General features: G+C 31.1%; 3 protein-coding genes across 3 annotated transcripts in view; all 3 read right to left on the bottom strand.

Moving 5' to 3' along the window:
* Positions 1–13613: 13613 nt before the first annotated feature.
* Positions 13614–17920, bottom strand: LOC139497126 (uncharacterized). The gene is made up of 6 exons (XM_071285211.1): positions 17811–17920; positions 16343–16366; positions 15799–15861; positions 14742–14892; positions 14250–14334; positions 13614–13752 (listed from the first exon to the last, which is right to left on the bottom strand). Exons 1-6 carry the CDS (start codon positions 17890–17892, stop codon positions 13630–13632), a joined length of 528 nt encoding a protein of 175 aa, XP_071141312.1. The 5' UTR covers positions 17893–17920; the 3' UTR covers positions 13614–13629.
* Positions 17921–22947: 5027 nt separating this feature from the next.
* Positions 22948–42022, bottom strand: LOC139497125 (uncharacterized). The gene is made up of 12 exons (XM_071285210.1): positions 41980–42022; positions 39262–39414; positions 35626–35727; positions 34136–34234; positions 33222–33421; positions 31870–32224; positions 30680–30865; positions 29566–29837; positions 28692–28941; positions 27107–27452; positions 26499–26540; positions 22948–24297 (listed from the first exon to the last, which is right to left on the bottom strand). Exons 2-12 carry the CDS (start codon positions 39349–39351, stop codon positions 24011–24013), a joined length of 2229 nt encoding a protein of 742 aa, XP_071141311.1. The 5' UTR covers positions 39352–39414; positions 41980–42022; the 3' UTR covers positions 22948–24010.
* An 8408-nt stretch (positions 42023–50430) lies between these two features.
* The window catches only part of LOC139497419 (uncharacterized), a 4918-nt gene continuing 3566 nt past the window's right edge, over positions 50431–51782 (bottom strand). Inside the window, exons 4-5 of the mRNA XM_071285638.1 lie at positions 51085–51235; positions 50431–50563 (exon numbers count right to left, since the gene is read on the bottom strand). Of these exons, the coding sequence (XP_071141739.1) occupies positions 50431–50563; positions 51085–51235 (284 nt within the window). The remainder of the gene's footprint in view (positions 50564–51084; positions 51236–51782) is intronic.

Here is a 51782-nt window from a genome sequence, read left to right as displayed (position 1 = left end):
TATTCGTACCAAATTAATCAAAATCAAATCGGAATTGGCTTTTCAACGTTTGTTTTTAATGAAATACACCTAGTAGTGTAAAATTATAGAAATAATTTATATATTATAACAGCTGTATAAAAGAGTTAAAAAATTATTTTTATTCGAATAAAGTTCTCAGAAGATAAAAAGAGATTTTAAGATTTATAAAGAAAATAAAGCACTTAACACCAAATTATCAGAATAAAAAATATGTTATTTATCATATGAAGCCAATCTGTAAATAAGTATCTGATGTATATTGTATATTGTTTCAAGTGCCATCTTTCGTGTGTATTTGCAATGTATAAATGTGTTGTTAGTATGGGTAAACATTTTTATTATAAGTATTGCACTGCTTTGTTTTTCTTTTGTCTGATTGAACATATTATTTAATGAGTATTGATAATAATATTACAATAATTCACAGTTGTTGAGAGATACTGTATATGTTGAAAAGGTAAAGATGTGTATTAAGGATACTGTTTCTGAGTTCTATCTTTAAAACAGTAGATATGACCAATTTCATGTACAATTTTATTGTAAAGATCAATTGTTTCTTGAAGTTCTGAAGATGAAAATCCGATCCTTGTCCATTACACACAGTATATTTAAATGAAAAGAAGAAAAAAAAATCTACTCTGAAACTTGAAAAAGATATACAAAATTTAGATATTATTATGAATACAACCCTTACTGAAGCTGTACAGACCAATTTAAATGATAAAAAAGTGGAGTTAGAATCCATGAGAGAGCAGAAGCTAGAGGGTTTACCATTACGGTCCCGGGCTAACTGGCATGAAAATAGTGGAAAATGTTCCAAATACCTTTTAAAATTAGAAAAGAGAAATCTTATAAAGAAGACAATGGTTGAAATGATTAGTGATTAGGGTAATCATATATCTTATCAATCCACGATTCTCTTAGAACAGCATATTTTTTATAAAAAAATGTATTCAAAGAGAAAAATTGATTGTTCAAGTGAAAGCTTTTTTTCTCACGATGTTGCCCTTACACAGGAACAACATGCATGACCAATGGTGACTTGATCTCCCCTGATTTGTTTGTTATTGGTGTAGAGTTATTATCGTTGAAACTTAAGACAACCCCCAAAATGCATGGAATCCTCATTAATGAAAAACAAACACTTTTAAGTCAGTATACAGATAAGACTTTTCTAACATTAGACATTAGACATGACTGCAAGAAAGCCTAAATTGTTTTGATTCTTTTTACATGTTACAATCTTTTGTGGTCAATCACAAATTTTAGACTTTTAGGAATTGATTTTTCGCTTGATTTAAAAAGTATTCTTGATATTGATTTCATTTGATTCATTTGTTAACTGCCCTGCCATATTTACCTCACTCACTATTAAATGGGCTGAGTGCTATGTTTTTTTAATTTCATTTGGAATGGTAAGACTGATAGAGTAAAGCATAGTACTCTTATTGCAGATTTTTCACAGGTAGGATTAAATATGGTGCATTTGCAGTCTTTCTGTACATATCTTAAATTACCTTGGGTACAGTGATTTTTTTCAAATTCAGAGGGTACTTGGCAGAATTTATTACTAACAGAACTAAAAAAGTTAGGTGGTGACAGAGTCTTTCCATTACAAAAGGATAAGATTAAAGAAATTTCTAATTGCTTAAAAAAATCCCCCATTTTGGATAGACATATTTGAATGTCTACACATGGCAAAGCCTTATACAAAGTTATGTGTTCCAGAAATTTGGATATTTTAAATAACTTTATACCAATATCTGAATACCCTGTTTATATGAAACAGAAGTTATATGGTATACAGTTTATAAGAAACATTGTAGATAGTCAAAATAAATCACTATTAACATTCCAACAAGTAAGACAAACACTTAATTTGGAAAATGTTTTGAGATACCAAAGTTTGTATCTAACATTCCAAAGTAAATAAAAAATACATCAAATATTATTGTGATTTTAACTTAGAAAATTTTGTTCCTTTTGATGCATTCTCTAAAAGGATCTTGGAAAATGAGAAGTTAAATTTTGTATACAGAGATCTTATATGCATACTCCCATATGAGAAATTTTTAAAATGGGAGGATGTAACAAATTCTGAAACCTCAGAATGATCTAAGTATTTTTCTCTTTTGAAAAGATGTTGTAGGGATACATATTTGAGGAATTTTCAATATAATATATTACATAGAATTATACCTACTTATACATTTTTATATAGAATTAAGCAAAAGGAAACAAGTCTATAGACCTTCTGTAGTGAGGAAGAGGAAACAATAGAACATTCATTTTATGATTGTAATGGTACATACAGTTTTTGGTTGTCAATTCTACAGAAAATTCAATTATTAGATGAGCAATTCAGCATTAGTGAGACGGAAATTTTAGAGTTTGTTTATAAATTTGTTAATTATTATAGCTAAAAAGTACATCTTTAGAAGAACGTTAAGACATATAGCTCCTAGTTTTAAATGACTTCAATCCAGAATAAAACAATACCAATCTAATGAATTTTATATTGCAAACAAAAATAATAGAGTAGCATCTTATGCAAGATTCTGGTCCCCACAACATACAATTTTTTCATGAATTATTATTATTTATACTTTAAATTATACTATAGTGAGCAGAAGACACCAAGGGGAGCATCAAGTCTAAGTGCATTATTTACAAATCGAGAAACAGAGACAACAACAAGATAAAAACAACAATCGGATTGAGTCTAAAAAACATTACACTTTATCAATTAACTCTTAGTTGTCAACCTGTATCCAGATATGTGTATATAATAAACAAGTGTCTGCTATTCCGAAATTTTTTCACGAGAGTAAAGTCTGAATTTAAAACCATAGTTGAAACTAAAACTACACATATATTATGAAAAAATAACATGCCATGTTAACTTTGTTAAATTATTATTTCGAAGGGATACCGAAGTTTTTTGTGTGCGTTTATGTATCTTTCCGGACTAGTGAATACAACTTTGAGATAAAGTCTCAATTCAAAATTATGACCAAATAGAGTATAAGGAGGCTACAAAAATGTGACACTTGGAACTGCAGTTTGATATCTGGTAGAATAAAAGGGGAAATGATAACATAAGACTCTTACATAATGATAAAATGTGTAAGAATGTTTTGTTTTAATCTAAAAACCAGTTGTATTTGATTTTGAAAACCACTACAGAAATATTACTTTGTTGAAGAACTTGATCATACATATGGATCTTCCACGATCACACCTTTTTCATATCTTACTGGCAGTTAAGATTTTCAGGAGCCATGGTTCTTTCACAAATACATTCGTATTTCATTTTTGTTTCGTATATCTTTTTGTTTTTAAATCTTTAGACCAACAAAATTGAAAATCTTGATCATGTATAGTGTTTGCCGATTTTTAAGAATTGTCTTACATGTATGTATTATGTGTATTATTAATAATAACAGCTCGTGACTCAAAAACGAAACGTTTACTCCCTTTTTATTTCTTTTTCGTGTCGTGTTACAGGCATAATCCGTATGTGAAATTTAAAAACATTCGATGAAGTAGTTAAGGGTAAGTTAGATTTCAAGCATTTCGACTCAACAGAAACTAGACAATGTTTGATTTTTTTTGTGTAACCACATGTCCTTTGGGTATTCCGTGTGCATTGCATTTGCTGGTATGTCATAATGTATGTCAATATTATTGAATTGTCGAGTTTAGCTAATATGTATTTTTATTTAAATATTGACTGTTAAAACTTTGAATTAACATGCCAAATATATCGGGTCTCTTTCAAAAGACAACATGTCCTTGCCTGCTAAAGTATGTATTTTCAAAAATAATTGTAAAGGGGCACACTGCTATTTAATGCTGCTATTTAATGATATATCAAAAAACGACAAAGAAGTCTAGAATAATAAAAAAGCCTACATGAAAAGGGTTTTTGGTGAACTAACATTCGCCTCAGTTATTACTGTACACAATGCTTTTACCAATTAAGGATTGTTTTTAAAAAATTTCAACAAATATACCGATTCTTCTGAAATTTTCAATTTTGAGCGATATTAGCATGTAAAAGATGCCTTACTCGAGTTATCAAACCTTTTAAACATATTTGTATACGATGTTTAGCTAGGCCTTCTTTATGAATGACAGGAAAATTAGGGGAAAAAACAGGTTTTCCTTTGGCGTACAGAGTTGTGTACCCCTTAAATTGTTCTAAGATACATCTTCTCAAATGTTAAGACCTTTCGTCGGCAATTTGCATGTTTCCTTAACCATGTATGTCGTTTGTAATTATCAAACTGGTATTTTCTATTCATGAATAGCATAGTGTTTACGTTCGAATTGCCAAAAACTGTCCTTTTATTGGAATATAGCGCATTTTAATCAAATAATTCAACATGAACAAGGACATGAATAACATGCTGTTATCAAAATTGTGTTCTATGATTGATATTTTTTTTGAAGGTAAAAGAGAAGAGCGTATAGCTATACTGAAAAAGCAGTCAGAAATTTTCTTTCATTTTCTGTGTATTCATATTGGAACTGAGAGAACCGTAAAATTTCGTCGACTTTTACTAAATACATATGTTAATATACCCAAATCAGCGTATATCATTGGAAGTAAATCTGAAGGATTAAACATGCCTGGAAGTGATACTGATATGCTAAACATACAAACGCATTCAGCACGCGAAAAAGGAGACAATTCACATAACGGATCATTTCTTGACGCATATTACACATATGACTCATTGATGAGTAACGTATATCCCGGATATGTAATACTTGAAATAAATGATAATTCAGGAGAATTTGAATCGAGTCATGTCTATAAAAAATCAATTGAGGCGTCTTTAAAAAAATCAAGTTTTCAAGATCATGTAGTACACGGGCCAGCCCTTATGACTACCACACTTTCTGATGATTTCGATAAAGTTATAGCTGTACAAAGTGAAACATGGCCGATAATTGCAGATGAATGGATTCATCGAAAACGGAAATTTGGCTGGCCGTCTGGGGAAATGATTACTTCCATAATACAAAAAGGCTGTTTTATAGTTCCTGTTGGAAGTAGTAGAGATCACGATAACAACCATGACTGGAGATTATCGTTTTGTTTAGCAGAACAGGAGTTAATATCAACTTTCAATCATAGTCAGATGTTAGTGTATGGGGTCCTTAAACTTGTTTTGAAAGAAATTATAGACACACAGAATATTGCACAATTGATTTGTTCTTATATTTTGAAAACGGTCATGTTCTGGGTAATAGAGGGAACTAGTTCATCATATTGGATACCTCATAATATACTCCTCTGCCTTAATGTATGCATACGACGATTAATTCAGTTTGTGATTGAAGAAAATTGTCCGAACTATTTTGTAACAGGTAATAACATGTTCCATAAAAGATTTAATACTTCTAGTAGAGGAATATTGTTAAATGTTTTATGTGAAATTAATTGCAACGGGTGGCAATGGGTTCTACAAACTGAAACACTAAAAAAATTTCCGTACTATATTGCTAGTCAAGAATCAAACATAGAGATGATAAAATATACGTCTCACAAAAGGGAACACTTCGACATGTATGATTTACTATTGGAAATAGTTATACATTGTAGACAGAGGATTTCTTTGTTTATGTCCAGACACATTCGTTCAAATTTTAAATCTTTTTTATCAAATGTGTGCAAAGTGCCGATGATTAGACAAAAAACCATACCAGTGTTGTCCCATTTTATTGACACGAACAATCAAAAACTTGATAACAAAATAGTTGATGCATTACGTAAGTTTCAATGGCAACTGTTGATGATGGACTTTACAGATAACATCATAACTGGTAAACTATCACTAGCTTCTTGGTTACACATGCAAGGAAAACATAACGAATGTTCACAAATAACCGATGCTTGTCTGAAGAATATCGATTTATGTATGTGTCATGACGGAAAGAGGATAATGCGAATGGATTTATTTGAAAAAGTTTTAATCTGTACACGCGACTGCAACGACTTACATTATTTATCATCATACGAATTTATGGTTCCGGAAAATTCGTATTTAGTCGTGAGTGACTTATCAAGAGTACTTTATATTAATGCCGAGTTTACAAACAAATATGTTTTTCATATTTATTATATGTGCCCAAGAAGCTACATGCACTTTCTACGATGTTTATGCTTTTTTAGAATTGGAGACGAACACAAATGTGAATATGAATATGCAGCTATGAATTCAGTTTGCGAAACTTCCTGTAGTTTTTTTAAGAATTCCCATAAAGCATTCAATCTTCATCTCATAGTTAGCTGCAATAAAATACGACGTAACATTAAGATTGACCTGCGTAATAAAAACGCGATTGTTCAACATCACCATGCATTAGGTTTAACAATTGACAATGTGGCTTATTATCTTGAATTGGCTGTTAAAATAATGCAAGAATATAGGATTGCAAATAATTATCTGTATAATTTTCTTTCAACCGGATTTCGCAACTCTTAGATCTTATTTCAAAACAAAATGTAGATAAATAGCAATGATTGAGTTATATCGATTTACCAGTGGATGAAATCATACCAATACAATCCATAGTTATTTTTTTGTAAATTGTAACTTTGATAAACAACGATAACAAGGAGGAATCAGATTTTGTACCAAAATATTTTGCCATTTTTAAACAAATTAAGAAATGTTTTTTCATTTATTGCAAGATAACCTGTCATAATAATTATAATTTGGCCAATGGAATACAATAGTTACAATATTGAATCATTTTGAATAAGATTAATTTCAAAGGTTAAGTTGATCTTAAAGCCGTAAAAACAACTGTCAGAGGCGATGTCATTAACCATGTCGCGAATAAAATATTCATTATAAATTATGTCAATTGATGGCCGACAGAAGCATGACTCCGATGCGGAATATTCTGGCTGCATTAGTCGCCGTCGGATGTTTTCTGCTCTTGAACACTCAAATTTCAATTCTCAATTTTATATTCACATAACAAATCTTCATCTTACAGTATTTGAACATGTACGGGTGCCTGTAATACAATATACTTATTTCACTTCAACATGTTGGATCGTGCTTTAATTTAGGAATCATACATGTACAACATCCTTTTTATATCAATATCCCTGATGGGATTGCTGCAAGTCAGAGGCCTTTATTGCAGTAAATATTTGGTGAAGTTTTTCATTTTTGTTTCCCTTTACTGCATGCATGTGTATTTTATTCAGAGAAGGATTACAAAGGATGAGTTTATTCAATTCAGTGTTTTTATACCGACGTCAAAATTCTCTCAAAGTGTCTATTTGACATCGCAAGATGTATATGTACATATTCCTATTTGGTCTAAACGGGGACGTTAAATAGAACCTTGTTCCATGCTTATTGTGTACAATTCTTTAAGATGTCCGTAGTTGATTTATTGCAAAGTTCATAGCCACTATTGCTCTTAATCCTGTCACAGTCGAAATTTTCGAAATATTAATTTCAAATGATCTCTATTAAGGACCAATTTATTTTAATTACTGTTATCTTGTCCTCGTTCATGCATGAAATATTTGCCACTGGACGTTCAGCAACAAACACTCTATCAGTCTATGTTTCTTATCATAAATAACGCCGTTGGTTTTTTCGTTTTAGTTAGTTTGAATTAAGTGAAGTCGTGTCATTTTATATTTGAGTGTTCAAGAATGGTTTTCTTCATTGGTGAAGCTATAAAGGGCTGTATGGTTACCTGCAATTGAAAAGATTTGATATCGTTTACGAATCCACTACTTCTTATCAATTCTCCAATACACAATACACTGAAAATTGATGAGATTAATTTAAATTAAAATCCTTCAATATAAGAGAAACCAGAGGCTTTAAAATGCCTTTATCGAACACATTTGTCTTTTTGCACATGCAACAAAAAACAGTCTCAAACATTGACAGAATTTGTTTTGTTGATCTTGGACAGAGTAGTAAAATAATCTTAAGACATTCACTTCTAAAAAGAACAACGGCCTGCTATATATAGTGCTAAACTTTTACTTGTAAGTATATCTTGTCTTGTTTTGCAGTTGAAATTGTCAATCATATAAAGGCAAAAAAAATTTAAACATTGTTAATAAAGGCCAACTACTCATAGGAGTCGTAAGACGATTTCCTTCATATTGTCTTAAATGAAGATATTGCTGATCATTTTTACTTATTTAGGTTTTTATCTGTTTATTATAAAGGAGTAGGTCCGGTAAGGGTAAATTACAAAATACTTAGAACCACAAACGTCAAAATCATTCAATCGCGTAACGGATTTAACTATTTGTGGTTTCCTATCAATTATATACACAACTTTTGGACTATTTTGAATCACGGTCTATTTCTGAAATTTATTCTTACATACTTTTGATTTTTTAACCCTGTATGCTAACATTGCCTATGTAAATTTTAAAATTGTTTGTATGCACATTGAACGACAAATCTATGTGACGTATACAATTTTCTGACGTCAGACACACAAATCAATGAGTGTTTTTGTAGATAGATGTTTTTGTGTTCTGTTAAATTGTTCCTTTTAAAATTGGTATACGATTATGACTGATGTACCCATATTTTGTATATTTTATGTATTGTGTCTGTTTAGTTAACGCATCAATGTAAATATAACGGAATTTGATGAGACTTTCGTCAAAGTGAGAGGGTTAGCGCTATAACACCAGGTTTAATCCACCATTTTCTACATTTGAAAATGCATGTACCAAGTCAGGAATATGACAGTTTTTGTCCATTCGTTTTTGATGCGTATTTGATTTTGCCATGTGATTATGGACTTTCCGAATTGATTTTTCTCTAAGTTCAGTATTTTTGTGATTTTTCTTTTTCCATTGTAAGAATGCACACAAATGCAGCCACTTTCATTTAAGACGGAAACCGTCTAAAGTTATACTAAAATGCTAAAATTTTGAAGAATTCAGTAATTTAGAATGACTAAATGATGCTGGTACCCGATATATGTGCATTGTATTGTCAAAAAACAGCCCATATTTATGTAGCAGAAGCATCCTACTTTCCAATAAATAACTTTAAGTTTACATTTTAACAATTTTGTAAAACTGCCATATTTCGGGGCCAAAAAGAAGTCTTACTGGACACACTCCTTTTTTGAGATAACAGGCAAACACGCCCCAAAAATGGTCAACTTCATTATCAAAGGGCAATTACTCTTCGAGGAATTGACTGACAATTTCGTTCATGCCGACTTATTTGTATATCTTCTCTTTGACCACGCCGATTTCCTTGTTCGTCGGACCCGCCAGCAAGTTCTAAACGGATCGTTTATATTTTCCTGCGAAATCATGCTGATATTAGAATAAAGTTCTCAGAAGGAGAGGTATTGCCTTCATCTGCAATACTGTTTGTCGGCAGAACAAAACTATTCATATACGGTGCATACATGTATGTTTGTACATGACATGAACCTGTTGTTCCGTAGTTGTCGTTTGTATGTACGGTTTATAGATATTTCGCCGTTTGTATATACATATAAGATCTTTTGTTCTCCTTTATGAATACCGATAGTTTTACACTAGTAATGTGTTGCTTGCTCCTTTATAGCTTGCTGTTTCATATCTAAAACCAATATTCTGAAAAAAGGGGTTTACTTATTTTCAATAATAAAGAAGATTTATCAAAGTCAATGAATACTATAAAATTTTTGGACATGTATTGACCATATAATACCAGATAGATATATAGTACTTTGGGAAAAGGTCCTATTATTATTGTGTATTTTGTATGATGATATATTTGTATTGATGATGAATAAATATGTTTAAACTAAAGTATATTAATATGTGCCCTTTTGTGTTAAGAATTGGTTTAAAAAACCAACTTTATATCAAGTGAAATGTAACCCTTATACAAGGGATAGTTATTATATTGGAAGTGGTTCCTAACCTGCTTTTTACTTGGATGGAAAACATCTCATTAGACTCATATCATATCGTAGTTTTGTACAAAGTCCAAAAAAGACGAAGAGCAAAAATGAGAACACTATTACTTAACAGCTAAAACTACAAGATATGGTATATTATTTAATGTTTAGTGTATTTGAATGATACGATACTAAAAAACAATCGTAATTCAGTTATATCGGCCATTTAATTCGATAAATCAGAAACCATATTTTTTACTTTCGCTTTTGAAATACAAAACTAAATGCTAAACAAAAGATGGCCAAAGCTACGTTTTTTTCATTGTGTACAGGCTTGAGGAATTACTCTATAAATTGTAACTAAAAAAGTTTGCCAATAAAATCCCCTGGTTTTTGTTTATTGGTTATAAACAATATAGGAAAGAACTTTGGTGTCATTGTTATAACAATTATAGGGCCTTTTTAACAACTTATAGTGAAATAAAGTATCTGAAGATGAAAAACAAAAATATAATAAAAAAAAACACAGACAACCAACTTATACATTAGACAAAAAAAAATGTACACACATCAACAAACAGCTTGTACCCCAACAGCTGGAGGTTAACACAGGTGTTCTGAAAAGCTGAGCAGTTCCTGTTTCTTCAAAAACAGCCATATGCGCTAAAGGATGATCCATGATAATTTATTTAGATATTCAGTTAAGTCTGGTGAACAGGAAAATAAACCGACTTCAGCAGTTGATAAATTTAAGAAATGATGAATTACATTTAGTAAATCTTTTTTTATCAATATTGTCAAAACCTATCATTTTATCTTAACAAAAACAAATTAATCGCTTGCATTTACTTTTTCAAGCTTCGCCTTAAAAATTTTGAACATTGTTGTCCGCTGTCTTGTTAGATTTTTCTGCATATATTACTGTTTAAAACAATTGACATAAACTCATACCTGTAAATCTATGAAAATGAAAATGCAGGTCGTTACCTGCATTGAAGAACAAGATAACATAACATCACGACGGGTGCCAAATGTGGAGCAGGATCTGCTTACCCTTCCGGATCACCTGAGATCACCCCTAGTTTTTGGTGGGGTTCATGTTGCTCATTCTGTAGTTTTCGATGTTGTGTCATGTGTTCTATTGTTTGTCTGATTGTCTTCTTTCATTTTTAGCCAGGCGCTGTCAGTTTTTTTTTCGATTTATGAGTTTGACTGTCCGTCTGGTATATTTCGTGCCTCTTTTACCCATCCACATAACCGATAAAGTTCGAATTTGTGCTCAACATGAACATTTAAACAGAAAAACAAAACAACAATTAGTGTCAGATTGAGATAAATCATGTAAGTTGCATACACTTTAAAATAAATGTCAGAAACTTTATCTCTTAAAGTATGGAGAGCCATTGGAACAAAACACGATACTCTTGGTACGGCAGTAGTTTTACGGCCCAATCATGGTTAGAGTTGACTTTAGTTCAACAACCAAAACATTACATTGAGTTATTTATACGTATCTGTAATTGATGAATTCTAACGAATATAATGAAATTATAATTATATTTGTACCATTTTTTTTATCATTATTCTCGGTAGTTTTGTACGCTTCAACGGCTCAGTATTATTGAAGAAAGGCCGAAAATAGATTTGCAATGATTCCAACTTTTGTCATATTTGTCAAAGATTGTGATAATTTATTTTGAAATATCCGTCTTACTTTGACAACAGTGACAACAGAAAACTGAGATTCAAAGGTTATCAAGATCTTTGTGGTTTAGAACAAAGCGTAATATCGAGGCCTGTATGCACACACTGCATGGACATATTGTTATTGAATTTGGATGCTATGCTCGTAATGTTTTAGTTTACATACAACACATACAGCGGTACACGTTTTACAATAATGTATATCGTATCAAATAAACATTACAGTTTATAATACCAAAATTATGATCCCGATAATACCGAAATCGTTTCGCCTTTCCATCAAATCATTGTATTGCAAAGCTGCGACTAACTACCTTTTTTTTGTTCTTGAAGCTCATTTTGTTCGTGTCTCTTCAAGAAAACTCAAACCTAGATATTAGAAATGGAGGGATATTAAATTAGTGTTTCTATTTCTTCAATAAATCAATGGAAAACACTGTCGTATTTGGCTTGAATAAAACACAAAAGAGCATGCTTAGCAGAAATTCAAGATTTTTCATAAAGATTAGTAGACATTTTAATTGTATGATGAAAAATAATTCCTAAACGCACATTAGAAATGTACAAGACCTGCCTGCTGGTTCAATACATTTGCCAATGGACATACAGAAAGAAAAAAAAACAATAATCTAAATATTTTACTCAATTAGTAAGTTCTTCCAGATTAACTTGCATCTTCCGAATGATTTTGATTTCATGTAGAAAATCAGGAGTTTGCATGATTGATTGATTGATTGATGAATGACAGATCAAACCCGAATCAACACAGTCTAATTTTTCTCATAGCGCGATGACAATATGTTAAACTAACACAAGTAACATAACAAATTCCGCATGCAGTGAATATATTGTTACCCCAAGCATAGTTAGGTATTTTAATGTAAATAAATCGAATTTATGTAAATATTCGTCTGTTGCAAGATTATTTCATCCTACATCCAATCTTTAGCGACCAGTACAGCTACCATAGTCATTAATGAGATTATAAGAGCAGATATAATGAATATCGTTCCCTTAGAAAACTGACTACAGATCGAACATTTTAAGTTGATGAAATGCTTTTTGTGTTTAAATGTCATGTTGAGTGCAACCGTCATCAATAATATCATAATCTTTTGACTCAAATTCAGTTCTGTTTGATCTGAAATAGAAAAAAAACCAATAACCATCGAATAAGGTAGCTAATGTTTTCTACATTGAGTCGTTAATATGTTAACATCGGTTAAAAAAAGAGGGACGAAAGATACCAAAAGGGTCAGTCAAACTCATAAATCTAAAACAAACTGACAACGCCATGGTTAAAAATGAAAAAGACAAACAGAAAAACAATAGTACACACGACACAACATTACTGTTTTGTACTTTCAAAACATTGTATAATCATAATAAGCAGTTTTTATGTACTTTACAATATACATACTATAAACGCATGTTGCTTCTTGAAAATGTGTTCCGCATTGAAACCATGTCTTGCTTTTTAACATTTTCGGTCCTTATACATTATTGGCTATTATATAATCGTCTTCGGGAATTCCTAATAACGGTGAATTCAGAAAAGCGTGGCAAATTCTTATAAAATTATAAGATGTGTGACATAATCTTCAATTCGTTGAAGGCGGTCACTATATTGTAGACATAGAAGTTGTTATTATTTTTACAGCACTGAGTTGTAACATCTGCTGATGGACTATCGGTCCAACAGGATATTACTAGCTCAGTAGTACGATACCAAAATGATTCAAATGAACAAACTATCTACGACATGTAAAATGCTCCTTCATACATTTTGAACTTGAATAGAAACTAAGGTGTCCACTTCGTAGAGCAAAATTGGATTTAAGTGGATTTTTCTTTTTTTGGTTTATTGCTCTTCAACGGTTTTGGTCTTTATACATCATTTGCTATCAGTTATCAGCTGTGAATGGTTTATCCAAACAACACGTCGAATTCATGAATTTAATAACGTTTAGGTTTCATTTTGTTTTTTTATAAATAATGCATGGATGCATACTCACAAAGAATCTTAACGGTTAACTGATTACTTGAAAGTGACGAATTTAAATCTTCAACCAATTTAGCCACCACAGATCTATCTTCAGTATTTATCACCTATAAAACAAATGATAATAATATCAATGATATCATATTCGATTGACCTGGTAACATTTTCTGTCCGGAGCTCTTTGCAGCTATATGCGATTTTCAGTCTAGTCATTGATAGATTGAGACAGAACGGGAACCTTTGCTTGCTTACATTCTTTGTTTCTTTCGCATATCCTTAGTTTTATATATACACGCATGTCTATTTCTTTTAAATCTAGCTTCCTAAAAAATAAACTTCAAATTTAATTTCGAACATGTTTGTTTTCTTTGCAAGTTTAAAAAAATCATATCCCCCCCCCAAAAAAAAAATGAAGGAAAAAAAAACAATCGGACCGTTTGAATTTTGTGAAATTTGAATATATATAATAATACGAATAAATATAAACAAAGCGACTCGTAAGTTATTGAAAAAAAAAAGTAAGGAAAGACAATACGCGTGTTCATTTCGTATGTTATCCTTGCTCAAATCCCTATTTTTTTCCTTTATAAAAATTACAACTCACATCTATCAGAAGTGGACTTTGTGATCTTTTTTGCAAAATATAATTTACATCTTGCATTTCAAGTTTAAATGATGACCAATGTAATCTGAAAAAGAGTTTAATAGAGGACAATCAACGAAAGTGATGTTATGTTAAATTTCTTGACATAGTTTATATCCTATGCTGTATGAGTATCAGCTGTGGAGCAGGGTCTACTCACGCTTCTTGACCAAATAAGTTTACCCTAGTTTTTGATTGAGGTGGTGTGCATTTTGTGCCTAGTTTTTAGTTGGGTATCGTTCATGTCGCTGTATGTTGTACACTTTTGTTATTTAATTTTTTGCCGCCTCCATTAACATTAATGAGATGACCTCAAAGTTTTGTAGTGGCCTTCTAAATTATTCAAATCGACTTTACTTTGCCAATTGCCTGTTTTGTTATAAACCTGCCTTATTAAAATATTTTTTTACTGAAATTCTTTTGACATTGACTACACTATTTATATGTACACACCTTTGTCTTGCGGACGCAATAGTATACCCACTAGGACTCAACATTTCCATGGTTTGAAAACCACATCTTTTTTCGAACCTGATGTCCGCCAATAATGCATCATTGCAATCTTTGCATTGTATTACAAACGCATTCTGAACGTCTCTCTCACCTGTACATTAAAATAACGCAGTTTTTATCAAGCAAAAAGTCAACTTGGAGATAAATCGTTGAAAAATCATTTAAACAATTATATCACGTTCCATTGTTTAGGAAATATAAACTAAGGTTCTCAATGATCAAGGTGGGTGTTTGTCTAACTGATATCCAATGATTTTATTTTCCGATAGAGTACATAGCCAAAGTTTTTTGAAATTTTTATATTTTGTCAAAGGGCAGAATGAATATTCCATCAACATTTTAACGAACCAAATTTATTTTTCACAGTATCATATGCATGCATTTGTTATAATGAACAATGTCTATCCTGATTCACCTATGTGTCATATTTAATTAATAATTAAAGGACTGTTACGAAAAAAAATATAACGTGAACATTTCTTCGGTTTTATTTCAATATAACATATGATGGTGTTTTTTTTAACTGCCAATATTTTAGTGTCAGCCCAAGGCCAGAAACAACGTTTAATCATTATATATTCAAATGAATTATGTATGATATTTGATAGTGTTATCAAGTATAACTGCGATTCAGTTTTTCAAGTACGTATAGCTTATATCTGATCTTATAATGCAGGCTCTAACCTGTTTTTATATACTTTTGATGCATTAACCAAATAAGTTGCTTCCTAAGTGAGTATAGCTGTTTGTTTTATTACAAAGACGTTTTAGACGAATGTCGTCATAATACCAAGGTGAAATCACTTGTGAAGCTGCTGTGTTCAGCGCAAACCCCGTGATCACGATTACCGCTGTTTACACATTTTGTTTTATTGTGGTGTCATGAAAATTTTGCCTCCGGTTTATGTTCTAAAATATGAAATGTTTATTCCGTCTTGAAAACATGAAAATATTATATTTATTTTTTTGATAATTATTGTTTATCAATACTTGTTACCTTGTTCATATGCAAATGTTATTGAATTCTGTCGACCACTGCCGGGTCCAATATCACATTTTCCTAAAATGAAAGAAATACAAAATCTAGTTTGAGCAATATTTAACCTCATATTTATTCTTATTACTTTTTTTTATTTACAATAGCATGCTTTCTTTATAAACGGACTATGCACTTTAAGAACAGTTTTTATGTCCGTTTAAAAGTCATAAATCAAATCTATGCCTTCTTATTTTCAATAGTTTTTTTTATTATTGAACGATAAAATCGGCGCAAGAGAGTATCCCACGAAACCATTGATATAAAAACTACACATTTAAAACATGTTGTATTTCAAGTATTTCATTTAAAGAACCTATTTTGCTTAATGTCTCTTATAAGTTTTCAACTTTCTACAGGGTGCTGGATTTCTTGCTGTGTTGAAAAACAATCGGTTGCCTTCAGTCGGGTTGTGGTCTCTTAAAAACATTTCTTTTCTCAATTTTCTAGCAAAATTAGATAAAGTTATGTTCATAGAAATAAATATAATGGTATTTATACTTACCAGACAAGAGATTTCCTGAGGTAACTGAAAGAAATGCAAAATTGCGAAAGTTCAATGTCAACAAGACTAGTTAAAGTAATTCATACAACAAATGCTGATAAACATCAATTGAGAAAAATTACATGGCGAGCAGAGTAGTCATTTCCTATACAACCAAAGAAAAGTGATAGAGTTATTACAGGTATTGATAATTAAGAAATAACGCATCTTGTACAAACTGTAAAATATTCAATTCCGACCATTATATTCAATTCTAACCTATCTTCCTTCAAAAGCTTTGAGTACACACCCGTTGTAAAATATGAATATATTGCCAGGACTGTACCGATCATTCTCCCACGTCATATATTTTTTTATGAATAAGCTTCCCGACGTCATTGAACAATGACGAAAAAAAATACGCATTTTTTGGGAAAATACACGTTTCTGAAACCGAAGATCATCGCAAAAAGGAAACGTAAGCAAACAATGCTTAAATGTGGTATAAGCCTTTTTTAAAACATATAAGACATATAAGTCAATTATCATTTTAACTCATCCAAAACGATCTAAATACGTAATGGTAAATAGTTTAAGCATGTCACTTAGTCAGTTAGCTCTGTTCTTTTAAGACAATTTAATAGTGCGTTTATTTATGGGAACGGCAAATATTTGCTTCCAAATAGAGCGCTTCGATCCAAAAGAATTGCCGTATTTGTCCTATTAGATTCGAAATAATTCATAGGGGCTTGAATATATATCTAGATTTTACCACGGGTTTGTTCCTTTATGCCGATATTTTACCCCTCGCTTTCGCTCGGAGTAAGACATTTGTCATAAAGAGCCAACCCGTGGTAAAAGCACGATATATTCAAGCCCCGATTAATTATTTCTCAATTATTACCGATTCCACATTACAAATAATTAAGCTGTGCAAATAATAAACGTCACCAATATTTGAACGTTGTTTGTGTCTCGTGTTGATGCATTAAAGTGTAAGTTAAGCAACCCAAAACTGAAACATGATTCATGGACTTTTTTCTATTCTAAAAGGACAAATGCAGCATTACTTTTAAGATCGAATAGCTTAAAGTGACGACGAATGCTTGTTGTTCCCGAATTTGAACGCATTTATATTTATGATAATAACGTAAACAACGAAGAAAATTAAATGTGTGAAATTCTTGAATGATATACAAAAACATACTTTTAACAAATTTTGATGCATTTAATTGACTACATTTCTTTCGTTTAGGAAGATGTAGACATTGAACAAATGTTTATCATCATGTGTTTATGTTGTCATGTTTTGACGGCTCTCAGTTTCTTATTCGTGCATTTTCCAAAAAAAACAAACAAAAAAAAACCCGTTCATTCTTACATTGGACGTCATCGACATATTAATATATTCTAATTTTTTACAAAAGGTGTGCACATTTAAAAAAAAAACGTTTGAAGAACGTCAAATTAGATTTATAGATAATCTTACTTTCTCTGGTGTATGTTATCTTGACAGTGTTCGTGTTTCCTAGGTTTCTAAATACTTCCGGTTGTCTCTGATTTCTCGACATCGATAAACTCGTTAATAATATACATTTATGTCTGCCTTTATTGTAGTTAATTATTACAAAAATATCAAAGGATTTAAAGATCTGGCATGTGGTTATACAATATTGAATTTAGATATTTATCTTCTGTGTGTAACAATTGTTTAGTTCAAATATAGAACCAAACTCTGCAAAACTTCCTGATAGATGTATCCAATGAAAATGTTTAAATTACATGTTTCAATTTAAAGGGGTTAAATATTTTGATTAATAGGTCATACATCCTGATTTTGCAAATTTTTTAACTTGTCAATAGCAGTATGTCGATGATTGTTTTGTATCTGTTTAAAAATCATTTATTTCATGCTCCTCGATATAGTTTCTTTTAATAATAAACAACAGGATTGGAATACATATTTCTGTCATTTAACTTTGGTGGGTTTCATTGTTTAAGTGCAAAACGTGCAAAAACAATGTGGCCAAATGAAGGTTTATAGAATTATTTGTGAACGATTTTTCGTAAAATGGTGCTTATGTATTTAAATTAACGATAACAGTATCATTCAGCTTGTTTTACTGAAAGTTATACTAAGGCCATGTTTTTTCGTATATCACAAACGCTACAATGAACACACCGTTTGGTATTTTAAGTTTTGAAATGTATGTGAAAATATTGACAATGTGTCATTAATAATGTTTAGCGATTCTGTAATATGGTCATAAAGCAGGATGTTTGGCTATCCTTAAAACCAGGATCGATCTACTATTTTTTCTTGAAATGTCTTGCCCTAAGTCAGGCATATGACAGTTTTTCAAAAAGTTAGTTTATATGTTTCAATCGATTTATAACTTTTGAACACAGGTATACTACTGTTGCCTTCTTCAACCATATCAAAGCATTTTTGTATAACAAACACGATAAAGAACTGGCTTGCATTGGTGAAGAGTTTTCTTTATATATTAGTACGTAATTGAACTTCCAAAGTACACAGTTCCTTGCGAATAATATACCAGTAAGGACGAGTCACACAAATTATTAAACGGCACGAATAATATATAATTCTGTTGAAATTGATGGTGACTATATGGTATTCAACAATATGTGTATGTTATCTTGACTGTGTTCGTGTTTCCATGATTTCTGAATACTTCCGGTTGTCTCTGATTTCTCGACATCGATAAACTCATTTATAATATACATTTATGGCTGCCGTCGTTGTAATTAACTATTACAAAAATATAAAAGGATTTTAATATATTGCATGTGGTTTTAAAATATTGAATATAGATATTTATCTGATGTGTATTATAATTGTTGAGGTCAAATATAGGATCATTTTTGCCAAAACTTCCTGATTGATGTATCCAATACAAATGTTTAAATCACATGTTTGATTTTAAAGGGGATAAACATTTTCATTAATAGGTCATACATCCTGATTTTGCAAATTTTTGAACATGTCAATAGCAGTATGTCGATGATTATTTGTATCTTTTTAAATCATTTATTTGATGGTGATCGATATAGTTTCTTCTAATAACATGAATAATAAACAACAGGATTGAAATACATATTTCTGTCATTTATCCTTGGTGGGTTTAATTGTTTAAGTGCAAAACGTGCAACAACAATGTTGCCAAATGAGGGTTTGATAAAATTATTTCTGAACTATTTTTCGTAAAATGGTGCACTTGTATTTAAATCAACGATAACAGTATCATTTAGCTTGTTTTACCGAAAGTTTCCATAAGGCCATTTTTTTCGTATATGATATCAAAAAAGCTACAATGATTACGTCGTATTAGTATTCAAATGACAGTGTGCCGTTAATACATTTAACCTAAATGCAGTTATAAAACTACAAATACACTGCGCATCGTTTTAAATAGAGACGAAAATAATAACAAATCAACGTTTTTTAAATGTTAATCAAAACTCTTCCATCTAAAAGAAAATCATGATCTGAACAATATTTTCCCCTTGAGGATTGGAGAGTAACGTTGTCACTATGTCAATATTTAGGTTAATAATGATGACATGACGGTTTTTAATTTATCTACTACGGCCAACTGAAGTTTAATATTCATAAATCAGTCAATTAGATACAAATAAAGGTTAAAAAACAATTTAGTGATTTTTGTTTATTTTACATTTTTTTTGGCAAACACGTAAAACAGCTTCATCTTTATATGAAACATGTTAAAGTTACAAACAAATTAACACAAATTACAGACTTCTTTCGTTTTGACTCGTAAGCAAGTTCTAATTACTTAATAAACAAAAACTAATTGATCTGACGAACGAAGAAACCAGTTTGTGTTTTTTTGACATTTTTTTAACACACGGACATATATCATGTTGGAAAAACTATATAATTTAAATGCGTATATTTAAGACTTGATACACACTTATATAGTCTTTTAGTTCTTTACTCCGTTTTTGGACCATACGTATACACAGAGACATAACTTGATACGCAGCTTCGAAAAAAAAAAAAGAAATACTACAAATTATACCCACTAAAAAAGTTTAAATCATCAGTTTTCTAGGTTTTCCTCGTCGACTTTGAGTTATTTTCTCTGTTCATGGAAAACCAGTTTAACTCCTAGCCAGAAACTACTAACTGGACATTCAAGTTCTCATGGAAGAAATAACAAAATAAACAAAACAGTTTGAGAAACACGAACCGAAGTTGTGTATCAGCATTACATTTTCAATAGTTCTCAACTTGAACTAGTGTTTTCTAGTACTATTTGTTGGTGCATTTCTATATTTTCAATGTTATTGTGTGTATTTCTGTCGCGTAGTGTTTAGCGATTTTGTAACATAGTCTTAAAGCAGTAGGTTTAAACCAGGATCAACCCACAATTTTTCTTTAAATGTCCTGCACCAAGTCAGGAATATGACAGTTGTTCAAATACAGTCGACTCTCGTTATGTCGAAGTCAGCCGGACCAGAGAAATATTTCGAGATACACGTAGTTCGACTCAAACGAACACCGGAAGTTCGACAATCTAAGGGACACAACTCTTGCTAAGCTTGGTAAAGCTTAAATAAATCTGGGTGAATATGGCAAGGGGATCGATATTCTAGTATCAGATCGATGTGTTTGTATGTCAGTCTTTTATTATTATAATTATATTATTTTTACTTATTCAATTGTTTCAATTAAAAAAAATCCTATGGCTTTTCCAAGAGTGTAAATTCCAATCGATAGTTTCGTTATTCAGGTCGGTTATAGCTGACAAAATTGTTTTTTCTCGGATACAAAAGATTTAAGAAAATTTTTATTTCTATTCATTTTGTTTTATCTCACTCTTTCTTTTCAAAAGAAAATATAACAAGATCAAAGACGCCGTTTGAGTAGTTTTTAGGTGATCATCAACTGAAGCCATAATCCTCACTTTATACACACCCAAGCTCATTAGTGTAAATCACAAATTAATTGTTTTGTAAACATTTTAAATACTTTTTCATGAACATTAACAATGTATCACTAATTATTTATCAAAATTCTATAAAAGATAATCTTAGGTAAACACTCATGGAAATAGCATGTCAAAAATCAATACAGTGGTCAATGACCGGAAATTTAATTACACTTTTATTGTCAGATTAACTCTTCAATCAATTTAAATCCCGGAGGTCATGTTTTGACATATGTGTATTAGTTCGAGATAAAAAATGAATTTTGAATGCTTTTGTTAACCTTGGGACCGTAGATTTAGGTCGACTCAACCGACATTTCGACTCATCCAATTTCGACTCATCAGGAGTCGAATTACATACTTTTGTATGGAATAAAGTTCGGGACCAAGTGAAAACTTCGACTCATCCGAAATTTCGAGTCAACCGAGTTCGAGACAACGAGAGTTAACTGTAGTTCGTTTATATGTTTCAATCGATTTATGAATTTTAAATACAGTTATACTACTGTTGCCTTTATCAACCATATTGAACCATTGTAAAACTAACAAGGTAAAGACGTGTTTTATGAATAAGTACGTAATTGAATTTTCAAAGTACACAGTTCCTTGAGAATAATAAAACGGTAAAAAATGGTTAGAGTTCTGAGTCACAAAAAGGGCACGAATAATATGTATTCCTGTTGAAATTGATGGTGACTATACGTCATTCAACAATAAGGAAAACAAATAACGTATATCATGATCTCAGTTGTTTTAGCTGTATAATTCTGTTTAGAAGATGACCTAAAGTAACACAGACAGACCGAGGAATCGCATGCATATTGAACAGACGCCAAATGGATGATTCGGCTATAAGAACGCTTATATTGTTATGCATGCATCATCTGCCAAAACAAAAATCTCCTTATAGTAAAATGAAATGAGTAAGGCATTTTCAATTCATTTTGATTGTTCGATCTTATGTTATGCAGTTACACCACTACCCAGGGGTAGGGGAGGGTTAAGCATTCATGACCTGTTTAACCCGTCACATTCTGTATGTGCCTGTGCCTAGGCAGGAGTCCGTATTTCAGTGGGGGTCATTTTTTTTATGTTTATGATATTTGTTTTTGTAAACATTTTGTTTTGAATAATGTCTTTAGTTTTCCTTATTGAGTTTTTTTCATGTCGTAATCCTTAAGAGCAGATTTTGCCGTATCATCGTTGAAGGCCGTTTGGTAGCTTTAAATTGCTTACATCCACATATTTGGAAAAGTTAAGAAAAAAAAAGAAAAAAAGGAAACCAAATATGTAACAAATCAACAAATGACATCGACTTAAGTACAAGGTCCCGACTTGGGACAGCCACATACATACAACATGTTGCAGGGTTTAACATGTAAGCAGGATCCCAACTTCCCTCAACCTGCTACAGTGGTTTAACAGTACAACATAAGAATGAACTATACAATTCATCGGATAGATTCAAATATAAATACATATAACAAAATCACGTGGATGTGAGCGGGTACTTGTACATTCCAACAACAGAAAGATACTAAGTTTACCTCTGAGAGTTCTCGAAGTCACTGGCAGGTAGTTCAAACTCTAAAAAAACTTATATAAAAAAAACCATGTAAATAAGACTGAATTATCAATTACAACACATTCAACATCAAACTGATTTAATGAAAATGCCTTATAAATAGAAAAACATGACCTTGTGCAATTTCAAGATTTAATAATCGAGAGATTGCAACTGCATACAAATGTTTTTAACAATAATATTTGGTTGGCCTTTAAATGACTGATAGCAAAACAATATTTTAAATACCATTTGAGACATTATTCAAAGATCTAATGACAGTGATGAGTTAATCACTTTTCATGATAAATTTATGTAAAGTATAAACAAATTACGCGGATGGTTCTAAATTTCCGGGACGGTAAACGAAATCTCCGGAAAAGAAAGTGAGGATGTGTTATCCAAACTTCAAAACCAAGCTTTATAACCTAGGAAGAATTTAAAGTAATTGACTGAAACATTGTGATGCGAATGAAATTCATGCGGCATTGTATGACCTTTGCATCATGTGAGTATATACACGGTTAGTATCGGTTTACAGTTTGTGTTCACTGAAATAGCAACTAATCAAACGACAATGAACAAAAACAAATTTTGAAGAAGACAACAACAGCAAATGAATTGATAATCATTTCCTTTGCGACAACTAACTAAAAAAAAATGCCCTGGTCAACCATGTTTGCAAAGCTGATCTCTTCCCACCCCAATACAACACAAACACTTTTTGAAAAACAATTACACATCTGATATTTTACTCAATTTAACCAAAATAACACAAAATAATCTTATAAAAGTACTGGTATCTAACAGTGAACATATCTCTAAGACACTTGAAATTCGATATTTTTGTAATTTTACTTTTATTGTTTGATAAATCAAACATTTAATCAAACAATACGATTGTAATGCTTAAACGAATAGATGTTTATTGTCTACCCCCAATTCGTTTTAAATGTGAATCCAATTATGCTAGAAAAGATGTGCTTAGAAAGTAAATGTATGGGGAAGAAAGGACTAAGAAGAAGTAAAAAAAAACATATAACGATATATGCCAAATAGAGGGCAATCAACTAACTTAGTTTTTCTCTTATATTTACTAAGATTGTGTCATCAAAGTAGACACATATGTATAATTGTTTTGAACGGTGGTTAATCTAAGTATTCCATGTTGCTTGAAAATGCTTCCTCGATATTATCTGCCTCTTCGTCTTTATCGATTGCTCTCAAAGCTTCTACAAGATTGTAAACTAGTCTTTCGTTGGGCCGATTTGGTCTCCATGTCGGAAGAAGTCTTTCTCTTATTGTTCCTTCATTTCTTAACTTATTCATTCTGTTTGTAGAAATATTCAAATGTTGTCCAAGATTATAGCAGTTCTCTTCACTCAAGGTACTTACTATTCGCCGAATAGAATTCTTTCTGAGTACTGGAATGGTACCTGCATAACAGAAAGTTATCCTGATGTAATACTGTGGATTGATTATTTTTCGTTGGATACCAATTTTCGTGAACCAAACATTTAACGTTCAACGAATAACTAACTTTCCATAGGTTTGTATATAATATTTGGCAAAACTATGAAATTAGATGTACATGAAAGTGAAAGTTTTGTTCAATCCATTCAAAGTGGTACCCACGAAAATAAACGAATTCAAGGTTACTCTTTCTATCTATCATTCATATAGATATAAAGATGTAAAACGGGTCACAATACACCTTTTCGATAAATGCAGCCTGATTTCTCGTGTTAATATATTCCTAAATAAATCATTTGATTTAAAAGGGGACAAAAGATAACAGAGGGACATTCAAACTCATGGATTGAAAATTAAATGATAACGTCATAGCTAAAAATAAAAAGACAAACAAATGATAGTACAGAAGACTTTAAAATATAGACATTGAATCAAAATATGCAATATATATGCATAAAAAGCACACCATGTTGGCTTTAAAGCACGCATAGTTTAATTAAGTACTGTCATTGAATACAGAAAGAAATTAGAATACTCGTTTAAGGTGGTATGAGCGTCTAAAATAAAAATGATAGAACTTGTTCATACTTTGCCAAAGCGTATTATCTTTTAATATATGTTCAAAAATATAATTGAAATGATAGGTCATCGCGCATTTTCTCAAGCTACAGGTATTTTGTATGGATTTTACAGGAAAAAACACATTTTGTGATTAGAAACTAAACTAAATGATAGAGTTGTAAAATACATTATGAAAAGATCGCTTTCAGACAATGCTTTGAGAGTATAAAAAAAAAAGATAAAGTGACCGTACGTTTTTTTCCGGCTAAAGAAACACCAATTTTAAACATTAAAAATACAACAAAAAATGATCTACACTAAAAATATTAATATTTATCAGTTTTATTCTTATAAGTTGGTTCTTTTTCATAAAACATCACATTAAATATCTGCAATCATGCATCAAATTTTGCTAACTTAAGGTAGCACAATACAAAGAATTTTCATCCTCAATCAGACATCTTTAAACTGATGTAATTCCACTCATCCTTCTTTAAACTTTAAAAATAAGGTACCAAAAGAAGGAAGAATGATTTATCTTATACATTGTGATAATTTCATGATGACATAATTATTACATAATTAATTGTTATGCAATTAGTTGCTATATTGTGATGTCCATACTTGAATGAATTTAGCTTCTTTGTTATTCATAGCACCCCGAAATATTTTATAGATTCTTGCACAACACAGTTTGACCTCCAAAACTGTGTCTCAGATTTTTCCTATTGTATTTCATTCTCTCATAAATCTTTAATGAAGTTTGCAACATTAATTCATAAGAGATCACTAAATTCAATGTGGTATAAAATTTGTTCAATTGATGTTTTTGGAAATCTGAGACACAGTGTATGAGGTCAAGCTGTCTTGTACAAGAATCTATAAAATATTTCGGGATGCTATGAAAAACAAAGAAGCTAAATTCATTAAAGTGTGGACATCACAATATACATAGTACCTACATGTGTAAAAAAAAGAGATAGATGGGTCAATGTACATTTTGGACATTTACTGAAAATTTCGGTTTGTTGTACATGTCTTTCCGTTACAAATTGATCAAATAATCTCCATAAAATAACACATAATGTTTATATTTTAAACTTGGGTAGCCCATGTACTCGTGTTCAAACTAGTGTCTAAAACATACATTTTATACAGATATGTCACAATTTAACGTTGCAATTCATTTTTACATGGAAAACGTTTGAAACGTCTTTATTGTCCCTGGCATTACATCGTATGCATTTAACATACTTACTCATACCACACTCATACCACATCTTTTTATATCTATTAAAAACATTCAAATGAGATACAAGAAACCCCAAGCAAAGCATGTTAGCTTTCGAAACCAATAGCAAAGCATTTTAGCTTTATACTTTATAGCAAGCTTGGTTTGATAAACTTTAATAATGCTGTATCATTGATTTCAACAAAATACTCTTTTCACTTAAGGGATGAATACACAAATCAATGATAAATTCATATTAGGGAACACAAAAACGGAATTCAATTATCCGTTTCGTTTTGTTTTTCTGGACACAATACTGAAAACACGCCACTTTTCACTTTGACTCAGTTACTACTAACAAATATTACTTACACTGAGGATCACTTGGGTCAACCATTACAATGACTGCATGGTCTGAAATGAGGCAATTAGTTGCATTTTGTATCAAAATGTAACATATCAACGTAAACAAGGTATCTACAATTTAATTATTCATGATACATTCTGATATCGTCCTCTGATAAATCAATTGTTGAATGCTTAAACCCTACAAAAAATAGCATGTCCGTTCCACAAAGAGCATGGTAGTCAGAATAATCAACATCAATGAAAATGCATTAGTTTCTTTGCCAGGAAGGGATATTACATTTGACGAAATGTTGCGTTTATTTACGCTTCAGTGTAGATGGTTACTCCATAAATTGTAACTACTTAGTTCCAAATACAATATTGGTCTTGTTCTATAAAGATTTAAAAAAAAAATAGATGAATACCTATATGCTGATATGTTCTATGTTAACCCTTTTGTTGGAGAAAAATGATAGAATCAAAATGTCTGAATCAAGATAGTTCAACAGTGGCTAACTTCCATACGAAATTTTGTTCAATTATGGTATTATCCGATGTTTGACTTTCTTTCCGTCACTGATAAACAATAGTTAAATGAAGTTGTATGTCTTGTTTAGTTTAAAATAAATTACCTGGAGTTTGTTTGTCCACAGGAAGTTTTAGTTCTGTTTTGAACTCTTTGCCATATGAAGCCTGTGTTTCAGGTTCAAGGTGATCAATGGAATTGTGACAAAATGTTCCAAAAAAGCCAGGTTTAACATTTACTGTCTGAACAGTAGCTGTGTGATGCTTATCATTTTGTCTCACTACAACCTGCAATTCAATGTTAACCTCGCCTTGAATTGTAGATGTTTTGGTATCATTCGTTAAATTAAATGTGCGATAATTTCCGCTGTTTTTCTTTTTGTTTGGATTAAATGTAACAATTTGATCCCGATCTGTAAGACTGTCTGTTTCAATATTTCCAGTGAATTTAATCTGGAGTTAAAAAATGGAACACATTCATTTGAATAAAAAATACTAAGTATCTACACGACATTGAAATATATCATATATATCATTTACATTAAACAACAGAGTACTGATATTTGGTTCTAAAACTTCAAACAAAGCAACAATTGGCAGAAGGCTTCAAGGTTAAACAGTTAATGAAACTAGAATTTGTATGATATAAACTTGCTAGCCTCACCAAAGATTGTAAAGTAAAAATACTGATGTATATGCTTTACAAAATACTGTTCTTTGGTTAAATTATGTAGATTGCGTGTATTTGGTAAGAGCCGGTCACATGATTCATTTTCATTTATTAATAGAACATGAAGAAGTGGGGCATTAAAAGCGAATCGTATCCGCGTCTGATACGTTGACGTATCCGCATGTATCATGTTTACATATTTGCTTCTTGTATGTCAAAATCATGTCTTAATCACATTTACTGCCCTTAAAGTGATATATATATTTACATTACCTATAATACAATTATAAACACATGAATTAACGGCACCAAAGTCTAACATATACACACAATTAACAATTACGTGATTTTCGTGTCAGTCTGTATCCGTGTATAAATTTTAGCACTCGATATTTGAATCATTAGAAGTACACAGGTATGCAGTTCAAATATAAAATTAACAATGTTCCCTTTTGTTGTTTCAATTAGGTGCGTGTTATATCTAGAGGATTATTACTTGTAGGGCTATCAATGTTTTTCTTTAAACAAGTTTATCAATAAAAATGTTTGTTAAAGTCATATAAAATTTCAAATGACAATAAATGATGCTAATATTTTTATAGCTAAATGGCTTTTTTTATAATATTTATGTTCATATACTTTGTTCTCTAATTTTTCCGAATTAAGAAGACATTTACTACTTTAGTAATTGTTTGCTTCCAGTACACAATTCGCCGATATGTTTTCCGTATGCAGTGAACTCAGCATGACCTTTCTCGTAAAAATCCAGTGATCATAATACGCAAGGATCTGTCATTGAAATACATTAAAATCTTATTGACATGTTATTTACGTGATTAATATCCATGCTTTGTTTATAAGTTTACACTCGGTTAACTACGGCTTCAAAATACGACAAATAATTTGCTGCAATATTATAACATCTGAACAGACCGCTAGAAAACTCATTTTTACGATTATAAGTCATATGTCTATGTACAATATTTTAGGGAATCTAATATTACGATTATACACATATTTACCCTGAATGACTGATGTTCTCTGATAATATACTCTTTATATTCCACAGATTGTTTGAAAAATCGTTTGCGTATCCAATATTTTCTCCTGTTTTTTCCTTGAGTTTTTAAGGCACATTCAACAACGATTGATAATTTTCCATTCAAATCGTTCTTGACCATCACAAAAAATTCTACTTGTCTTTCTCTCTTCACTGCTTTAGAAGCAAGTCTTCTAGCTTTTGCAGGGTCTCTCTTTGATGTAGCAACATATCTGAAATGTTGTACAACGATTATATATAAACTTGTTAAAAGTAGGGCAATTATAAAATTACAAAACTTGTAATCATGTGTCGTGAATCAAAGAGTGAACCACAAGATACACTAGTAACAGAACTTGGTAATAACATAAAACACAGAACACACTGACAGTTGTGTGCAGCCTAACCATATAATGTTTTTATAGAAAGACCGACTTTTAATCTTATGCATCATATGTTGTTAGTAAAACATGTCTTTATATTGGTCTCGTCGGAGACGTTGGTGCAATGTCTTATGTTCTTGATAATTTGTGTTCTCCTTTTAGTGTATTATACGTATGTTATACAGTCAACATTGGCTTTACATTTTTACTTAATAAAGGTAATACTAGATAACTAAATCCAAAGAAGTCTCGACTAGCACTTTAATATATAAATAAAAATAAGAGTAAGAAGACTGGACCAGTGTTTCAACATTAATCAATAGGAAAATAATGACAATGTGTTATAAGTTTAGTAGTCGTTATGTGTTGTCATATCATATAAATACATTAGTACTTGAGTAGAATAATGTGTGATCTTTTTTGGCTAAATCCCTGTAAATCTGTGCGTATGCAAAAAAAAATATTGAATCTTACATTGAAAAATGGTTTGCTGCAAACATAACGAAATGCCGTTCTCTTTTATCAATTTCGCATATTGTCCAGTCGTTTTCATCCGGAGATTCTTTGTCAGAAGACAAAATGACAACATTGTCGTCACTAGGAATTGTGGAGTGTAATGGCATTTTCATCTTGACAGGTTTGTTTGGTTGACTGTTATTCACCATTGTTAGGTCCATGGCATTTGTAAACAAGACAGATATATCATCATCGATGCTTTCAAGGTTCCAATCTTTTGTTTCCGAAATCTAAAATCAAATAATGTGAAATATACAATCGTTGAACTTAAATTAATACTAATTAGGCATGTTTATAATAATAACATCTAACACTAGAAATGAAACGTATGATTGCATTTCCTAAATTTAAGAATTGCAGTGGTAGAGAAGGATAGCATGAAAAATATCAGTATAAAAACGGGCTAAACATACAAGAGGGACAAATTAACATGGCAACCGCAGGTGCGCCGGAAGGGTAAGCATAAAACAGATTAAATAAACTTATAAACAGTAACCAATTGTGAAAGCCAGATCTGAATTTCACATACTTAAGATATATTCATGCTATAAGTGGTACTCGAATCAAAACAGTTCAAAGTCAAAGTCAAACATGAACTTCAAGTTGAAAAACATTAAAACCCGAAGTTTCCGAAAATTCTTCGAAGGAGTCTGTGAATAGAGACAAAAACAACGTATGTATTTAAGATTGGTAATTTCGTCGATTTGTGTGTTAAATAGATAAATATGCACACAACATTACCAGACATGAGTTTTATCTGTACCATGCTTATTTGACAATTAAAATCTAAAACATCGATACGGAAACATGTTTGTATTAATAACTACATATTATGTATTTATGTTATTAAATTCCATGTAACATTCAGAGGAGTTTCACTATGAAGCTGATTTTATTTGAAATCAAAGAGGAGTCACGCACTTGATTATGAGACACCATTCAAAAACAACAAAAGTACCAGGTCAGAGAAATTCATTTGTAATCTGAAGAACATATTTATTCCTTGCTTAAGATGATTTTAAGTTATTTATATCAATTTTACAAATTTTTGAAATACTCTTTGCATACTTACATTTACTTGTAACTGATCACCAGAGGAAAATGCACCTTCTGGTATTTCTATTTTGGCATCGGGTTCCATTACTGGTTGGATGCTTGCAGGTCCACGAGAAACACTAAATATTTCTGGTTTCTCTTTTACTATTATAGTAAACCTGGAAGCTGTCTTCAAATTGACGACTACCGACACATGTGTAGTCTAAAATCACAAGTTTAAAGTAGACCACGTAATATAATATGAAATGAAATGAGTCTTAAAACGATGTTTTAGAACAACTGCATTCATATTTTGTTATACATTATAGTAAACTGAATTTTCAACTATAATCTATGATATCAGACTTTGATTGTTCATACATCTTCTATCAACGATTAAAAAAGATTAAAAAAAATCAATCACTTTCAGTCTGTTCAAATGAGTGTAAAATGTACGGACGTCATCACAAGTTAGTCAACCGTTATGGAATACCATTTTCACATATGATATCTGATATGTTACTTATTTCGTAACTACAATCCCGTCCCTTTTTCACCAATATATAACTTTACACATTGTTTGCTGTTGGGTCCAAATTTTTCCCATGATAACACATGTCACTTGGAAGGACAGTTGTCTCATTGGCATCCATACCAAATTGTCTCATTTTCTATATATGATTGATAGAATAAATCATGGAATGTCGCTCAATGCATTTACAAAAAATATAAGCTTCAAGTATATATATACATATATAGAGAAAAAAGAGAACAAATAAAAAAAACCATAAAACACGAGCAAACCAAACGCAAAACCGTATAAATAAAGTTGACCAGTTATTGACTAAGTACAAAGAAAAAAAAAGACACATTATAGAAAACAAAAGACTAAGCAACACAAAACCTACCAAAAACTGTGATATCAGGTGATACGGAAGGGTAAGCAGATATTACACCACATGTGGCACCCGTCGTGTTGCTCATGTTATTACAACCACGGTAAATAGTCTTATTCGGTAGGTCATATTGGTGAAAAAGTAACGGGATTGCAGTTACACCATAATTAACATATCAGATATCATATGTGAAACGGGTATTCCATAACGGTTAACCAACTATATTGGGTCCGTAAATTATACGAAGGGATGATTTCCACCTTATGCGACCACTTGGCCAAATATGAATAACAGATAATGTTCCATAAGTTGAACTAAAATATATATATACCTCAATAATCTCATCAATGATATTCTCGTCAATCTGACTAATGATATCAATGTCTACATCGCCTTCTATTGGAAATAGCAAGACCTCTTCATTACATCTGGGTCTGCCTTCAACCTTTATATCTAAGGCAATTTTAGCGGGTTTTGAACCCCATGCTATGACCTCAAAAACATCGCTAAATATGTGTTCATTTGGCCCTAACATGAACTGTACATTAGTATATTCTGTTGATTCTTTAACAATATATAGGAAAAATCCATCAGTAATGGTAACTGCATTCAATGTAACCCCTAGCCTTGAATAATATTGTATGTTGCTTTGAGCTTTGATATGTTTAAGCTTGTACATAATTGACCTGAAACATAGTAACTACATAAAGTGCCATAATTACAAATACTTACCAACTAAACTATTCATTTCAGAGTGCACATGTTTTGTAGGTATGCTGTTTCTTTTTTATTCCCTTAAGGTTGGGTAAAACTAGGTTCTTGTAACCATGTAAGCAACACAACTAGTTGTGCAATGTTGTTAATTATAATAATTCTTCTATAATCACCTTAAAGTTTACATTAAATGGATCATTTTCTTGTTCGAACATCACTACGAGAAGATTTTCGTACTAATAATAATAAATAACTTTGCTGAGTTTTTGTTTTGAGTATGTCAGTTTTGGGGATAGGGAGGACCTTTCTTAATTAAACATTATCAAACTTTCATGATTTAAAAAAAGTTATTTGTTAGAATTCTAATATTGTTTAGATAAGTTATACAGCCTAACGAATTATATTTCAATCGTTTTTCTTGTCCAATTGTTTTTTGCTATTTGGGGTCTCGGTGGCCGAGTGGTCTAGTAGTTATAGTACTATTGTAATCACTAGCCATTTATCACTAAGGTTGTGAGTTTGAATCCCGCTCGTATAGATGCACTTTACTCTAAAAACCTTATTAACTAGAATTGTCAATTTTCCTATCGAAAGTCGGTGTTTTTTCGGACACTCCGGCTTCCTCCACCAATAAAACTGGCAGCAACAAAACAGCTGAAATGCCGTGCTTAAAAGTGGCGTTAAAACACAAAAATGCACGCAATCAATATTTTGTATTTGTTCGGGTATTGATTATACACTGCATTTTATAATCTCGCAAATGATATAACTGATATTAAGGCGTTTTATTTATTCGTGAGTTTTTATTGCAAAAAAACCCTTAAAAGCCATTGTGCCAAAGTGACATGTAATACCAATGTAGTCTTTGAAAGAGGATAATATTGATGTGATACGAAGGAACATATTAAATACAAAAGGATAAAGCCAATCACATACGCGAATACCCCTTTAAAAAAGTAACAAACTCACCCGAATTCCATTGCTGCTAATCTGTCATTTTGATTCAGGACCAGCTTTATAGTTGGTTGTTCCTTTTTATCAAACGAGTTTAAATCAACCGTAAAAAATGTCCAATCTTGTACCAAAACTTCAGTTCCAAAATAACATAATAACCTGATTATATTTGACTCTTTATTTATCAGTGCAAAATCTAAAGCGCTTTGACCATTCTAAAGAAAAATAAACATAAATGATAATAAAATTGTTTTCCATTTATAATTATATGTATTGATATTATACTGTGCGCATTGCAAACTAGTATAGTTTAACCACTACTAAACAATTTGGTAACTAGCGATTTCATCTTAGGGATGTTTGCCAAGTCAGAAATATGACAGTTCTTGTCCATTCGTTTTTGATGTGTTTTGTCATTTGATTTTGCCATGTGATTAGGCACTTTCCAATTTGATTTTCCTCTAAGTTCAGTATTTTTGTGATTTTACTTTTTGCAACTCTTTTTAAAAATAACAAGCTTTTTAGAAGACTGTATAGAAGTGATAGTATATAAATAAAGGAACTAAAAAGGTAGAAAAAAATAAAGGCTCCGTGTGCTTGTTTTTGAGATATAAGTCATCGAAAATTTGGCGGGAAATAATTCTCTTGAGGTTTTCATACATTTATTAATGGCGCTATTTTTTTTTCATAAATGATAATTTTAATTAAAAAGATTTGTAATGGTACTATACGAGTAAAACCAAACGTGATATTCTCTTTTTTATAACTATATATTTCTGCATAGATGTTTACTTAATCATATAGAAGTAGTTTGCTTTTTAGCATCAGTACACATTTAAGATAGCGTACAAAGCTTATAGATAAGGAATCATATCATACCATAATAGTAATAATTCTCAAAATTAGCCATAAAAATGAAAACAACTAACTTTATCAAGAATATTGATATTGGCACCATATGTTACGAGTGCAACCAAAACTTCTATATTCTTATTGATAACTGCTAAATGAACTGCTGTTTTTCCATCCTAAGAAAAAAAAACATCTATACATCAGTAAAGTAGATCAATGCAATGTAGAGATGGTTGACATGTTCATTAATACGTTTAAATAAAAAAGCAAGATGGTAGTAGGACATTGTATATTAATATGGTATTTGTCTACCGTGAATCAATATGTAATTATGGCCTTCATGATAAGTTGATATTCAAATCTATTAAATCGAGAAAGGTTCTTTTCACATTTCCTCATACCAGACTGTGTTAGTTAGTCCAACTTGTATATTTTCATAGAAAGCGTTTAAGTACATTTTCCTCAAATGCTGGTTTGTTTTAATTTTTCCTAGACGCTTGCATTTAAAATGAAATGTCATTATACAGCAAGAACAGTATTTGCCTTTTTTTTTAATGCTGAACCCTTTATCTTGAAAACGGTCAATATCAATTTTTTGTGAACAATGTCAGAAGATGTCAAACTGATTAGTTTATATTTACCACTATAATCATTTTACATTGAATAATCATTAAACATCGCCATTATTTTGGAAAAATCACCTCGACTGTAACTATAATAATAATGATATGTATATCTCATTATCGCAAACTCATTGAAGCATAGTAAATTTTGTAGACTGCTTAGTGTTGTCTGAGTCTTTTTGTCGCAAAATATATTTTCTATGTTCATACTCGACCATCTGCCAAAACTTGAGGCCACCATATTTTTAAAACGTAAATAAACTATAACATGTCACTAGCTAGTTATTATTCTGACGTGCAAATCTGCACCCAATTTAAACCAGTTATTTCGCAACACGAGAACATGTTTAATTATTTTGCCTACACGCATATTTCCACACAGTTATTCAGAATATGCACAATCTGTCATGAAGAAAATGGGTTATTATCCTTGAATGAATAAAAAAAAAAATTTAGATCTGAATTATTTGATTTCGGAGAAAAAAAGTGTGTTTCAAGATTTTTGGATGTACGACAAAGGCAGACTCTGTTTTAACAATAGTGATGCTATGAAAAGGGTCACCTCAGAAGGCTGTTCATGGTACTATATTGCTTTTTAAACCTTGTTGTATTGTAATTAGAAATACTTCTTATCCGTTGCCGTTTAGTTTTACCAGTCACGTATTTTTTCATGATATATCTTGTTTTTAAATCATGACAGGATATTTTTTCTCATATTTTAAGTTTAAGAGTAATTCACTATTTTTTGCATTTTAATGGCATGTATATTAATTATCCCATGTCTATCAATAATGCGTTACCTAATACAATTGTCTATTATATGTCAGGTATAATAAATATTACTGTTTAATTATGTTGTGTATACCTGTTAAATGCTTTAAAATAAAGACCCACACATCTGAATTCTTCTAGAATATACAAGTATATGATGCGATAGTACCAACCTTCCCACTACTGTCTAACGTAAGGACGCTTTCCTCTAGTATACTAATTATCACATTTACAAGTCCCGCTGTACTGGCATGTTGGAGAGCGGTTTTATCATCCTAAAGACAAATCAAATGTTGCATAGTATCTAAATCTTAATCTTACAAACATCCTAACACCATTATTTCATAAAACAATGTCAAAAAATTTTTAATGTCCCTCTAAATAAAGGCAACTGTAGTATACCGATGTTCAAACTCATAAATCCATGGACAAAAAACAAAATCGGGGTAACAAATTAAAACTGAGGGAAACGCATTACATATAAGAGGAGAACAACGACACAACACTACAATGTAACACACAAAGAAACGGACCAAGCAACAGACAAAATCCACCGAGAATAACAAATATAACATCAAAACCAAATACATGCATTTGGGATAGACAAGTACCGTGACACGTCTTATCGCAATGTGAATTTACACTAAAAAATAAGAGAAAACAAACGAAGCAACGTTAAAATGTAACACATACAGAAACGAACTATTATATAACAATGGCCATATTCCTGACTTGGTACAGGACATTTTTAAAGAAATAAATGGCGGGTTGAACCTGGTTTTGTGGCATGCCAAACCTCCCCTATTATAGCCATGTGAAATATAACATTAAGATGACAACTCAACACGACAGGACTACCATATAAATAAATTGGAGAATACAATTGACAAAGAAACACACGAACAACAGCCAACAAAAGGCAACAAGTTGAAAATTTTAATACGCCAGAAGTGCATTTTATCCATACAAGATCTACTAGTGATGCCCAGATACAATAGTTTGAAAGCCGAAACAAACACAAAGTCTAACAGCATCGAGGACCAAAAGATCAAAAAAGTTGTGCCAAAACGGCCAGGGTTTTCTGTTAGTTACAGAACATCCTTATCATTTAGAATAATTTATACTTTTGCAAACAATAAATTTATAAAATTAATAAACAAAAGCTGTACATGATTGAACTGAAATATTAACAAATTACAGGAAACAACTGAAATGCATTACATAACCAGATGCAACACAATATGTAGACACATCCGAATACGTTTAAACCTCAACGCCAAGTGACGTCAAATTTGAAATTGTAAAAAATGACAAAAAAATGATGACGACATTTGAATTTGTAAAACAGATCATCAAAAAATGAAAAATGACGTCATTTGAATGAATAAGATGGAACTAGGACTGACCCAAGATTACATTTGGACTAAATACTGATATTGCACTTAATAACAATGCACATTTCAATATTTATTAATAGCAAAATAAGGCAGCAATTAACTAATTTATAAAGCTATGTCTGGTTTGTTTTGAATCTCACTTCAAACGTAAAATATCGCACTGATTACGTTGAACAAAATGACATTTAATAAATGAATGCGGTGATTGATATTATTTACCATAACACATAAATATAATAGAAAAGAAGTCAACACATTTCACAAAATCCGATGAGAATTACAAATATAACATTACACATTTAAACTAAATACATGAATTTGGGATAGACAAGTACCGTAACACGTCTAATAGTAATGCGAATTCACACTCAGCAAAACAGTCGCAACCGGGAATAAGTCACGTTTGGTAATTAAAAGATTAGACGATATAATGACAAACAACAATCTACCATGTGGTAAAAATGTCCTTAGCTAGTTTGGTCAAAGATACATTGTATGGATCCACCAATTCGTGATGGTGTCCATAAAATTTACGGAGTGTCAATTTTAATCTGTCCTCCTCATAATTTTGTTGGAGCAGTTTCTGCGTAAGGAGCTCACTCCTGTATATGAAGTCCGTATAGTGTGAATAAGCACGAGAATAACGTATCAATTGTGATATGTAAACACCATATGAAGGAGCAGAGGGTATGTTACTGCTAAGAAATGGAAAATTGATAATTGGGAAGTAAAAATCGTCCCGTTTATCATATATTTTCGTGTGAAGTCGTCCATCTACGTCAATATTGAGGAAAAGATCAAGGTATGAAGCAGTCCTTCTAGTATCAGTAGTATCCTTAATTTCAAGTTCACTGGGATATATGAGACGTAGGTATTGGCTGAAATATGGGTTATTCAATGATAGAACATCATCAATATATCGGAAAGTAAAATTAAAGAATTTCGCAAGGTGCTTTTTCTTTTTGTCTTTTAGAAGGTTCTGAATGAATTCTGCTTCATACGAGTACAAAAACAAATGAGCCAGCAGGGGTGCACAATTAGTACCCATTGGAATACCGACTGTCTGTTGAAATATAAATCCTCCAAACTCAACAAATATCTTGTCGATCAAAAAGTCCAGCATTTTGATAATATCATCTTCAGTATATTTTCTGGAAGATTCAGTGTGATTCTTTACAAAATATGCATTATTGTAACCCAAAACAAGAAATTTGTATCTACGATTCCCATTTTTATAGAAAAACCTCTGTTTTATGAGATGGTGAAGTCGATCTTTCAACTGAGCATGGGGAATAGTAGTATATAGCGTAGAAAAATCAAAAGTTTTTATGTTGATGCAAAATTGCAAAGATTGTGATCGAAGGTTAGGCATTAGATCTTTTGAATTTTTGAGAATCCACATCTGGTTAACACCACTGGTAGAATATATCTCATCACAATAGTTTTGAAGCCCATCTTTAACTGTAGAAAGAATAGCAGTTAGTACTTTAGACAGATGTTTAATCGAACATTTTGAAGACCCAGCTATGTATCGTTCTTTATATGGGGTTTTGTGTAATTTAGGTATCCAGTATAATGAAGGCAAGTTTTCTTCGTTTTCTTTGATGTTGATACCAAAAGAAAGAAGCACAGATTTATGATTTTGTAAAATTTTGTCCTTGGTAAATGATGTTAAAGAATATGTAGGATTACCAGTAGTTTTATCAATACCAAGCTCTGTAGTGAGACATTGCAAATAATGTTTTTTTTACATATGAAGACAATACTATTTGAGGCTCAATCTTCCTCAAAAATGTTGGATTTTCTTTAAAAATGTTATAAAAATTATTTTCTATTTAAATTATATTCTTATTCCATCAGTGATAGTGCCTTTTGTTAGTTTTGAAGCTTAAGTGAGTACTTCTAGGTTATATGTTTTTAATTATAAAATTTATCTTTACCATATGAAAATTTTGATATATGGGTTATGAGAATTATTAAAGACAGAAAATCTTGAAAAAAATGTTCGTATTTGAAAACAAAAATGTTTGTTTATTATTTCGTTTGATACTACTGATAAAGGTAATCATCCGGTTATTAATTGATGATTAGTTAAGATATTTTGTTAAGACTAAGGCTACAAATTCACGAAGAAAAAAGTTAAAATTGCTATTTTGTTAGACACATTATGTAACATAGCGCCCACGTTCTCAATTTTCTATATCATTTGCTTGCGTAGGCATTGAGCATCCCTGAAGTAAAAAATGTAAAAGTCAGAAGAGCGTTGCGGACTCGCATACTCTTTACGGTGTAATTTCCATTTTCGGCTAAAGGTACGTGGTATCGTAGGCCAAGTAATCGGTTATTGGACACTGCACTTACAATAAATTGATAGATAAAGGTTTTAACATTTCAGACACTGATATTAATTACCTGATCAACACATGATGTGTCTACCCCATTTTCTATGAGATTTATGGCCTGGGATTCTTTTTTACTTTTCACTAGCGATATGAGTTCCATTGGTCGATCCTTATCGTTGTAACCTGGAGTTAAGTTTCATCTATTTTTTGACAGCCTATATGTCTGAAAAATATCATCAAGTCAGGTCACAACACATTGTATATCAATAGAGAAAATTCTGAAGTCAGTGTTAGACATTTCAAATATTTTTAAAGAACAATACAAAAGATCCCAAAGATTATGAAGAGAAGCTAGTAAATCGTTATTTTCTTTAAAATAAAATATAAAGTGGCGATTCATAACTAGTTTTAAAACTTGTATCACACTTATCCGCAAAAGCTCATATAACTTGTTTTACTTTTATATTGGAAAGTATCCAACCGTTGTCAGTCCGTCAGCCATATTTGAAAAACAATTTAAAAAATGTGCATGTCACTTTGGTGGACTGTTTATATCTATAGACGTGAGGTCCTTTAAATTTTTTTAAATTTTACATTTTAGATTTCCGAGTTATAGGGTTGTAATCTTTAAAGAGGGGAATTTCAGTTTGCACACTGTTTCGAGTAATTGAATTTTATTCATTAAAACATTATGCTGCGTACTAAACACAAATAATATTTTGGACAATAAATATATATTCATCTGCAATCAATACATCATTTTCTACTTTTTAAACATGTACAAATTCATAGGTTCATCATAATACCGACAGAAAGTTACAAACAAAAGCTATTGTATGAAGTCACACACGTTATTTTAATCAACCTATTCCAATACTAGGGTTATTCTAATTTTAAATGTCAAGTAGATGATCTATATTCTATTAATAATGTTGTATAATTCGCATTTTTCAAAAATCAAAACAAGTCAATTAACCAAAGTAATAAAGCTGGGATTTAAATACAGACTATTTGTTGCTGTTTTATTAACAATACAATAACAAAAACACAAAGACAAGATTGATCATTGTTAAAAATCTTTAATAAATAATAACATTTAAAATCTTCCAATACACGAGCCAAATTATTGAATCTATGTATACACTAGTTGAATACATATTATAAGTTCAATCAGTCGAAAAAAGGTCAATATATTAAGGAAGACAAATGCAATTTTGCATATAATTATATATATATATATATCTATATATAGAAATAAGAAGATGCGGTTTGACTTAACATGTGAAAACTCTCCTTCCAAAGCGCAATGTGTAAAACGTAAACAATTATAGGTCAAAGTACGGCCTTCAACAAGGAGCCGTGTCTAACACCGAACAGCAAGTTATAAAGAGCCCAACAATTAGTAATGTCTAACGGTCTAATCTATATAAAAAACGAGAAAGACGTGTATCGCATCAATAAATGAAAACAACCCATGAGCAACAGGTTCCTGTTTAATGACAGATACATACGCATGCAATGGGTTTACACAGTTAAAAGTCGGCAACCTTCAACGTAACCTAACATAGAAGTGTACGTAACTTTACAACATTACAAAACACTATAAAATAAAGGTTTTATATTAAGCATGCCTAAAGGTTAGTAAAAGAAATGTGTAAATATCGTTGAGATTTTCAAATCGTTCGCACATTTTCACAGTGCATTTTCTTATATATGAGCATCAATATTTCTGCTGATATACAAACAATGTGATACTTTCGAAATTAAGTTTAACAAATTGACCTTGATTCTTGACTGAGTAAATAATTGATCAATATACAGCCGTGGTATGCCCGGCAATAAATACTGCAAGCAAATAAGGATGATGTCATTTGAACATGTTGAAATGAGTCAGGTATTTCCCTAATTGATACTAACCGACCCGATAAATCACGTTTTGACATTTCAGATAACAACATAAAAAATGTCACACACTACTAGTCGCTTAGTTACTCTATTGTATTGGATGCCAAAAAGAAATCCAGTCACATGCAAACGTTTTCATGTCCGGGAAGAACAAATGATATAAATCCACAAAAAAAAAATGTTCTCGATTATAAACCCAATAATTTGATTTGCTTAGCACAGTCATATATACTTTCACCTTACCTAAGCATTTAAATAATTTGTACAAGGTCTTTTCTACAAGTGTCAACATAAGTCAGGAATAGAACAGTTTCGCCATTTATTTGATATGTTTGAGCTATATATTTTGCCATTTGGTTAAGGACTTTTTATTTTGAATCTTTCTCGGAGTTCGGTATTTTTGAGATTTTACTTTTTATAACAACACTTTTTACTAAAAAGGTTCCGCTGTTACTTCACTTTCAGTTTTCATAGATTCTATTATGACTATATCAATTGCTCAAAACATAGTACTATGTCGTTCATTATGCAGTTATATTCAAAAAGTATAAAGTAAGTGTAGTGCCTTTCTTCAAGCTTAAGACATTGATAAGTCAAAATAGCCAAAAAGTTATGTTTTGATGCTAAAAAGTATTTTTTATTTAAATAAGATTTTGAGAATAAAGTCAAATAAATAATTCAACAAACACCGTACTCTATCATTCCACCAAAAGTGTTTAAAAATAACTAACAACTATTATACATCAATATAATTGCATTACTTTTTTGTATGTAGGATAAGATATAGTTATATATATACTTTCGACATTTTGTTTGTAGTATTAATCTTCAAAACTTGTCAATAATAATTAGTTTCAGAATTGATAAACAAAGAAAACCTTACCACTTCTTATTGGATCCAGTCGTTGAACAGTAAATTATAAACTAAAGGTAAACAATGATATTTAATTGGTTTGTATCCACTAATGTTATATACATCTATCGACTTAATTAAATGACCAAGTTACTATGTCAAACATGTATATTGTAACATTAGTATGTATTTTAAACAGATCAAATGTACGGTCAATCATCAAATTACTCTGGACTACTAAACATGACACGTAAAGCATGAACCCATGTTATCACACGTATGCGTCATTTATGTATTCTTTAGTTTTCTATGTTGTGTCATGTGTACTATTGTTTGTCTGTTTGTCTTTTCATTTTTAGCCATGGCGTTGTCAGTTTATTTTCGATTTATGAGTTTGACTGTCCCTCTGGTATATGTCGTCCCTCTTTTATAATTGCATATTTATGTAAGCATTTAGCTCTCAATAATTGTTGAAAAAAAATACGTCGTTAATATAACTAAAATTAAAACTACATGTGGTATATATTAATAGTAAGCTGCACGTATCGTTTTCAAAAGGCTCTTTAGTGACGTCGCTCGATGAAAAAAATGTTGGAAAAAGGTACATGTCAGTTGTTGAGGACAACAACGTGTTCTGCTCTGTGCGTCTTTTAACTTTGTTAGTATTTAAGCTGTCGACATTTTTGTGTCTTTTATGTATTTATTTTATCATCAGTTCTTATTGTGTAGTATTAATATTTAAAAGTCATATAGAGTGACGCTTTGTTCTCGACAGCAATAGAAACAACTACTGGAGAATACGTGTAATAATATATTTAAAATATTAGAATATATATAAGACAATATGTCATGTCATCCCAATAATATCATGACCCAAAAGAAAACAGACAGTTTGTTTAAAAGATTAAGTTTTGAAATGTCAAATGCTATACATGTACCCTGTCAATGGAACGTACATTTATAAATAACGACTAGTTCTTAAAAAGATTTTGATAAACATATACATATTTTGTACTTTCTTCATCGTGAAAAGCGAATAACTAATAGCAACATATACAGTAATTGAAATTGAGCCTGACTTTAATAGGTTCAGTAATTGAACATATATTCTAATATGCCCAAAAGTTTTTGTTTTAAATAAAATCTAGAATTAGAACTGTGTTCGCAAGTCACGCGTTCCATTTCATTTTTTTTTATCAAAGACGCTTGAATGAAAAACAAGTTCAAATAAAGTACGAAGTTGGAGAGCTTGAAAGGTTTTGTTAAATACTACAGAGGTAATCTATTTCTGTGCCGAAAACAACTAATGTATATTGAATCCAAAAATTCACCATTTCTATGCAACACGTTTCACTTATTGCTATATATTTACCTATGGCTGCTTATTTAAAGGAGAATGCATGTTTTATCTATAGAATCACATTTTAATTGTAGACTTGACCAAACAAATTTTATATTTAAAAAGTTAGTTTAAAAGTAACCGTTAGATCTTTATAAACTGGTATATTAAATCATACGAGATACTCTGGTGTTTTAATGACATTGTGTAAATAACTGAACTCCTTTATTGTACTATACAAATCGTTCTCTGTATCTTGGGACACTTCCAAAACAATGTCCTTTTAGCCATGTTAGCGTTCAGTTGAAATTTAAATTATTCTTTTTTGAATAAATTGAAAAGAAAAATCTGTGTAGCTGCAGCTTTATCACCAAAGGCAACAAACCGGAACTTAAAGCAAGCTGTATCTATTGATTGTTCATATTTATAAAAAGATGTAGAAATATTATTCTTAAATATCTGCTTCAATACAAATTTGATCAGTCTGTCATTAGTTTAAACTAGTGTTCAAAAATAAAACCAACTGTTTGATTTAATGATATGAGAAACGTACGAACGGAAAGCCATGATAACTTATCGTTACAATCTTCCTCATTGTCTAATTATGGATCGATTAACATATGCATTGTATATATGAATATAATGATACATAGCATGTATATGTACTAATAGATTATAAATCGTCATGCGGATAGCTAGAACAAAGGAAATGTCATTTAAATATTCAACATGAATTACAATTACAATTGAATTGACATAATTTGGACTACTATTTTGAAAACTAGAATGACTGTTATCATATACATACTATATTATAAATGAACAGATAAAACACCATAATGTAATCATCTACATGTAACCCTTCGTCCGATCTTTTCTCGATCGCATGTAAACAAGAAACATTGTGAATATAAAACAATATAATGTAAATATTGCATATAGTATTATTTTCGTTGACAAGTATCAACCACTATATTTTTTTCCTGCAATTATGTTTCTTACTTTATAGATACAGCCCTACATATATCGCTATGCTGTATCAGTATACTATACATATATCGCATTAAAGCTCAGCCCACTGCCTAACTACGTCTGTGTATTGCTTTTGACGAATGTTGTTTGAACCTGCGTGACCTCAGAACGTGTATTTCAGTCGCATTCCAATGACGTATTGTTTGATCTTATGCGAATTATTGATACTTGTATATGTTTTGTTTGTTTTTAAAAAATTTCTTTAGAGCAATTAGAATTTAACTAATTTTCTCATAACAGATAAACATGACCAGTAGTATTTTCTACGACGACAATCATCAATTTCAAAACTTGATTGTGTACAGGTGTAATACAATCAACCAAGTCTATTTCAGCATGCATGTTAAGTGAATGTCAAGTTTAGTTCAAAATTCTGAAGCATAGGACAATTCGTACAATTCTGTTATAAATTGGACAATGTTTTGTTATTTGTTTTTACTGTTAAAATAGATCATTATTAAAATTTAGCGATGTATAAACGTTGACCATTCGAGATTCTTTTTTTGCGAACCCTTCTTCAGCTGAATATGATTTTTAATATTACTACGCGGGCCTCAAGGGATTTCAAAAGGAAAATAAATGCAACGAATGTGAGTTTTTATGTCTTTCAATGCACAAAAAACATACAGAATTAATTGCAGGATAATGACAATAACTTTTTAGTGGCTTTAAATATCAGCTGTATTTGTACTCGGCACGAAACAGGAGTAAAAGCTTGCATTACACCTGTTTCTAAGCCTCTTACAAATACAGTTGATATTTCAAGACACTCAACAGTTATTATCTATATACAATTCGGTCCAAACTAATGTATTTTTTTAAAATCGTTTAAAATTATACTTATTTGTCATGTCTGTTAATGAATTGATTAATTTTATTAATTTTGATATTAGAAAACAAATAAAAACTAGTCTAAACGATATACATGATTAATCCTCGTTTAAATTCATCTGGTGTGGTGTGTTTTTATAAAAAAAAAAACCGAAATAAAATGATGGTTTAGTGGTAATAAATAAAAAAAACGCATGCGGTTACAATAACACAAGGACGAGATGTTTATGTACAGATCAACGTTATTTGTTTAAAAGAACACACACAAATGCATACAGACAAAGCATATAAGCAAAAAATGAAAGACAGAAATACTAAGATTATAATAGAACAACAGCACAATGAAGAGATGTATAAGTGAGGAACCACGCCAAATGGATATCATCAAACACAGACTTAACCGTATAAGAAATACATGAGACGTTTTTTGACATATCCCGGGATCATCAACTTTCTAATCACACTGATGACGTTTTACAAAGTCTGCGAAGAAGCTGCAAGCTCTTGAATACCGACTAATTTGTGAAATTCGGCTATAGATTACTTATAACTTTGAAAAATGTCATTTCAATATTTATGCCACCAAACGAATTGTTTTCACCGTATTTGGCTATTCCCAACGAATTTGCGGTTCCAAAGCAAAAACGATTGATCTCCTATAGTCACTGGTGTGTGATGAGTATTCAAAAATGACATATTACCGACCTTACCCATCAAATATTTTATATAAACAATGGCCATGGGTGAGCCTGTTCTTCAAAATAATGGCATTCAGCAGGCATATCCCACTTAGACAGCTGATCCATGCGTTTTCGAATAATGAAATGATGACCATGAAATATGTAGCAATAAAGCCCAAATGTCGTGTGTGTATACAATGATTTTGTATCGTACGGCTATTGAATCTGTTAGTGACATTGACAGTATATTTGATTTATGCATGGTCTTTTTATCATAATGAATTTTTGCAACTACCTTATATATGATCGTTCGGTCTTATCGATATATATTGTGATAATTAGTTAATCAATAACAGAATAATGACGTGATCTAGGTGTCCGAGTGGTTTAAACTCCTGTACAACTAGCTCGACATAAATCTTGATTAACTTTGATAGTCTGCTCTCCGATGGTCGTTTGTTCTCTTAGGTCGCTCCGGCTCCCTCCACCTATACAAACTGACCTCCACCAAATAGCACAGTATTGCTGAAAGTGATGTTTAACACCAATCAATTATAAAATACAAAGGATTCTATTTCAGCAGTCACGCGATCATGATTTCGTCGCCTGTTTCACATCATCTTAAACAAGCGCCTTTACATTCAAGGAGTAGTTTTGGGTTGTGTAGAACCATACTAATATTAAGACGTGTCATTTCGAGTCTTTCGTAACAGACCTATACTCTGGTTTATCGAATTGTTGGAAGACGTATGGTGGCATATACATGTCAATACATGTGTCATTTCATTTGAACATTGTATTGCGAAGCTGCAATCAATAATACTATATTGTGTCCGTGCGTCTGATTCTCCTTTGACGAATGTCTCTCCAAGAACACAAAAACCTAGATATTTGAAATCCAGGGATATATACAAAAGTTAAAACGTTTAAAAAAGACCTAAAAGAATAGTCTAATTCAGCAAAGGTCAACTTTGCCTGCCGGAGCTGGAATCTTTCTTTGTAATTCATTTTTCATAAACGGGAACCTTAGAAGATATGTTTTAAAATGTGTCAATACTAAAACGCTGACTTCTTAACTGCAGATAGCCACTGGAACCAGCAGTGGTATAAAGCAAGTGCTCGTAAATTCCATCTCAAAAGGATACAAAAAACTGTAATGTTATTAATGATATCTAAGTAAAAAATCAATAGGACAAAATATATGACATTTTGAGTTGAACAGTTGCATGATCATTCAAACTGAAATAATAGCTTATTTTGTTGTATATTCAAAAGAAAGCTTTCCTATATTTTGCTTGAATAAAACACATAAACTTCACGCTTTCTGGAAATGCAAGGTTATTCTATAGATTAGCAGACGTGTCATTGTGTAATGACAATACAACCTGCAGCGTATTAAATACATGAGCAATCTGTTATTGTATAATGGTTGTCTTTCTGATATTGTTTTACATCTAATCCCCATGTTTCAAATTAGTATTTACATTGTGTCATAGATCAAATTTATTCGTTCAGTGTATATTCACTTGTTTTTGGTAATGTCTTTGTAATGAGTTAATCCATTCAAATTGATATTGTATAGTAAGTCTCTATGTTGTGACGTTATTATATTGTTTTAATGTATGTGAAGGCTTGCGCCTATTAAAACTTTAAACCCGATGCATTTGCCTACATCTGTCCTTAGTCAGGAACCTGATATCTAGTGGTTGTCGTCTGTTGATGTCGTTTATAAGTGTTTTGTTTGTCTCGTTTTTTATATGTTTCGAACGTTGGTATTCCTGTTTGAATAGTGTTACACTAGTATTTTTTGGGGCCCTTTTTATGGATTGTTGTTCGTTGAGAGCCAAGGCTCTATGTTTCAGGCAGTACCTTTCCCTATAATGGTTTACTTCTATAAATTGTGACTTGAATGGAGAGTCATTTCATTGGCACTCATACCACATATCTTTAAAAATCAAACACCAAACAAATCAATTTTATTCAATTAGTAAGCTCTTCAGACTATAATTGTTGGATTGTTTTTTTTGTTAGTCATCATACCTTGATATGGAATTCATTTACATTATCATGCATTTGACTGATTGCGTGATAAAATTAATAAAAAATAGTCTGCTGTACGAATAACCGTTTTACATCAACTTGTTGACAACCAGCACCACGATTATGACTACCATTGGCATACAAAAAGCACATAAGAATACGATGGCGACGGGAGTATACTGTTTACAAAGGGAACACATCCGGTTTATGGAATACTTTCTGTTTTTAAATGTCATATTGAGTGCGCCCGTCATCAACAATATCACGATCTTTTTACTCAAATTCAGTTCTGTTTGATCTGAAAAAGAAAGAAAGAAAATTATAGAAAGCATTTACTAGGAAACAAGGTAACTCATAACGATTAAGAACGGTTCAACTGATTTGTTTTGTTTAACATTATAACAATAAAATGCTTCAAATGCACTTAAAATATGAATATAAACATGATAACACTCTTCGATAAAATGTCTTACAATATCGTGAACAAATACATTTTATTACGCTGAGAAGTGTTTAAACAAGATTATTCTCACATTTGCTTTCAACAATTGTTTCTTTCATTTTCGTAATATAAATAAATTCGATGATTTCGGTTTTGAATGTTTTTAATACTAGGGTGTATAATGTATACTGTGCTTTTCAAACAATATTTGCTTCATTCATGGACCAGTTTTGTGTTGGTTCTGTTAGGAGTATCTGACCAACATACATCCTTTTAAAACCGTGTGTTGTAATGCTGCCATTGTATTGTTATAATTTACATCGCCATTAAAGCAGGAGGTTTTGCATGCCACAAAACCAAGTTTTTATTTTAAAATGCCCTGTACTAAGTCAGGGAAATGGCCATTGTTATATTATACTTCGTTTCTGTGTGTGTTACATTTTAATGTTGTGTTTCTGGTGTGTCGTATCTCTCTTATATTTGAAGCGTTTCCCTCAGTTTTAGTTTGTAACCCGGATTTGTTTTTTCTCTATTGATTTATGAATTTTGAACTCCGGTATACTACTGTTGTCTTTATTGGACGGAGGTAGAGGTAAATGTTGTTCAGAAGGAAATAGAAGTAAAAGTGCATAAAAACAGATAACCATGCAAATTATCATACTTTTAAAGCTTTTAGACACAGTTTAACCGAGCAGCAGACAAACAAAATAGTGTAGTTGCTGTACATATGTACATACTAGTACGTTTTGTGTTTGTCTAGTAGTTAAAATGTGTAGACTCCGATTTAAAACAATAGACTCTTATATATAATTAGACGTAAATGGTAAACGTAGGTACACGAATACATACTTACATACGAGTTTAACAGTTAGCTTATTACTTGAAAGTGACGAATTTAAAACTTCAGATAATTTGGCCACCACAGATCTATCTTGAATATTTAGCACCTATTAAATAAAAGAAATACACATTAACTCACATTTTGGTTACCAAATTGGGTTGCTTCACATAACGTCTTCCGGTGATTTGACATACGTAAAACGTTTTGCTAATAATTTAAGGAGGCAAACTGTGTCCTATAGTTTGCTCTTAATCTTATCCATGTTCGTTGGTTTTTGGTAGATAGTTGTCACGTTGGCAATCAAACTGCATCAATTCAGCTTTAGATTTGTGCATGTCTTCGTTTTTTTCAGTAAATCTGCCTCGTAAAATGATATGTGAAGGAAAGACGTGTTGAAATAATCAGAATATTAACCTTATTTGTAATTTGTCGATTCTGATTTGAGGTTTTAGTCTAATGCTTAGTCCGTTGCTGTGTGTGTTACATTTTAATGTTGTGTCGTTGTTCTCCTCTTATATTTAATGAGTTTCCCTCATTTTTAGTTTGTTATCCCGATTTTGTTTTTAGTCCATGGATTTAAAACAAGTCAGATTATTTAATTTTACATTCAGAAAAGTTTATGATCTTCTAGACAATAGTCTCAGCTATGAGTTTTGAACAGCGGTATATTGCTGTTGCCCTTATTTAAGGCAGATTGACTGTATGTCATCTTAGATTGTAAAATAAAACTTCAAAAAAGATCTGTATATTTCTTTACCTAAATCTGCAAAATTTGAGACTGATTGACAATATATGGATTGTACTGTTTATTTGAAACATAAGTGATTTATTGCTTTATTTAAACTGAATCAAATACTTAGTATTTGTGTTTGTTCGAATTAAATTGTCAGTAGATATTTAAATATTTTGTTATCTTCAAATCATTAAAGAACTGCAGAGGTAAAATCGTCTTTTGAGGGATGCTTGCCTTTATTGCCTTTTAAAGACACATATTAATATTTTGTGGGGTTCTTGTTGAGAAGAAAGTAAGGGGAATAAACTAAAGAAACTGTATATTGCAAAATTGTTCAGCAGGACACAATCTTCTTATAGATTAAGTTGACATGGGGTTTAATTTCAAATGACTCCTTGGTGTTATAATGTTACAACTATTATTGTTTTAATCCCGTTTCAAAATATATGTTAAACCACATAACAGATACATATATAACTTGGAATGTAAATACTTCAATGGATTAATAAACGCATAGTGAATCGCAAGATTATTCCGAAAATATTAAACGAAAACAAGAATAAAAATATTATATTTGTGAAAAAAACTTGCATCGATCAGAAGTGGACATTGTGATCTTGTCTTTAGAATATAATATACATCCTGAAATTCGATTCTGTATGATAACCAATGCAATCTGAAATAGAGGTACATACACGACAGAACGGTAGTAACATTCTAAAATAAAGTTGTAAATGGTATGCCTGATCATTTGACATTACTAAAAAACTATGTTACAAAAGTACGACGACAGCTTTCACAGGTTGAGCAGAATTTGCAAACCCTTATTGAGTATCTGAAATGATCATGGCTTTTATTGGAGTTTGTGTTGCATAAATGAAAACTTAAGTTTTTAACGATGTGCTTTGTTTATAGTTTTATACTTTTAAATCGTTTATCTTTAAAATCGACTTTCATATCGTCAGATTTTGTCTAGTTACGAGTTTGAATATCCCTTACGGTACCGTCCGCATCTCTTTCAAAAAATTACATCACCAGGTATGGATTAATTTGTTCATTCAATAAATTTCAATTTTTTGTCACCTTTTACATCATTCAAGTGACTTTTATATGTTTTATATCACCTTTCTAATTACTTATGACCATGTCTTTTATAAATATATTTACTTATTGCCAAAAACATGTATATGTACACACCCTTTTCTTGCAGACGCAATAGTAAACCCACTGGGGCTCAAGATCTCACACTTTTGAAAACAACATCCTTTTTCGACACTAATTTCTGCCAATAATGTTTTATTGCAGTCTTTGCACTGTATTTCAATTTGATTCTGAACATCTCTTACACCTGTGTATTAAAAAAATCCACACAAAACTTATATTTGGGTTTAAAGCCAGGTGTATGTCTCAAAACGTGTTCATTAGTTCTTAAAGCTGACACATATATTGTGTATGTGCATTTAATACATGTATTGCTCCATTGCCAAAACTTACTCACCCTTATGTTACCTTCATTTAATATTTAACATCCGCTTAGACAACAACGGACAAACAAACTGTATAGCTCCGGGTATTTTTCATGCAACATCTGTCGGAAAACTGGTTAGCACTGACAATAGTTTATAAGTATGTCCAACACAATAGTCAGTGATTGCATATATGTTTTGGGGGAATTTGATGTTTAATATTGTCTCTTAGATTTTATAAAAGTTATTTTAATTTGTGACACCAGGATGACTTCATTTTTATTTCTTGGTAAACTCTGTTGTTCAGCACTGAGTCACATATAAAAATACTCTTATGTTTGTTTTGCTTTCCATTCTTGTGACGGGATACTTTTGATACTCCGATATGAATATTATGAAATTCAAAATTTCTTTTTCTATAATTAATTA

The sequence above is a fragment of the Mytilus edulis genome, chromosome 12, assembly GCF_963676685.1.
Source record: "Mytilus edulis chromosome 12, xbMytEdul2.2, whole genome shotgun sequence".
In the NCBI taxonomy this organism is placed as follows: domain Eukaryota; kingdom Metazoa; phylum Mollusca; class Bivalvia; order Mytilida; family Mytilidae; genus Mytilus; species Mytilus edulis.
This window is presented reverse-complemented; position numbering and strand designations above follow the sequence as displayed.

Coding starts and splice junctions, on each gene's coding strand:
- LOC139497125 (XM_071285210.1), bottom strand. CDS start 39,351: ATGGAACTCATATCGCTAGTGAAAAGTAAAAAAGAATCCCAGGCCATA. Junction 30,866..31,869: donor TCATTGATGAGATTATTGAG/GTATATATATAT, acceptor TTGTGATTTTAG/ACTACACATGTGTCGGTAGT. Junction 29,838..30,679: donor GTGATCAGTTACAAGTAAAT/GTAAGTATGCAA, acceptor ATTTGATTTTAG/ATTTCGGAAACAAAAGATTG.
- LOC139497126 (XM_071285211.1), bottom strand. CDS start 17,892: ATGTCGAGAAATCAGAGACAACCGGAAGTATTTAGAAACCTAGGAAAC. Junction 15,862..16,342: donor CTCAGGAAATCTCTTGTCTG/GTAAGTATAAAT, acceptor CTTTCATTTTAG/GAAAATGTGATATTGGACCC. Junction 14,893..15,798: donor AACATTTGCATATGAACAAG/GTAACAAGTATT, acceptor TTTAATGTACAG/GTGAGAGAGACGTTCAGAAT.